The sequence below is a fragment of the Schistocerca nitens genome, chromosome 6, assembly GCF_023898315.1.
Source record: "Schistocerca nitens isolate TAMUIC-IGC-003100 chromosome 6, iqSchNite1.1, whole genome shotgun sequence".
Classification (NCBI taxonomy): domain Eukaryota; kingdom Metazoa; phylum Arthropoda; class Insecta; order Orthoptera; family Acrididae; genus Schistocerca; species Schistocerca nitens.
In genome coordinates, this window is record NC_064619.1 from 111,992,642 (window position 1) to 112,064,730 (window position 72,089).

Here is a 72,089-nt window from a genome sequence, read left to right on the forward strand (position 1 = left end):
GCTCCCCAAATAGCAAAACTCCTTTACTACTTTAAGTGTCTCATTACCTCATCTAATTCCCTTAGCATCATCCGACTTAATTCGACTACATTCCATAATCCTCGTTTTGCTTTTGTTAATGTTCATCTTATATCCTCCTTTCAAGACACTGTCCATTCCGTTCAACTGCTCTTCCAAGTCCTTTGCTGTCCCTGACAGAATTACAATGTCATCGACGAACCTCAAAGTTTTTATTTCTTTTCCATGGATTTTAATACCTACTCCGAATTTTTCTTTTGTTTCCTTTACTGCTTGCTCAATATACAGATTAAATAACATCGGGGGAGGCTAGAACTCTGTCTCACTCCCTTCCCAACCACTGCTTCCCTTTCATGCCCCTCGACTCTTATAACTGCCATCTGGTTTCTGTACAAATTGTAAATAGCCTTTCGCTCCTTGTTTTTTACCCCTGCCACCTTCAGAATTTGAAAGAGAGTATTCCAGTCAACATTGTCAAAGACTTTCTCTAAGTCTACAAATGCTAGAATCGTAGGTTTGCCTTTTCTTAATCTTTCTTCTAAGATAAGTCGTGAGGTCAGTATTGCCTCACGTGTTCCATTTCTACGGAATCGAAACTGATCTTCCCCGAGGTCGGCTTCTACCAGTTTTTCCACTCGTTTGTAAAGAATTCGCGTTAGTATTTTGCAGCTGTGACTTATTAAACTGATAGTTCGGTAATTTTCACATCTGTCAACACCTGCTTTCTTTGGGATTGGAATTATTATATACTTCTTGAAGTCTGAGGGTGTTTCGCCCGTCTCTTACATCTTGCTCACCAGATGGTAGAGTTTTGTCAGGACTGGCTCTCCCAAGGCCGTCAGTAGCTCTAATGGAATATTGTCTACTCCCGGGGCCTTGTTTCGACTCAAGTCTTTCAGCGCTCTGTCAAACTCTTCACGCAGTATCGTATCTCCCATTTCATCTTCATCTACATCCTCTTTCATTTCCATAATATTGTCCTCAAGTACATCGCCCTTGTATAGAACCTCTATATACTCCTTCCACCTTTCTGCTTTCCCTTCTTTGCTTAGTACTGGGTTTCCATCTGTGCTCTTGATATTCATGGAAGTCGTCCTCTTTTCTCCAAGAGTCTCTTTAATTTTCCTGTATCCTGTAGGCAGTATCTATCTTACCCTTAGTGATATGTGCCTCTACATCCTTACATTTGTCCTCCAGGCATCCCTGCTTAGCCATTTTGCACTTCCTGTCGATCTCATTTTTGAGACGTTTGTATCCTTTCTGCCTGCTTCATTTACTGCATTTTATATTTTCTCCTTTCATCAATTAAATTCAATAAATCTTCTGTTGGCCAAGATTTCTACTAGCCCTCGTCTTTTTACCTACTTGATCGTCTGCTGCCTTTACTACTTCATCCCTCAAAACTACCCATTCTTCTTCTACTGTATTTCTTTCTCCCATTCCTGTCAATTGTTCCCTTATGCTCTCCCTGAAACTCTCTACAACCTCTGGTTCCTTCAGTTTATCCAGGTCCCATCTCCTTAAATTCCCTCCTTTTTGCAATTTCTTCAGTTTTAATCTACAATTCATAAGCAATAGATTGTGGTCAGAGTCCACATCTGCCCCTGGAAATGTCTTTAAATTTAAAACCTGGTTCCTAAATCTCTGTCTTACCATTATATAATCTATCTGATACCTTCTAGTACACTCAATGGCGCAAATATTCATGGACGTTATCATGAACTGTGGAACGAGGTAACTGTAAGGTTCAAATGGTTCTGAGAACTATGGGACTTAACTTCTGAGGTCATCAGTCCCCTAGAACTTAGAACTACTTAAGCGTAACAAACCTAAGAACGTCACACACATCCATGCCCGAGGTAGGATTCGAACCTGCGACCGTAGCAGTCGCGCGGATCCAGACTGTAGCGCCTAGAACCGCTCGGCTACTCCGGACGGCTAGCTGTAAGGGCTGCGATACTCGTGAGGGTTTCTTACTGTCCGATAGTTTGTTCTGTATAGTACGTTCCGTATAGAAATCTCACAACTGTGCAGTTGTGATTCGTCTGGCGCCCCTCTCAACTTGGCTCCCCAAGCGGCGGCTTGTGACGATTAGGCGTTAAACAAGCTCTATCTGTGAGAGATGAGAGATATTTTTCTGTCGTTCTGTGGGTCAAGGAAGAGGTTGCGATATAAGAGCGTGGGGCTGCAGGTGCACCTTTACTATTTTTAGCCCTAAAAGAAGAAACATAAACGACCCTGTTCGTGTTGGGTAAGAGAGCGGATCAGGTGGCAGGTTGATTTTGGTGCATACGAGACTCTCATTGTAGATCTTCTGATGAGAAATCCACAACAATATCATAATTTTGCGAAAATGATAGCGATGGAGAAGGAAGAACTGCTCTTCATAATTGGACTCAAAATCACCTATCTAAATAACATTAAGCTTTAATTCATTAGGGGTAAAGACACACTGCTGGTGACACTAACATTTATTCTCTTTAATATATGGTAACGTAACAATTATGATGAAATAACACCACATTAATTTCATCTCAATACCCACAGAAGTTCAAAAGTCTAAAAGAGCGGATATCTGATAAATGAAGCATCTGCGGAGATAGATTCATTTGATCATTTTTACTTGTATTGACTTGAGGAACCACTCGTAACTTTCTGGAGGTCTGTTATTCAACAGCCAATATAATACCATGCCGTTGAAATTGTAGGTACTTCTGTATTACTTGAAGTAAAATGGCAGTATTCTGAGATTCAGAACATTGACTTTCAAACATAGCTTCACTTGTTTGTCTGTGTTAATTAATCTATGTTATAAGACAGTTTTGCCCGATTCCTTGTACTGTGGTTATTGTTTTAAATGTCTGCTGTGGGGGCATTAAAAACTGTAGCCACCTCAGCCAAGAGACTTTATTTCTTATCTCAGTCCCTGTAGCACAATAACCGTACATTCGGTAACACTGGCCTTCCCCTCTAAAAATTTGAATCACTTCCCGGCAGCTTTCTACATTCACATCGCTGACATTCACTCATAGTGCGTCTCCATTGCTACAGTGGTCTCAGCTGTCCCGCCCTTGGTTGTACACATTTGAAGTGTTAAGCGCTGCAGTGCTGAAGTGGAGCCGTAGGTAGCGCGCTTGTTGGCCGCTCTTAGGTTTCTATTAATATGGGATCTAGTGTCTCCAGTATGTGCCTACGATATTTTTTTAATCTGCTGAGTAGCATTGTTTAAGTCTAGACCTTTCTAAATTGGCTAACTGCTCGTGCTGTTCGTTAGTGAGGTAAAACTGTCGATTTGTTCACTAAGAAAAATGCCACAGCTCTTATGGTTCAAACCATGCAGTTGCGTGGGTACTTCCATTTAATGTGAATATGAGCACGGCTAAATATATCGCCAAGATGTGGTAGCATACAAACTGTCAAATACGATACAAATACGGGACGCAGTATGGCAACTCATCATTCTCCAATTACTCTCAGCTCTCCAGAGAATGGCCCTATAGTTTTTCTTGTCTGAGAGCTACGGCGAGCACCTCTCGAGAGATGGGGGTTGTCATCTACACGAAAGGTCTAACTCGCAGAGAGCGACTAACTGAATTCTTTCCTGACTCTCGGGCACTGCTGGCTACCTGACTCCCGGCTTTGTTTACACGACACGTACCGGGAGGCTATAATTAAACTTACCTTATTTAGCACTTATAACACGAAAACTAATTGCCGTACGAATACCAAACTTGGTAGCATTAATGTCAAGGACATGGGAAACAGAAATAATGCAGAACCAATTCTATCGAACCACTTTTAATGTGCTGCTACGTACGTCATACCATTACATACCTGTACTATTACTGCTACAAAAGGGGCTCAATAAGGCGACCATCAGTGTCCAGAAGAGTCTGAAAGCAGGATTACGTTCTGCACAGCAGTAAGAAGCACGTCTGTAGATAGATTGGCTGCCTCTCTCGATATGCTGCGCTTCAGACCAGCACATGTGTGAATGTTGCCCTGGTAAACCCTGTCCTTCAGGTAGCCCAACAACCAGATATCACAGGGAGTGTGATTAGGTGATCATTATTCGAACGTTTCTAAATGTGTTTCGAAGAAGCAGGTGAACTTCACGAGCGATGTGCTGCAGGTTTCCATCTTGCGTGAAAACTACTTAATTCAATGCGTCTCTCTCCTGTAGGGCGGGTATGACATGCTGGCAAAGCATATCGCAGTAACGTTGGCCATTCACTGTACACGTCTTTGGTCCTTGAGCGGCAACCTGTTCAAAAAAGAATGGGCCAATTACGAACGTAGCTGTGAAGCCACGCCATGATTTGACACGTTCACCATACAGAGGAACTTCATGGACAGTGACTGGAGGATGAAAATCCTAGCATTTGGGAATTCTGTGTGTTCACCTCACCCGTCAGAGAAAAATGAGCTTTGTCTGTCCATAGGATTTACCCGTGCTCTAGGGGTAGCGTCTTTGATTCATAATCAAAACGTCTTCGGTCCCGGGTTCGATCCCCGCCACTGCCTAAATTTTGATAAATAATCAGCATTGGCGGCCGAAGACTTCCGGCATAAGAAGTCAGCCTCATTCTGCCAACGGCCTTGTCAAAGAGGGCGGAGGAGCGGATAGAGGTTCAGAGCACTCTCTTGTCCTAGGGGTGGAAAATTGCCCCTAAAGGCGGAAGAATCAGCAATGATCAACGACATGAGGATGCAGAAGGCAATGGAAACCACTGCATTAAAGACACGTAACGTGTATCCACAGGACATGTGGCCTGTAATTGATAAGTGTCATGATGATCTCTCCATTGGCAAAAGATTCCGGAATAGTCCCCCACTCGGAACTCCGGGAGGGTACTGCCAAGGGGGAGGTTACCATGAGAATAAGATTGAATAATCAACGAAAGGATAACGTTCTACGAGTCGGGGCGTGGAATGTCAGAAGCTTTAACGTGGTAGGGAAACTAGAAAATCTGAAAAGGGAAATGCAAAGTCTCAATCTAGATATAGTAGGGGTCAGTGAAGTGAAGTGGAAGGAAGACAAGGATTTCTGGTCAGATGAGTATCGGGTAATATCAACAGCAGCAGAAAATGGTATAACAGGTGTAGGATTCGTTATGAATAGGAAGGTAGGGCAGAGGGTGTGTTACTGTGAACAGTTCAGTGACCGGGTTGTTCTAATCAGAATCGACAGCAGACCAACACCGACAACGATGGTTCAGGTATACATGCCGACGTCGCAAGCTGAAGATGAACAGATAGAGAAAGTGTATGAGGATATTGAAAGGGTAATGCAGTATGTAAAGGGGGACGAAAATCTAATAGTCATGGGCGACTGGAATACAGTTGTAGGGGAAGGAGAAGAAGAAAAGTTTACAGGGGAATATGGGCTTGGGACGAGGAATGAAAGAGGAGAAAGACTAATTGAGTTCTGTAACAAGTTTCAGCTAGTAATAGCGAATACCCTGTTCAAGAATCACAAGAGGAGGAGGTATACTTGGAAAAGGCCGGGAGATACGGGAAGATTTCAATTAGATTACATCATGGTCAGACAGAGATTCCGAAATCAGATACTGTATTGTAAGGCGTACCAAGGAGCAGATATAGACTCAGATCACAATATAGTAGTGATGAAGAGTAGGCTGAAGTTCAAGACATAAGTCAGGAAGAATCAATACGCAAAGAAGTGGGATACGGAAGTACTAAGGAATGACGAGATACGTTTGAAGTTCTCTAACGCTATAGATACAGCAATAAGGAGTATCGCAGAAGGCAGTATAGTTGAAGAGGAATAGACGTCTCTAAAAGGGGCCATCACAGAAGTTGGGAAGGAAAACATAGGTACAAAGAAGATAGCTGCGAAGAAACCATGGGTAACAGAAGAAATACTTCAGTTGACTGATGAAAGGAGGAAGTACAAACATGTTCTGGGAAAATCAGGAATACAGAAGTACAAGTCGCTGAGGAATGAAATAAATAGGAAGTGCAGGGAAGCTAAGAAGAAATGGCTGCAGGAAAAATGTGAAGACATCGAAAAAGATATGATTGTCGGAAGGACAGACTCAGCATACAGGAAAGTCAAAACAACCTTTGGTGACATTAAAAGCAACGGTGGTAACATTAAGAGTGCAACGGGAATTCCTCTGTTAAATGCAGAGGAGAGAGCAGATAGGTGGAAAGAATACATTGAAAGCCTCTATGAGGGTGAAGATTTGTCTGATGTGATAGAAGAAGAAACAGGAGTCGATTTAGAAGAGATAGGGGACCCAGTATTAGAATCGGAATTTAAAAGAGCTTTGGAGGACTTACGGTCAAATAAGGCAGAAGAGATAGATAACATTCCATCAGAATTTCTAAGATCATTGGGGGAAGTGGCAACAAAACGACTATTCACGTTGGTGTGTAGAATATATGAGTCTGGCGACATACCATCTGACTTTCGGAAAAGCATCATCCACACAATTCCGAAGACGGCAAGAGCTGACAAGTGCGAGCATTATCGCACAATCAGCTTAACAGCTCATGCATCGAAGCTGCTTACAAGAATAATATAAAGAAGAATGGAAAAGAAAATTGAGAATGCGCTAGGTGACGATCAGTTTGGCTTTAGGAAAAGTAAAGGGACGAGAGAGGCAATTCTGACGTTACGGCTAATAATGGAAGCAAGGCTAAAGAAAAATCAAGACACTTTCATAGGATTTGTCGACCTGGAAAAAGCGTTCGACAATATAAAATGGTGCAAGCTGTTCGAGATTCTGAAAAAAGCTGGGGTAAGCTATAGGGAGCGACGGGTCGTGTACAACATGTACAACAACCAAGAGGGAATAATAAGAGTGGAAGATCAGGAACGAAGTGCTCGTATTAAGAAGGGTGTAAGACAAGGCTGTAGCCTTTCGCCCCTACTCTTCAATCTGTACATCGAGGAAGCAATGATGGAAATAAAAGAAAGGTTCAGGAGTGGAATTAAAATACAAGGTGAAAGGATATCAATGATACGATTCGCTGTTGACGTTGCTATCCTGAGCGAAAGTGAAGAAGAATTAAATGATCTGCTGAACGGAATGAACAGTCTAATGAGTACACAGTATGGTTTGAGAGTAAATCGGAGAAAGACGAAGGTAATGAGAAGTAGTAGAAATGAGAACAGCGAGAAACTTAACATCGGGATTGATGGTCACGAAGTCAATGAAGTTAAGGAATTCTGCTACCTAGGCAGTAAAATAACCAATGACGGACGGAGCAAGGAGGACAGCAAAAGCAGACTCGCTATGGCAAAAAAGGCATTTCTGGCCAAGAGAAGTCTACTAATATCAAATACCGGCCTTAATTTGAGGAAGAAATTTCTGAGGATATACGTCTGGAGTACAGCATTGTATGGTAGTGAAACATGGACTGTGTGAAAACCGGAAGAGAAGAGAATCGAAGCATTTGAGATGTGGTGCTATAGACGAATTTCGAAAATTAGGTGGACTGATAAGGTAAGGAATGAGGAGGTTCTACGCAGAATCGGAGAGGAAAGGAATGTGTGGAAAACACTGATAAGGATAAGGGACAGGATGATAGGACATCTGCTAAGACATGAGGGAATGACTTCCATGGTACTAGAGGGAGTTGTAGAGGGCAAAAACTGTAGAGGAAGACAGAGATTGGAATACGTCAAGCAAATAATTGAGGACGTAGGTTGCAAGTGCTACTCTGAGATGAAGAGGTTATCACAGGAAAGGAATTCGTGGCGGGCCGCATCAAACCAGTCAGTAGACTGATGACCAAAAGAAAAAAAAGGATGGTCCAGGGCCAGCCGTCATCAACTTCAATCCTTGAGAGAAAGTGGCGAGCGAAGTCAACATGCCGTTGTGCGTCCTCTGATGCAAGCTGCTGTACGATATGGATCTTGTACGGATACCCTTTGAGAATGCTTCGAACATCCTCACTACGGTGGACCACGGGATGTTCAACTGTCGTTAGACAGTACACGCACTACGTGACGAGCGGGAATTGCGCTCTGCATTGTCTGCCATAACAACAGCGATTTTATTAACCACCTGTGGTGCAACCGGTCGTCGGCCTCTTCCCGGAGCGACGCCCAATTCTCCAGTTGATTCGAACTTCTTCATGAAACTCCGCACAGCAGGTGGAGAAAGCCGACACTTCCGTAATCCTTTCTGCTGGCGGTATTCTTGAAGTGCAGCTGCAGCATTGATGTTGTTTTGATAATATAGCTTCACCAATAATACCTTTCTCCACGTGTCCAAGCTCATGTTGACACGTCGACTAATTCACTGTAACTGGCGAGGTGTGTGAGACTACGACTCACGATGACTGATAACGGCATCTGGCGGCCACAGTTGAAACTGGACGGAGGCGCTGTGACGTATGGAAATCATACATCCCATGTTCTGGACATTAATGCTACCTTGTTTGGTACTCGTACGGTAATTAGTTTCAAAATTTTAAATAGGGAAAGTAGTTATAACCACCTGGTATTACTCGCGAAAGCTTTCTTACAGTGAAAAACTCTGACATGCATGGCTACCTTAAATGCCTACTTCCTTGTCGGATACCTTACGAACATCCTCTGAAAGGATGTACGGATTAGTTCTGCAGTTGCCTCTGAAACTACGTGACACAGTGGCTCGACATCGAAAATAAACTTCAGTTTCCCAAATCTGCTTTTCCAATGTCTTGATTAGTACGTAAGTGGTAGCATCGTCAGTTGGTCGCAGTCCCTATTCGCGCCGACAACGAGGTTGTACCTAAAGTATCTGAAATAGCAGAAAAGAAATGCTGAAAACACAAGTCGGAAAACAATTTATTGGACTCACCAAAACGAAACAATAATACAATCTCCAAAAGAATAACATACTCGATCCCAACTGCGGATAACCACAAACATAAAATAACAATTAGTAATAGAAAAAACGCGACTTTTCGCGGGAAAAGATTACAATACAACAATTCTACAATGTTAAGATGTTCGGCGACTATACCAAGTCCACCTGCAACAGATCGGCCGGCTAGAAGAGGCGTCTAGCGGTAGCTGCCGTGGGGAGGGGGGGCGGGGGGGGGGGGGGGGGGGGCAGCGCTGTATACTTCCAAACGGTGCGTCGACTTGCCCTTTGCCGGCAGTGCGCTGCCCTATAAAGCCAGTTTGGTGGATGTATCTGCCGGAACAATTAGCGATCACGTACTTGGCGTCTCAAAGTAGTTCCTGAGCTAGCCGCGACCTCTGGCGAAGCTGTTCTGCAGGCTCGGCGAATGGGTAGCAGTCCCTGGCGGCCGTTGGTGGAGACTTGGTGTTGTGCTGTGTTGTGGCCGCCGGTAAATATTTCTGTTGACAACACAGACGACGTAGGTTTTTCTGGCGAATATACGCTCAATGATGCAGGCATCCCGTGTTGGTTAGGTGTGAAGTGGGCTGCCGATGCAGTAGGCGCTACAAGGAATGAAATGGGCGGCCTCAGCAGTGCCAGAGTAATACACTTCAGCTCCGCGAAAGAAAGCACACAGAACATCCTCTGCTGTAGAGTCCACATTGCTGCTGACGCACATTTATATGAAAACAATAGTTATCATACTTTTGGAAGCCTACCGCCAGTTTATATGTTTTACCCAGACACCCTCCACGGCTTCGTATCATTAATACTGTTAACAATCACATCGTGAAAATTAGGCACTTGGCTTACATTCATCAACAGGTATCATACTGCTTAGGAAAAAAATGGCTCTGAACACTATGGGACTTAACATCTGAGGTCATCAGTCCCCTAGAACTTAGAACTACTTAAACCTAACTAGCCTAAGGACATCACACACATCCATACCCGAGGCAGGATTCGAAGCTGTGACCGTAGCGGTCGCGCGGTTCCAGACTGAAGCGCCTAGAACCGCTCGGCCACACTGGCCGGCCGTACTGCTTAGGACAAGTTAGTAATCAGAAGATTGGTTTTATTAGGCATATCTAGATTTCAGTTAATGTCTAGCCGTTTTCAACGCTCTATTTCATGATATCAGTGCATGTCCTAGTGCGACAGCCCCCTGTTGTTTGGCCCGAATATGACATTCGGTGAGTGCACCCACATGCATGATGGAAGGTAACTTGACGAATTTTTTTTATAATTAATAGATGTACTGCTCTATTCTGAAACCGCTTAAGTAAACAATTATTACAATTATTGTTAGGAGACCTGTGTATTAGAATCAAGTCCGTCTGAACCAGCGGTAATCTTAAGACAACCAGGGTCGATCTTTGTTCGCTGGACAAGGAAAGAAAAGAATTGTTATTACTAATGCCTTTTGTAGTCAGAATCAGAGATCACTGAGTGATATGTAAGTGTTCATCACAGTCGCTGATTACCTTTTATCTTACTATATCTTTCGTTTCCTTCAGTACTTTCAGTTTATCACGCAGATCAAAAATTATTCTGATGGTTTTTCAATAAATCCTAACCAGTAAGTGCTACAATTTGCGCACCTTGATTTCATGTCTCATTGCCTTTTTCCGAGTTGTTAATTCCGTCACCTAGCATTTTCTCATACATTTACGTGAAAAACGCTTTTGGTGATAACCAATAGGGAATAAAACCTTCTGCACCTTACTGTGCGACTTGACGAAACATGCCTTCTAGCTGCAGACTGGCTCTCAATGCATAACAAGGCAATTGATCAATCAGTTTTATCAGCGACGAACACCAAATCTGTGTCAACATAGTCCGATAATCAGGAGCAAACTGCTGAAACGTGATCCTGGGTACTGTCGCAGCAATTTCGCAAACGAGAAGGAACATCGATATTCATTAACGGCTCTGACGACCATGCTACCATCGACATTCTTATCAAAAATTTCGATATCCATAGCTACGACCCGTACTGCTTCGCGAATGAAATTTTATGTAAGGCTACAAAGGAGCCATTGGTAATGCCGAAACATCTGAGATACTTAGTACAATTCCTCGCATTGTTTTACTGCGGAAACAGTTACGTTAATTGTAGGACTTTGGTTTCATTAATCCGCATGAGCAGGAAAGTACAAGGAAGGGGGCTCACAAAAGAAGAAACGCAGGTACGTAATGCTGTGGCCCCTGACGCGATAAGCGGAGAGCGGCGCTAAATACACGACTTATCTCCGTCTCCTTCCATGCCGCTGGCTCTCTCCGAGTTGTCCATTGTTCTTCGTAAACGCATTGCGATACTGCCTAATGCCTACTTTGTTGTTTCTAAAAGAAGCACACGTCGTTATCAGCTGTAGGGGACAATGGAGCGACAGACGAAGCCCATTCCATGGGCGCCATTGTTTCCAGAATTAAGGCGGAAACCTTTTTCGGCTACGGCAGAAAATATTTTGAAATGTAGGTGCCTTTCGCAAGAAGCGCTCCACTTGATTATGGTGACAGTTCCGCTTTTTGCGAGCTTAAGCACTGATGAACAAGTCGATCAAGCGAAAAAGGATGATGCGTTCATGTGTCATATGGGATCTTTAACAGCGAGAGTCATTGTTACCCACATGCTTCAACGAATATTAAATAGATACGTGTCGGTTGGGACAAAATTATACGATGTTCCCTGCATTAAAACTTCATTTATAGGTCGTCTTTTCAGCCTTCCATTTAAACACTATCTTCTTGGTTCTTTGTGTCTTTTATCAATGATATTTGTGAGTAGGGTAAAGTTTAGTTTTTCGTACCACAGACTACGTCATACTCTAGTAATATCTGACCCACGCTTATAAAATAAGGCGTCAGGTGTTGTAAAAGTGGACTAAGTAATGGTGTGAGTAAGAAAGACCAAGTGAGCCGACCGATGGCTGTAGAGGTAGAAAAACTGTTAACACGAAAATTTGATTGGTAGTTTTTATTACATTCTCGCGCTGAATTGTAACCAATTTCAGAGATGAGACTGATGACGGAGTAACTGCTTTGTATCATGTCTATTTCCATGGTACTGTCATTCATTTAAGCATACTCACACGGTAGAAAACTTTTAGGTTATTCCCGTAGTCTTGGTTTGAAATGGTAGACAGTTTACAATACGCTGATGAGCAAAAACATTATGACCACCTACTTAAAAGCGTGTTGTTTCACATCGTGGAACGCAGTTCAGCTGTGATTCTGCGTGCTGTGGATTCGAAAAGTACGTGATTGCTTTCCAAATGTTTGTGGCACCAGATTCCAATGCACAGGTGACACACTTCCCGTTTTTTACTGGAGGTGGTTTGTGGGCACGGAGCTGGCTCCCGATAGTGTCCCAGTTGGGTTTCATCGGATTCAGATACGCCGAATTTGACGGCCGAGGCATCTACTACTCAAACTATTGCAGCACGATCCTAGCCCTGTGACAGAGACAGATATCGTGCTGGAAGATGCCACCGCTGCTGCGGAAAACATGAAGCGTAAGGGGTTAAGGTGGTCCCTAATAATGTTAACATAGTCCACAGCTGTAATGGGGTCTTCGATTACTACTGCAGGCCCCATGGAACCCAGATTAATGTCCCTAATAACATAATACTACTCCCACTGCCTGCGTCCATGACGGCGTATCTGGACATGACCGTCGAGCTAATTTAACAATAAACGGATTCATCCGACCAGGCAAAAGGAGTCCACTGATCCGCCGTCCAATCTCGATGACCCCGTGCCCACTGTAATCATAATTGACTATATAGTTGGGTCAGTATGACAACACGTAGGGGACCTCTGCTGCAGAACACTACGTGGAACAATGTGCGCTGAACGATGTTTTCCAGAACACGTTTGCCTGCCCCATCACCGTACTCTGTCGTCAGATCTGCCAAAGATCTCGGCCTATCCCGCTATTGAGAGACGGCAAACCTCCGATCCCCATGTTCCGTGATGAGGTACGGACATCCAACTTCTTGTCACCTTTTCATGGTCTCAACGTTCTTCAGCTACTTCCCATAGATGCTAACGACAATAGCACGCAAACAGCCGAGCAGTTTCGCCGTTTCCGAGATGCTCGCTCCGAGGCACTGAACGACAACAATCTGGCTTTTGTCAAGATCACGTAAGTCGGAGGATTTCCGCATTTGCGCTATTTATCGTCGCTAAAATGATTACTCATTCGTCTGTCCTCCGCTCAGTATTCATGAAAGGTAGTAGGAGTAATCCAGTAAATTACTGGCCCATATCATTAACGTCGATATGCAGCAGGGTTTTCGAACATGTATTGTGTTCGAACATTATGAATTACCTCGAAGAAAGCGGTCTATTGACACATGTCAACACGGATTTGAAAAACACCGTTCTTGTGAAACACAACGAGCTATTTACTCGCATGAAGTGTTGAGTGCTATTGACAAGAATTTCAAATTGATCCCGAATTTCTAGATTTCCGCTAGGCTTTTGACACTGCGCCACACAAGAGGCTTGTAGCGAAATTGCGTGTTTATGGAATATCGTCCCAGTTATGTGATTGGATTCATGATTTCCTGTCAGAGAAGTCACAGTTCGTGGTAATTAACGGAAAGTCATCGAGTAAAACAGAGTTGATTGGCGTTCCCCAAGGTAGTGTTATGGGCCCTTTGCTGTTCCTTATCTATATATACGATTTGGGAGAAAATCTGAGCAGCCGCCATAGGTTGTTTGCAGATGACGCTGTCGTTTATCGACTAGTAAAGTCATCAGAAGGTCAAAAAAAATTGCAAAACAATTTAGAAAAGTTATCCGAATGGTGCGGAAATGGGCAGTTGACCCTAAATAATGAAACGTGTGAGGTCATCCACATGAGTGCTAAAAGGAATCCGTTAAACCTGGGGTCTTAAGGCCGTAAATTCAACTTTGGTTAGCCTTCCTCACAACATTTCCTATGTGTTCCTTCCAATTTAAGTTGTTTTTAATTGTAATTCGTAGTTATTTAGTTGAATTTACGGCCTTTACATTTGACTGTTTCATCGTGTAGCCGAGGTTTAACGGATTCCTTATAGCACTCATGTGGATGACCTCACACTTTTCGTTATTTAGGGTCAATTCCCGATTTTCACTCCATACAGATATCTTTTCTAAATCGTTTTGCAATTTGTTTTGATCTTCTGATGACTTAACTAGTCGATAAACGACAGCATCATCTGCAAACGACCTAAGTCGGCTGCTCAGATTGTCTCCCAAAGCATTTATATATTTAGGGAACAGCAAAGGCCCTATGGGGAACGCCAGATATCACTACTGTTTTACTCCATGACTTTCCGTCAATTACTACGAACTGTCGCCTCTCTGACTGGAAATCACGAATCCAGTCACATAACTGAACGAAATTCCATAAGCACGCAATTTCACTTTAAGCCGCTTGTATGGTACAGTGTTAAAAGCCTTCCGGAAATCCAGAAATACGGAATCGATCTGAAATCCCTTGTCAATAGCACTCAACATTTCATGTGAATAAAGAGCTAGTTGTGTTACGCAAGAACGATGTTTTTTAAATCCGTGTTGACTGTTTGTCAATAGACCGTTGTCTTTGAGGTAATTTTTAATGTTCGAACACAGCATATGTTACAAAATCCTGCTGCGATATGAACCTGCAATTTACTGGATTACTCCTACTACCTTTCATGATTATTGGTGTTCCCTGTGCAACTTTCCACTCTTTGGGACGAATCTTTCGTCGAGCGAACGGTTGTATACGATTGTTAAGTATGGATTTATTGGATCAGAATGCTCTGAAAGGAAACTAATTGATATAGAGTCTGGACCAGAAGACTTGTATGTGTTTTAAGTTGCTTCACTATTCCGAGGTTATCTGCTTGTATGTTATTCAAGTTGCCAGCTGTTCTTGATTCGAATTCTGGAATATTTACTTCATCTTCTTTCGTGAAGGAATTTCGGAGGGCTGTGTTTAGTAACTCTGCTTTGGCAACACCATCATCGGTTGTATCTCCATTGTTACTGCGCAGAGAAGGTATTGATTGTGTCTTTGTCGCTAGCATACCTCACTTGGGACAGAATCCCTTTGGATTTTCCGCCAGGTTTTGAGACAAAGTTTCGTTCCGGAAACTACTGTTAGCATCTCGCATTGAAGCCCGTGCTTAATTTCAACGCTCTGTAAAAGATCGATAATCTTGGAGAATTTGCAGCTGTTTAAATTTGATATGTTTTTTTCGTTGTTTCTGCAACAGTGTTCTAAACTGTTTTGTGTACCAAGGAGGATCAGCCCCATCGTTTGTTAATTTGGTATAAATCTCTCAATTGCTGCAGATACTATTTCTTTGAATTCAAGCCCCATCTGGTCTACACTTATATTACTAATTTGGAATGATTGGATATTGTCTCTCAGGAAGTGAATTTTTATCTTCTTTTTTGAACAGGTATATTTTTCGTTTATTTTTGGAGGATTTGTGGGTTACAATAGTCATTCTCGCTACAACAACCCTGTTCACTTATCCCTCTACCCGATTTGATGCTCGTTATGAACTCAGGACTATTTGTTGCTAAGAGATCAAGTGTGTTTTCGCAGCCGCGTGGGCTCATGAACTAAGTGCTCGAATAATTTTCAGACAATGCGTTTAGAACAATTTCGGATCATTTTTTATGCGTACCTCCGGAATTAAACATATATTTTCACCAACATATCGAGGGTAACTTGAAAGCACCACCAACCATAATTTTGTGAGTCGGGCACGTGTTTGAAATTAAACTCAAGTTTTCTTTGACCATTTCAGCAATTGTACCATCTGAATTGGGAGGTCGGTAAAAGAATCCAATTATTATTTTATTCCGGTTGACTAGAATGACCTCTGCCCATGCTAACTCACAGGAACTATTTACTTAAATTTCGCGGTAAGATAAACTACTTCTAACAGCGACAAACAAGCCATCGACTACTGTGTTTAGACTATCCTTTCGGAACACCGTTAGGTTCTTCGCAAAAATTTAAACTGAACTTATCTCCGGCTTTAGCCAGCGTTCAGTGCCTATAGCGATTTGAGCATCAGTGCTTTCTGTTAGCGCTTGGAGCTCTGGTACTTTCCCAACGCAGCTACGACCATTTACAGATATACCGATGGTTCCTGTACCTACGTTCTTCCTGTGTTCGGCCTGCACCCTGTGACAGGAGCTCTTTTTGTGTTTTCTCGAGCCTCTCAACTCTGAAAAACCGCCCATTCCGCGCCAGACAACCCCTGCTCTTGCGTGCAGAGGACTCCTGACCTATTCAGCGGAACTCGAAACCCAACCACCCTTTGGTGCAAGTCGAGGAATCTGCAGCCTACACGGTCGCAGAACCGTCTGAGCCTCTGATACAGCCTCTACTCGAATCTGTACCGGAGGTCTGCAATCGTTTCTGTCGACTATGCTGAAATGCTCAGCTCTGCTTTCATCTCGCAAGCAAGACTGGCAGCCTTGACCACTTCTCACAGCCGCTAGAAACCAGAGAGAATCTCTTCTGATCCAAAGTGACACACATCATTGGTACCGACGTGAGCAACCATATGCAGTTGTCTGCACCTTGTGCTCTTCCTGGCTTCCTGAAGGACCTGTTCCACATCTGGAATGACTCCACCCGGTATGCAAACAGAGTGCACATAGACTTTTTTCCCCTTCTTGGCAGCTGTGTTCCTGTGGGGCCCTCACAACGTGCCTAACGTTTGAGCTCCGAACTATCAATAAACCCACCCTCTCTGATTCCCCAGATGTTGCAGGCTTAGAGGTTTCCTCTGAAACAGGACAGGCGACTGAATCTGCCTGGGCGACAGTGTCAGCCACAGACAGCACTTGGAACATGTTTGTCAGACTAACCATGGAGGCGTTACGTACAGCTCCGTGGAAACTCTTTTGCCGCCTGTCACGCCCCGTGGCGACCTCCCATTCGACCAAAGGTGAGGGGTCAACCTCAGTGCGAGTAGTAACTGGGCTGCCCATCGGTGAGGTTCGATCACAGGGCTCAGACGTCCTGGACGTCTATTGGATCCCCATGGCCGTCCCACAACAGTGGTGCTCACCCACTGCATCTTCAAGGAGTGCAACCGAAGCCATCACAGTCTGGAGCAGAGAGCGAAGTGTCACCAACTTGGCTCGCATCCGCACACAACAATCGCAGTCCCTATCCATAGTCCACGGAAAACTAAACTACCAAGATAAACGGACTGGTGCTGCGAAACTCTACTGTACACCCTAACGAAAACGCAGGAACAGTGTCTAATTATACGCACAAATTCAAAAACCTAAATAACAAAGCACTCAGGTGAAACCAAATAATTCTCCCCTGATTAGGAACTTGTAACATGTCACAAAATCGGTTTACTTTCCGACACAAACGAAAACGCGAGAACTGTGCCTATTAGATATTAAGACGCAGAAACTCAAGAAACTAAACTATCAAAACACCAGATGAAATTATACAGTTCACTCCTGGTTGGGAACTGGTAAAAGCCAAAACTCGGTTACCTCCCTGCTGCTGCGTCTGTCTTGGCCTGTCGCTGCTGCCTGACTCCACGATATGCATGAAGGAGTCTCCGGAAGGCAAACCAAAGTGAGCGTGAGTCAATTCCGGAGCATTTAACAGGTGTTGTGCTGCTTATTTCTTTGCAATTTTCGAGTGACGAATGCATAGAAAAGTTTCATAACAATCTGTTATCATATGCCAAGAACTACGTTTCTAGCATTTGTAGACTTAGAGAAAGCTTTTGACAATGTTGACTGGAATTCTCTCTTTCAAATTCTAAAGGTGGCAGGGGTAAAATACAGGGAGCGAAAGCCTATTTACAATTTGTACAGAAACCAGATGGAAGTTATAAGAGTCGAGGGACATGAAAGGGAAGCAGTGCTTGGGAAGGGAGTAAGACAGGGTTGTAGACTCCCCCCGATGTTATTCAATCTGTATATTGAGCAAGCAGTAAAGGAAACAAAAGAAAAATTCGTAGTAGGTATTAAAATCCATGGAGAAGAAATAAAAACTTTGAGGTTCGCCGATGACATTGTAATTCTGTCAGAGACAGCAAAGGACTTGGAAGAGTAGTTGAACGGAATGGATGGTGTCTTGAAGGGAGGATATAGGATGAACATCAACAAAAGCAAAACGAGGATAATGGAATGTAGTCGAATTAAGTCGGGTGATGTTTGGACAAGAAGAGAATAGAATCTTGCGAAATGTGGTTCTACAGAAGATAAGGAGGTACTGAATAGGATTGGGGAGAAGAGGAGTTTGTGGCACAACTTGACCAGAAGAAGGGATCGGGTGGTAGGACATGTTCTGAGGCATCAAGGGATCACCAATTTAGTATTGGAGGGCAGCGTGGAGGGTAAAAATCGTAGGAGGAGACCAAGAGATGAATACACTAAGCAGATTCAGTGGGATGTAGGTTGCAGTAGGTACTGGGAGATGAGGAAGCTTGCACAGGATAGAGTAGCGTGGAAAGCTGCATCAAACCAGTCTCAGGCCTGAAGACCACAACAACAACAACAACAACATGCCAAGAACTTCAGAAAATTTATATGTCTGTCGAAGCTTTCAAGACAGGTAGGCAAATTTCTTGTTGATTCTTCGACAGAGAGAGCTGTAGTAATTTTTATATTTCTTATTTATGTTATACACACACCACCCCAGTTGCCAGAACTTCTGAAGATAGACGTTGACTGGTCATATTGTATCACAGACACAGTCCCTTTCACTTTTCAGAGTTGTCACTAAACCCGCCCAAAGATATAAACAACCATGCATAGACAGCGCCTATTAGACCGAGGGGTTCCGAGAGCCGATCACTTCCAGTCATTCCACCTGGAAGGAGGTACACGGATCGTGTTGTCTGTAGTTCAGCGATGCCAAGATGGTCAATGCCGCGATTCGAACGCGTCCGCATTGTTACTTTGTGCCAGGAAGGGCTCTCAACAAGGGAAGTATCCAGTCAGCTCGGAGTGCACCAAAGTGATGTTGTTCGGACATGGAGGACATACACAGAGACAGGAACTGTCAATGACATGCCTCGCTCAGGCCGCCCAAGGGCTACTACGGCTATGGATGATCGCTACCTACGAATTATGGCTCCGAGGAAACCTTACAGCAACGCCACCATGTTGAATAATGCTTTTTGTGCGGCCCCAGGACATCGTGTTACGACTCGAACTGTGCGCAATAGGCCGCATGATGCATAACTTCACTCCTGACGTCCACAGCGAGGTCCATCTTTGCAACCACGACATCATGCAGTTCGGTACAGATGGGCCCAACAACATGCCGACTGGACCGCTCTTGATTGGCATGATGTTCTCTTCACCGATGAGGGTCGCATATGCCTTCAACCAGAAAATCGTGGGAGACGTGTCTGGAGGCACCCCAGTCAGGCTGAACGCCTTAGACACACTGTCCAGCGAGTGCATAAAGGTGAAGATTCCCAGCTGTTTTGGGGTGGCATTATGTGGGCCCGGCATAGACCGCTGCTGGTCATGGAAGTCGCCGTAACGGTTACACGATACGTGAATGCCATCCTCCGAGAGATAGTGCAACCATATCGACAGCATATTTGCGAGGCATTCATCTTCATTGACGACAATTCGCAATCCCCATCCCGCACATCTTGTGAATGATTTCCTTCAGGATAACGACATCGCTCGGCTAGAGTGGCCAGCTTGTTCTCCAGACATGAACCCTATCGAACATGCCTGGGATAGATTAAAGAGGACTGTATGGACGACGTGAGCCCCCAACCACTCTGACGGATCTATGACGAATAGCCATTGAGGAGTGGGACAATCTGGACCAGCAGTGCCTTGATGAACTTGCGTATGGTATGCCACGACGAAAACAGGCATGCATCAGTGTAAGTGGATGTGCCACTGGGTATCAGAGAGACCTGTTGTACAGCAATCTGGACCACTACCTGTGAAGGTCTCGTTGTATGGTAGTACAATATGAAATGTGTGGTTTTCATGAGCAATAAAAAGTGCGGAAATGATGTCTATGTTGATCTCTATTCCAATATTCTGTACAGGTTTGGAACGCTCGGAACCGAGTTGATGCTAAACTTTTTTTTATGTGTGTATTATTCATTCTGTTGCATTTATCTTGTATTTGTAGATAATGGTACAGTGTTAGAAATAGGCTGAAATGCCTGCTATTGACAATTTCTGCACATACATAACACATAATTTTTTTGAAGCAAAGGGTGAAACATAGTTGGTTCCAAACAAAGTACGTAGCAGTGCCAGTAAACTAGTCATTGCACCACGTTTATAGACAATTTATTGGAGTTGTAGTAAATAGATGTATTTTGGAGTAGGCAATTTCCGTACAGAGCCGCTGGACTCTAGTGGGCTCGAAAACGCCGCCAGGGAGTAGAGGAAAGAAGGGCTGCTACGGGCGAAGGACGTGTAAAGTTCTCAGACAACACCGTGACATCTGGGGAACTACGTTAGCATGAGAAGGATGGGAACGGTTGCTACCCTGAGGTCGGCCCAGAATGAATTAGTTAATAGACACGTTAATGTAACGCACAAACTGAGACACAGGTGCATGCCATTGTACAACCACAATTACAGTTATTAAAGGCTTACGTTGTACCGTTGAGACGCGTTCTGAAACCGAAGTTGTGACATCAGTGTCCTAAGGAGTCGAAGGTATGCAGTAACAGACAGGTAGGCACAGGTAGATAAGATGAGGCAGTCAGCTTTAGAGCCCGAAGGTGACCGGTCGCTTGGTGGCCAGTACGGGCGAAACGGTAGCTTGAGTAGCGGATCGGGCACTTACGAATTCGTATGAAAAGTTGTAGAGATATTTAAAGGAACTGTAGAAAAGCTACTGACGATTCCTTAGACTAAGTCATGCACTTTCTATGGTGAGCCTGTTCTGTAACGACTCAATCTCCTTAGCCTCGAAGAACGTATATTAAGCTGATTTATAAATTTGAGAAAATAAACTTCTGTCAAAAAAAAAAAAACTCATACTGCCATATACTACATTTTTATGAAATGGTCCACTGAAAATGTAATGTAAGAGATTTTCAGCAAGACTCCGTAGAACCACACTTAAAAGGGACACATAAGGCGGTACGCAAATATCCCTTAGAGCCAGAGTATTCAGCGCACCTAATTCTTCGGCTGGCAGTAGGAAGTTTAGCAATTTGCTGCTCGATATGGTATGTCAGGTGGTAATCTTTATTCCTTGAGTAATCCATTATTTCTTTGTAGATTATAGCGTAATCTGGGTTATTTTTGTGGCAAAACAATTTTCGAATAAGATACGGGCACCATTATTAAAACTTCTGTATTTTTCATTCATCCCATGAACACTGCATACATCACTCCAGTTCATTTCTTTGATGAGTGTTCTAAAATAAACCATTCTTGGCTTACTGGCTACACTCTTGAACTCATATTTACTACATTTTATATTCTTTTCAAAATTAACAGTCAACAAAAGAAAGAGCATGTCATAGTCTTTGTGGCCATTGACTGTTCTTTTTGTAATATGCTTTAAGTCATCATAACTTTCTATAAAGATGTTAACGACAACCCTAGTTGGAACGTTTGCAGTAGGAATTAAGTTGAGTAATACTGTTCCTGATTGTAATAAATTCATACTGGAAGAATTTTTAAGAAAATAAACATTAAAATCGCCAGAAATACCTATGTCTTTGTCTTTTGATCGTTATTATGCCACAAGAGATTCTAGGTGAATTTGAACAGATTTAAATTACCTGCAGATACTCGGTATTCACTTATTAATGCACAGTAAATATTATGAAATTCTACTTCTGTCACACATACTTTCATAAGCTGTTCCACTTTGTTATTAAATCTATGACAACTGCTAATGCATGGGGCAACGCCTCCGTTCACCAGTTCTGCTCTACAAAAGTGAGATGCTACCTTAAATGCTATAACACATAACAGATCTATAAGAGTGACCATGTACCGTCCCCTTAGAAAAATTATGAATGACTGTACTGGTAAACCTCCTACGTTATTTGATCTTCAAACAGCAGAGCAAAACTGAACGTACTCAGACATTTCTCTCTTTACTTATTCTGATCAACACTAAACTGACACACAATATTTTTAGCGCAACTCAGTCTGACTTTCAATAATCCCTACAAAAGAATGGCCCTGACTAACAATAACCTAAACCTTTCATGAGTCACTTACCTCACAAAAATCTTCGTTTCTCAAACTACTGCAATACAGCGAGCGCCAATACTACCAGCTAAATAAAAGATTCTAACTACTGAAGGCACTAACTACTGATAGGCATAGTTAGCAAATGAAAGATTTTGATAGAGAGCAAACAATGTATTTACCTTAATATTGTTCAAAAGTCATCATATATATCAGTTCTATCGAGTCTTATAAATTTCCTTTTTCTGACGGACACACGTCCAGATCGTCCGCTCTCAGAACTCTGGCATCTCTCTACCCACATCCACCACTGCTGGCGGCTCAGCTCCAACTGCCCAACGCTACGCGCTGTTCACATCTAACTGTCCAACACTACACAAGCGAATATTCCAACAATGCCAACCAGCCACAGACTGCACACGGCACAGTCAGTGATTTTCGTATGTGGCATTATCAACATAAAAACCTAAACAGCCCACTTACAACCATATGGTATTCAGAAAGGTAGATTGTCATCTTGATTTGATGACTGTAATTCATCAATGCAGACAGGTTCAAATAGTTCAAATGGCGAATGGGATTTAACATCTGAGGTCATCAGTCCCCTAGAACCTAACTAACCTATGGACATCACACACATCCATGCCCGAGGCAGGATTCGAACCTGCGACCGTAGCGGTCGCTCGTTTCCAGACTGAAGCGCCTAGAACCGCTCGGCCACCAGCGGCCGACAATGCAGACAGGTGATGTTTTATTTTTCTTCTTAGCACTCGAATATTTTGGAGGAATAAACATGTCTGACAATAAAATTAGATGGAAACAAAATTTCTGATTGCTGCTAATAACTTTTAACTAATAGCTATTCTTGTGTTAGTGTAATATGAATTACTTTGTTTAATTTCTTTCAAAGACTGAAGTTTAGTTTCAAGGTTAATCATTCTTTTATAACCTTATTCCATTTTTTTCCTTCATATCATAAAAAATGTGCTGCTCTGACTCCTGTAACAGCTGTTATTCTACATGTCAGGATAGCATCTCCCCGACCCCCGTAAATTTTTTGTTATTAGAGCAGCCAGTTTACTTCCCATTCCTGTTGAGGTGGGGGCCATGCCTAGTACAATTCCCCCACTGGTAAGAACGATGGCAATATGCGACCCTGCAGTCAGGATGCAGATACTGAAATCTCACTTTACATGTACTACCTTATCAGAAAGTTCTAACGGTGAAAGTGATAAAAAGAGAACTTACAGGATATGTTTGTAAGAAGTGCCTTCTGGTAACTTAAGTTACCTTATTACACACACATATTACCTTATTATATTCTTCATTATTCTAAGATCAGTATCGTGTTATTTTATAATCGGTTTTATGTGTTGTGTAATCATCTAACATTTCTATTTGGAAGTAATACCATTCAGTAGTTTAAAATGAAACGTTTCCTCTTATTACACCACCACACCAAAGGGCTTCTCCTCACTGGTTAATGTAACATAACTAAATCTTATTTTCAATAATCGTGATGTACACACACACACACATACACACACACACACACACACACACACACACACACACACACACACACACACACTCACACACACTCACACACACAAATTAAATAGCATGAAGTGATTTAAAGGATATTTTATAGTTACACTACTGGCCACTAAAATTGCTACACCAAGAAGAAATGCAGATGATAAACGGGTATTCATTGGACAAATACATTATACTAGAACTGATATGTGATTTCAGTTTCACGCACTTTGGGTGCATAGATCCTGAGAAATCAGTACCCAGAACAACCACCTCTGGCTGTAATAACGGCCTTGATACGCCTGGGCATTGAGTCAAACAGAGCTTAGATGGAGTGTACAGGTACAGCTGCCCATGCATCTTCAACACAATACCACAGTTAATCAGGAGTAGTGACTGGCGTATTGTGACGAGCCAGTTGCACGGCCACCATTTACCAGACGTTTTCAATTGGTGAGAGATCTGCAGAATGTGCTGGCCAGGGCAGCAGTCGAACATTTTCTGTATCCAGAAAGGCCCGTACAGGACCTGCAACATGCGGTCGTGCACTATCCTGCTGAAATGTAGGGCTTCACAGGGCTCAAATGAAGGCTAGAGCCACGGGTCGTAACACATCTGAAATGTAACGTCCACTGTTCAAAGTGCCGTCAGTGCGAACAAGAGGTGACCGAGACGTGTAACCAATGGAACCCTATACCATCACGCCGGTTGATACGCCAGGATGGCGATGACGAATACATGCTTCCAATGTGCGTTCACCGCGATGTCGCCAAACACGGATGCGACCATCATGATGCTGTAAACACAACCTGGATTCATCCGAAAATGTGACGTTTTGCCATTCGTGCACCCAGGTTCTTCATTGAGTACACCATCGCAGGCGCTCCTGTCCGTGATGCAGCGTCAGTGGTAACCGCAACCATGGTCTCCGAGCTGATAGCCCATGCTGCTGCAAACGTCGTTGAACGTTTCGTGCGGATGGTTGTTGTCTTGCAAAAGCCCCCATCTGTTGACTTTGGGATCGAGACGTGGCTGCACGATCCGTTACAGCCTTCCGGATAAGATGCCTGTCATCTCGACTGCTAATGACTCGAGGCCGTTGGCATCCAGCACGGCGTTCCGTATTACCCTCCTGAACCCACTGATTCCATATTCTGCTAACAGTCACTGGATCTCGACCAACGCGAGCTGCAATGTCGCGATACGATAAACCGCAATCGCGATAGGCTACAATCCGACCTTTATCAAAGTCGGAAACGTGATGGTACACATTTTCCCTCCTTACATGAGGCATCACAACAACGTTTCACCTGGCAACGCCGATCAACCGCTGTTTGTGTATGAGAAATCGGTTGGAAACTTTCCTTATGTTAGCACGTTGTAGGTGTCGCCACCGGCGCCAATCTTGTGTGAATGCTCTGAAAAGTTAATGATTTGCATATCACAGCATCTTCTTCCTGTCTGTTAAATTTAGAATCTGTAACACGTCATCTTCGTGGTGTAGCAATTTTAATGGATAATAGTGTAGTTATAAATCTGTGTCCACACTACTGTGTGTACGTTTTCTTTTGATTTACATTTTCATGTGCATGACTGGTTATTAATCAATTGAGATATTTATGTCTGAAACTAAATTGTTTTTCAGAATATGAGTCTGACAGCTATCTAAAATTGTCAAGGTCGGCTGATTTGGGGGAGGGGACCTAATAGTGAGGTTATCGGTCCCATCGGATTGTCGGCCACGCCCTTCCACAGGAACCATCCCCGCATTTATCAGAAGTGATTTAGTGCAATCACGGAAAACCTAAATCAGTAAGGCCATAAGCGGGCTTGAACCGTCGCTCTCCCGACTGCAAGTCCAGAATGCTAACCGCAGTACCACCTCGCTCAGTACAATCAAGTTCTTTTGAAGTCAGTTGCCGCGGTTTGCTGCATTTCCTTTTTTCTTAAGAATTTCACGTAGTTAATGTTTCCTTTTTATTTCGGATTATCCTGTATATCATTCTTAAAAATCATTTAATATAAATAAATGAGATATATTGCTCAATTTCATGTAGTACCAGACCTGAAGTTTCCACCATGATATTAATTACATAGTCACGAAACTAGACATTTGGGAAACATTGGCTTAGTATTCCGTAATATCAAGCCCGTAGTCTCTGCCATGATGTTGCTTTCACTTAAATCATTTAGCAAACAAACCTTTAATTTTGATTTTCTCTTTTTAATATTTTTTATCTTAGGACAATGATAGGATGTTCTCTGCTGGTATTCTCCAGAAAACATTACATATCTGTTCCAGTTAACAAACACTATATTTGCGAGCTCTTCTTCAATCAAGTGGTGTCTTACCAATGCTTTGCGTGTTTTTACTACAGTCAGCGTCGAATAGCCGAAATAAGCGCTGTGAGCAATCCCTTCGAACACCACGTGATCAAAAGTATCCGACCACCACAAACAACATACCTTTCCCATATTAGGTGCATTGTGCTGCCACCTCCTGCCTGGTACTCCATATCAGCGACCTCAGTAGTCATTAGACATCGTTAGAGAGCAGAATGAGGCGCTCCGTGGAACTCACGGACTTCGAACATTATCAGGTGATTGGCTGTCACTTGTGTCATACCTCTATACGCGACATTTCCACACTCCTAAACATCCCTAGGTCCGCTGTTTCCGATGTCATAGTAAAATGAAACGTGAAGGGACACGTATAGCACAAAAGCGTACAGGCCGACCTCCTCTGTTGACTGACAGAGACCGCCGACAGTTGAAGAGGGTCGTAACGTGTAATAGGCAGATCTCTATCCAGACATCACACGGGAATTCCAAACTGCAAGCACTATGACAGTTAGGCAGGAGGTGATAAAACTTGGATTTCATGGTCGAGCGGCTTCTCATAAGCCACACATCGCGCCGGTAAATGCCAAATGACGCCTCGCTTGGTGTAAGGAGCGTAAACATTGGACGATTGAACAGCGGAAAAACGTTGAGTGGAGTGACGAATCACGGTACACAATGTGGCATTCCGATGGCAGGGTGTGGGTATGGCGAATGCCCGGTGAATGTTGTCTGCCTGCGCGTGTAGGGCCAACAGTAAAATTCGGTGGGCCGGCCGCGGTGGTCTCGCGGTTCTAGGCGCGCAGTCCGGAACCGTGCGACTGCTACGGTCGCAGGTTCGAATCCTGCCTCGGGCATGGATGTGTGTGATGTCCTTAGGTTAGTTAGGTTTAAGTAGTTCTAAGTTCTAGGGGACTGATGACCACAGCAGTTGAGTCCCATAGTGCTCAGAGCCATTTGAACCATTTGAAAATTCGGTGGTCGTGGTGTTAAGGTGTGGGCATGTTTTACATGCAGGGAGCTTGCACCCCTCGTTGTTTTGCGTGGCACTATCACAGCACAGGCCTACATTGGTGTTTTAAGCACCCTCTTCCTTCCCGCTGTTGAAGAGCAAGTCGGGGATGGCGATTGTAACTTTCAACACGATCGAGCACCTGTTCATAATGCATGGCCGGTGGTGGAGTGGATACACGACAATAACATCCCTGCAATGGACTGGCGTGCACAGAGTTCTGACCTGAATCCTATAGAACACCTTTGGGATGTTTTGGAACGCCGACTTCGTGCCAGGCCTCACCGACCGACATCGATACCTCTGCTCAGTGCAGCACTCCGTGAAGAATGGGCTGCCATTCCCCAAGAAACCTTCCACGACCTGATTGAACGTATCCCTGCGAGAGTGGAAACTGTCGTCATGGCTAAGGATGGGCCAACACCATACTGAATTCCAGCACTACCGATGGAGGACGCCACGAACTTGTAAGTATTTTCAGCCAGGTGCCCGGGTACTTTGGATCACATAGTGTACTCCAGTGATGTATTTCGCATCTTTCTAGGTTATTTCAGTCTCAGCCAACTGAAATCGTATATAGTTTTTGAGATTACAAGATCCAATAGTTCAAATGAGTATTGACCGTTTTCCAGTGATCCTGATTTTCGTCTTGTTTTGTTCTGTTCTGTTCGAATTTGGAGGTAGTAAATCACTGTGTGGTGTTGATGCGAGGTGATTAAAGGGTATACAATGAGCAAGAAAATGGATGAGATCTTTCCATCTCCTTGATGTGGTAACTAGCAGTAGAATTTATAGGTTACTTCAGAAGCTTATTCCAAACATCTCAACACTTATTTTGCGATCACTCCGTGTTCATACCTGTTATTGAAATGGAAACTCTCAAAATGCCCAGTTAAATTAAAGTTTATAGGATCAAATACTATGTTTCATCATGCTATAGATTCAAAGTTACCGTTCCCTCCAGCGTTATAGAACATTAACCGTCTTATTAGAAGTTATGTGATGAGAGCATAGGCTTCAGTTTATTCGTAGCGACTCTCTTTTGTGTTTTCCACTTTCAGGACTTTGTAAGCCAGCGACATTCTTTTGAGAACAATATACGTACATGCTTATAATTTCCTCCACTTAAATCGTACAAGCAAAGTCATTTCATTTATTATCTTCACTTAACGCAACTAGTCCGCCATATTATACAAACTTGTTGCTGCTGGCTTAATCACGTAAATGCTCTGAGATAGTAAGAATAGTTAAGTAAATTAATTACATTCTACAACTGCAAGCAATTAGTAGCAATAAATACTTTACTTCTTTGCAAGGACTTAGGTTTAGGTGGGGAAAGTAAGTCGTCGGTTGCTGTTCTATAAGACTGCGGATTTTTGAATGCAATGTATAGTGGTCTGGCACATAAATGAGATACACCATGAAAAACATGATAACGAGGGTCTCTCTGATTTCAATATTATGAGGAAATTATATTTTGAAGTTCAGTTTCTAATCTTAGTGGTTGAAGAAAGTACTGGTTTCATTATTCTTTAGGGAACAACCTCGGTTGCTCTGCTTGGGATACAAGCCAAAGCAAGCACACTGTATAATATTTGGACAGTTTCTTAGCGAAAAATTGATTATAGTTTAATGTATGAATAAATGGCAAAGCAAAATTCATTTCCTTTGCTCTCATATGATTGTGCACATGTGTGTGTGTGTGTGTGTGTGAGTGAGTGAGTATCTGTGACTTTTCCGTTAAATTTATGTGGTAATAGAGCGTTTCCAGTTTGTTTTCTAGGACGTAAGGTTTCATATATTACAACATAGCTTAATAATTGAGGTATTTTTTAAGTGATCATAGTAAGTGTTAACTTCTAACTATAGTTACACACTTCACAAGAACAGGAGGCATTTGTTACGGAACTGCCTCGATTATGTAAGATACTGTAGCAGTTCCTTTTAAGAACAGATTAGTCTAATTACACTGCTATCTACTGCTTTTCTGTTAAACAAATTTAAAGAATTTTGGTAATTTTTGTTTCCATGATGAGTTACTATATTTTATTGTTAGCTACTACTTGATATCTGTAAACTTAAAGAACTTCGATCTAAACGTCAGATGTACCACTTACGTGATTCTCTATTGTCTGTATTGTACATACTTAAACGATAACATAAATTTTAAGAAAACAAACAAGAATTGAGACTCAGACAACGTTTTTCTGCTCCCTAGAAGGTATATATTGAAGGAAAACATGGCAATAACAAGGAGTTGTGTGACATAAACGAGAGTTGGTAGGCTTGTTTCCATACCTAAAAGATGATGACCATTCAAATTTCGATTGTAGCGCCACTATGGGGATCCTAATCGGGTTTACTTTAAATATAAGCTCTAATGATCGTGAACGTTAGTTGCCTTTGAAACTGGACGTGGTGAGTTGATGTTAGTGAAGAATGCTTTTAAAGCCATAGAGACGCCATAATCAACACCTCACTGACTTCGAACCAGATGTGTGATGGGGCTGCGAGAACATGGAAGTTCCTTCCCCGATATTACAGTAAAACTTGGCAAGAATATAGCCAATGTTCATGATTGCTCACCGTGGGAGTCATGAATATGTACTTTTTTTCCAGAATGAGATTTTCACTCTGCAGCGGAGTGTGCGCTGATATGAAACTTCCTGGCAGATTAAAACTGTGTGCCCGATCGAGACACGAACTCGGGACCTTTGCCTTTCGCGAACAAAAGCTCTACCATCTGAGCTACCCAAGCACGACTCACGCCCGGTACTCACAGCTTAATTCTGCCAGTATCTCGTCTCCTACCTTCCAAACTTTACAGAAGCTCTCCTGCGACCTTGCAGAACTAGCACTCCTGAAAGAAAGGATACCGCGGAGACATGGCTTAGCCACATCCTGGGGGATGTTTCCAGAATGAGATTTTCACTCTGCAGCGGAGTGTGCGCTGATATGAAACTTCCTGGCAGATTGAAACTGTGTGCCCGATCGAGACTCGAACTCGGGACCTTCGCCTACTTTTTTTGTTATGGTTTTAGGGCGCAAAACTGCTACGGTCATTAGCGCCCGATGTGTATGTGCGTTCGCAAGAGAACAGAGCTTCTGACGGCCTCATGGCACTACCGAGAGGTAGTGTCCAGTGGATGGCTTTGTTGCATCGTACTCCACCTGCAGCAGGAGTCTGAGCAGCAACTGGCACCATAGGACACAACTGTTAAAAATCGGTTACTTCAAAGACAGCTCCGAGCCAGGCGCCCTGTAGGATCCACTATAGCGTTTCACTGACCCCAAACAACCACCATTTCCGACTTCAATGGTGTCAAGCGAAAGCTCATTGTAGGGCTGGATGCCGGTCTAGTTGTGTCTTCAGATGAAAGCTTGTTCTGCCTCTGTGCCAGTAATGGACATGTGTTGACTAGAAGGAGGACAGTTGAGAGTCTGAACACAACCTGCCTTCTAGACACACTGTAACTACACCTGGAGTTATGGTCTGGGGTGCGATTTGGTCTGTCAGCAGGAGCGCCCTTGTGGCTATCCCATGCACCCTGACTACTAATTTGCATGCCAGTCTGGTGATTCGAGCGTTGTGCTGCCATTCATGAACAGCTTTACGAGGGGTGTTTTCCAGCAGGATAGCGCTATCGTAATCCAATATGCTGTACATAGTGTCGGCATGTTGCCTCGGCTGCTCTGTCACCAGACCTGATTCCAGTCGACTACATATGGGTCATTATCGGACGACAACTTCACCGTCATACACAGCCAGCATTAACCGTCCCTGTATTGTCCGACCAAATGCTACAGGCATGGAACTCCATCCCACAAACTGACCTCCGGTACTTGTACAACACAGAGCAATTGCCTACCTCGCACTTACAGTATCCTCTGATCTTGTAATGTTAGTCACTTAAATATGTTATCCACATGACTGCAAGATGACTACGTTATCTTTTGGTACTGTGATTTTTTTAACGCCAGCTTAGCTTTGATGGTGGTGTAGGTTATGGCTATACTGAGTGATTAGTAAGTAGCGCTGAGTGAAGTCTGTTTTCGTTATCACAACTTTAAGCAAAAATCTTTAAGAGTCTCAAGTTCACCACCAGATATGCAAAAATGGTTCAAATGGCTCTGAGCACTATGGGACTTAACAGCTGTGGTCATCAGTCCCCTAGAACGTAGAACTACTTAAACCTAACTAACCTAAGGACATCACACACATCCATGCCCGAGGCAGGATTCGAACCTGCGACCGTAGCAGTCGCACACCAGATATGCCATCCTGTGTGGCTAGCAATCTGGTGTGAGTGGTTTCAACGGGAACCACCTCGTCGTGCGTCTCAGTTAGCCAGCTAGGTACTGATGGACTTCATGTATGGGGCGCTGTCTGCTTTGATGTGCTGGTAACATTAGCAGAGGCAGCTCCGGTACACAATGGCAAGCACTCACTACATGTACATCAGACAAGCTAATCCCCTGAATGGACCGTGCACACAGTAAAAGCTCTAGGTTGACTGATTTGTTGATGAGGTCATTTTCGTATGTAGTTGTCTAGTTGATGTCATGTTACTACGTCACCAGTTTCTGCTCTGACGCATTCGACATAAATTATCCCGCCTTGATAGCAGTGTACAGAATGAGAATTCCAATGAAAGGAGACAATGATATACGACAGTCGTTTTAAAAAAGCTGTCTGTTTTACACCATGTATGAATTAAATTTTGAGTGCATCATTGACGTTGTCAAAGAATTACACGTAGGACATATTCAGTGTTGTTAAACAACATGACAAGACGCAGTTACATTTTCTTAAATTCTAGAACTTCAGAAATGTGTTTTACGAGGAGCATTGTATAAGTAATGCAACACGTATTTTTCCCCGCCTATTTCGGTTGAACAAATGTGAAATTTATTGTGGGTTATCGTGGAATAATCCCTCTTCAGAGCTTCAAGTTACGATAGCTGGCGGCGCAGTACGTATCCTTCAACATGTAACAGAGGTGAGTTCCAGGCAGACAACTGTCATTCAGTTTCTTTTGGCGGAAAAAGAGCATCGCAGATGTATGAATGCATGGTTTCGGGGCGATATTAATTAATAAAATTTTCTCAGGCCTCCAGCTGCGTCAGGTGGTTAAAATCCCACGAGCTTTCGACCGAGCTGCCCTAGGTCATTGTCAAGTGGTTAAGACTGACTGCTGTGTCGCCGTCGCCGCATCGTTATATAGCCGCTCTGCTGGTTGTGACGTCACTAGTGCTCTCTTCCTCGCCATATGTGGTAATGGTTTCATCCCTCGTCCGTCGCGCCCGTTTTAACCTCACAAGAAACACACCTACAGAGAAGACAACACCATCGAAGAAGAAAGCAAGTAACTTGTCTTCTTGACTTTCTGTGGTACTGTGTCGGGAAAGATTAGCCGGCTCCTGAAGAGATAACATTTCATCGGTGTTTAGGCCCCCAGCAAAAATTCGACTGCTCATGAGGTCTGTGGAGGACGATCTAGGGCTTAGAACGCCTGGAGTGTGGCTGTTACTACGTCGGCCAAACGCACTGTGGAGCAACGCCGGACGGAACACGAGACGTGCTTACGCCTACGCTATCCATAAAAATCAGCCGTGGCAGAACACGCCTTAGAAAATGGACACCGAATTCTATTCGACGAAACATCTGTCGTTATGAGGACGAAGGGATTCTGGTATAGCGTCATAAAAGAAGCTATTGAAATAAAATCCTCTGAAAACACCATCAACAAGGACGGTGGTCTTCAACTCAGCACAGCCTGGGACCGGGCCATCGCGAGGTTAAAACGAGAACGGGATGAAAACATTACCACATGTGGCGAGGAAGAGAGCACTAGTGACGTCACAGGCAGCACTGCGGCTATATAACGACGCGGCCACGGCGACACAGCAGTCAGTCTTAGCACTTGACATTGACTGAGGAGAGCTCGGTCGAAAGCTCGTGGGATTTTAACCACCTGACGAAGCTGGAAGCCCGGGAAAATTTTATTAAAGCATCGCAGATGTTCAGAAACGCTAACGAAACGTCTGCGAAGACCTGGCTGTGAACACAATCACTGAGTCGTTGGGTGAGTCGTCTGACGTCATTGCAACAAGGTCGTGTACATCTGTCCGACCTCGATGGTGCCGACCGGCGGCATACAGCTGTGACTCGAACTTGCGCACACCCTCATTCCAAGTGATCAGCGGATCACAATCAAACGTATTAATCGCTTTTATTGGTAGTGCTGATATGCTCGTCCACCACCTGGGGGTACTCAAAGGCGTATGCCCACTGGGTTTCTCGTCGCCTAACCGAAAATCATAAACAGCAACGAAGGAATATCCGTGTGGAACTGCTTGCGCGTTAGGAGGATGATCGTGAGATTTTTTGTCGAACGTCGTCATATATGGTGAAACATGGGTTCATCACTTCGTGTCGGAAAGAAACGATAATCCATGGAGTGCTGCCACACCAGCTCTTCTCCGGACAAAAAGGTCAAAGCCGCACCCACAGCCGGTTAAGTCATGACTACGGTCTTCTGGGACTATGAACGGACTACTCTGATGTCCTCCCTCGTGGCTCAACTGTCAACTCTGAAGTATATTGTGCTACTTTCACCAAATCGAAGAAACGACTTCAACGTGTATGTCGCCACAAAAATGCAAATAAATTCTTTCTTCATGACAAAACAAGGCGTAACGTAAGTCTGTGCACTCTAGATAAGCTCACAAAACTGAATCGGAAATTCGTCCTCACCTACCCAACAAACCAGAACTCGCATCTTTGTCGCAATGAACGATGCATTCCTCGGGAAGCGTGGAGGCTATTGATGCAGCAAGACGTTGCCTCCGACGTCGACCAGTAGGGTGGTACCATAGGGTGCATACAAGCCCTGCCAGTAATGTGGCGTAAGGCCGTCACATTGAATGGGGATTACGCTGAAAAATAGATTTTAATAGCCAAAAAGTGGAGAATAATATGGAGCTTTGGAATATTAAGTAAACCCAAACATCTTCCCGAACAAAATTGTGTTACCTTACTTACTTTGGTATCTGGCTTTTTTAATAGTGCGCGTTACATACAATTCACCACCAACAACACCACGAAATACTAGAGAACATTTTATGATAAGGGTGAGAGGGAATAGTTTGTTCCATCTCTTTACAATTAGTGTTTTTGTTGCATTATATTGAATATACTTTCAACATTCTTTTTCAGTTTAACTCAAGTGAGAAAAGGACTACCTGTTTATTTAATTCATAATTACATAAGAGCAAAAAAATGGTTCAAATGGCTCTGAGCACTATGGGACTCAACTGCTGTGGTCATAAGTCCCCTAGAACTTAGAACTACTTAAACCTAACTAACCTAAGGACAGCACACAACACCCAGCCATCACGAGGCAGAGAAAATCCCTGACCCCGCCGGGAATCGAACCCGGGAACCCGGGCGTGGGAAGCGAGAACGCTACCGCACGACCACGAGATGCGGGCTTACATAAGTGCACTTCCTTTCCTTAATCCCTCCACGTTGCCTTGGGTTAATTAACTCTGGAGTTTCTATTAAGAGTTCGTCTACTGGTAGTGCCAAGGCAGAGATGTGGTCACCCTGCAAGTCGGTTTAGTGCCCACCTAATCCCGGAGTAAAGACAGCGATGATGCACCTGTTTGCCAGGGGGTAGTTCGGGCTTGGTAAAAGGTCCCCCACCCTCCATATAACGGGAACGGCCGTTGAGAGCCGCCATGGTAGTCAGTCTTGGGCTAGCGACTGAACTGAGCGGACGGAATCTAGAGCGATCTCCGTCTTTGCCGCCAGTTCCACTGTGGGGTGAGGTATTATGTGTTACACAGTTATTAATCCGCTCTTTTTCAGGACTGAATTAGTTAGCCTGTCGTGACGGCCATTCACTCATTTTTTGAGAAATGTTCCCTGTACAATTAAAGTTTTCAGTTGGGGTTTCTTTTGCAGAGGTGATCATGGGGGCTCGCGTTACCCATTTATAGTGCTGCAATCACTTGGTGCCTTCAGCACACGAGAGCAGCAATAGCTCTAAAAAAATCGTATAGTTTCACTTTTAGAAGCAGCGTTTTGCAATGTTAAAGTAACCTGGGGCCTCACCCCGCCTAGTTAACACGTGGTCGTAACGGCTGATGAATAATTTAGATGACGATTCCGTGTGAAACCTGGTAGGAGATGCATGTGTTTCGTGTGAGTTACTTAAGGTTCTAAGCGTGTGACATAATTTTTAGGCCATCTCATAAATTTTGTTCACGGATCCTCTTGACCCCCATTTGCAAGCAGCACGTCCTAACTAATTTGATAAAGAATAGGTTGAGCGTGTGAATAATTGTATAGAATGGAAAGCAAGAACGAACAGAGGGGTGTGTACAAAGAAATTAGCTGTTGGTATCGGTCACCCACGTGGTTTCGAATTGCACCACCAGCGAGCTACCAGTTCGTTCTTATGATTAGTTAAGGCGAGGATGCTTCCGTGTGCTGTTAATTGTTAATTTGCGTCTGCCATATTTCACAGGATGTTTTACTTTTTTTACAAATTGATTTCTTTTCTCTATATGTTAGACGTTTGTGTCTGCTTTGTCCCCCGTTTTCCCACCAAATTTCGGTTACTGTCCCAGCAGACGCAACAAATGTATGGGAAATGTTATGGGACTTAACTGCTAAGGTCGTCAGTCCCCAAGCTTACACACTACTTAACCTAAATTACCCTAAGGACAAACACACACACCCATGCCCGAGGGAGGACTCGAACCTCCGCCGGGACCTGCCGCACTGTCCATGGCTGCAGCGCCTAAGGCCGCTCGGCTAATCCCGCGCGGCAGAGCCTAGCAGACGGACCACAAGGGCAGCAACATAGTTCCATCCTCTATCCCAGTGCTTAAGTAGCAAGGAGACGCCTGTTAGTTTAAGCACCTTCTGTGAGAGACTGAAGTTATTTGACTTGCCTTTGTTTGCTGCAATTATTAAGTTTGTAAAGTTTCTGGGAATATAGATAATAAATGTCTAATAAACTCGATGTCATGGATTTAGTGGTCATTACAAGCCTCAGTCCTGTGTAGAGAGCAATGTTATAAACAAAGTGGAGTCCTTATACATCATGTTAGAGCGTGGCATTTATTTACTTGCCCACTTGGTTGCTTGTGCCCTCCCCCGCGTTATCCGTTGCGCAATTTGAACATAATAACTGGACGTCGGGCCGGCCCCCTTAAATTCAATCCTTCCGAGTAATGTATCAAGCGGGTAAGCACGTGTAAATGAGGCGCCCTGGCCACACACACGTCAGGCACACTCTAGCATAGGTAGAAGGAAAGAGAGGAAGAGAGATAAAAAGGTAACGATACTTAATCAGACGGAAAACTTTCAAGGGTACTGCTTAAATTTCTTATGAAGAACGAAGAGGACACGAGAAACTGGAAAGGTTCACTTTAATTATCAGGCAATGGATAAGGTAGCGTCTACATTAATTTGTGAGGACAGTACATTCGAGGAGCTAAGCAGTGTTTGCACTGGGAATGCAATTGAAAAAAGAAAAAGTAAAAGAAAAATAATAAATGACTTGAAGACCATGAGATTTCACCACTTGCAACCATTCCATTATATTGTGTATAGTGCACACACGCAACATTAGATATTATAAAATTCTACTAAGACTCAGGGCAACTTGCAGGTAGAAAAGGAATAGTGCTTATCACATCCGGAGGTCAGGACACAGAGGGCAGAGATAGTATAGTCCTCAAATGAAACCGTATGTTCATGAAATATTTATCAAATTTGTAGTCCTCAATACAGGAATCCTCAAGGTAGCAAATTAAGAAAGTTTTCTTGTTATACATCTTTGACTCTGCAAACCATGTTGGATGAGGAAATCATTCTCTTTACGCATAACAGCTAAATTGTAATTACAGGAATAACTCCAACGCATGGTAGAGAAAGGAAATGAGTCCGTAAGCGACGTTTACAATTTTTCAATAATTATCAACATGAATTACACAGCAATGGCTTAGCCACAGCCAGCATAATTTTTTCCAGAGGAAAGTTTTACTCTGCAGTAGACTGCGTGCTGATTTAAAACTTCCTGGTACTTCACATCTATCTTTCGGGACTAGCGAGCCTGGAAGAAAGAAAGTTACGAAGAATTGGCGTATCCACAGCGTATTGCATTGTTTCTAGAACGAATTTTCACTCTGCAGTGGAGTAGGCGCTGATTAGTGACTTCCTGGCAGATTCTAACTGTGTGCCTTACTGGAACTCTAACCTGTGGCCTATTACTTTCATGGGCAAGTGCTCTACCGACCCAAACACGACTCACGACCCCTCTTCAGAGCTTTACTTGTACTGCTACCTCTCTCGTAACCTACAAATTCCACAGAATTCTTCTGATTACTTTGCGAGACTATTTCTTCCAAAATGAAATATGCCGTCATGAAATGGCTTAGCAACAGGTTAGGGGGTGCTTTCGAAAGTGACTTCTTACTCTGTAGTGCAGTGTACTTCCTGTGGTGGAAGTAAATCTGTGAGGGTAGGTGGTATGAACTGCTTCGATAGCTAAGGTGGAGGAGCGTGCATGCCCATGAGAGATAAAGGTCTAAGTTTCGAGTGCCGGTTCAAAAATGGTTCAAATGGCTCTGAGCACTATGGGACTCAACTGCTGAGGTCATAAGTCCCCTAGAACTTAGAACTACTTAAACCTAACTAACCTAAGGACAACACACACATCCATGCCCGAGGCAGGATTCGAACCTGCGACCGTAGCGGTCGTGCGGTTCCAGACTGTAGCGCCAGAACCGCTCGGCCACCAGCGGCCGGCCGAGTGCCGGTTCTGCACACAGTTTGAATCTGGCAGGCAGTGCCAAGGGACATCATACTGAGCGTATTTCTATAAGCGTATTTCGGGCAGTTTGACTTCGTTATTAGACGTGAGAGGGGCCATAGCCAAGCTGTTCCATCGTATACACAGAGTGTGTCTACTAAGAGATGTCAGGCGCATTTTCTCTGGTGTTGCGATAGATATTTGCAACTTCGTTTTTGCATTGTGTAAGTGGAGTCAGCCCAGATAATTACTTCTCATCATCTCTTTCATACGAGGCCAAGTGTTAAGAGAGCTGGGTTAGCACCTGGATGGTTGACCATCTGGTCTGACGAGCGCTGTTAGCAAGCGGGGCGCATTCAGCCCTTGTGAGACAATCTGGGGAGCTACTTGACTGAGAAGTAGCGGCTCCCGTCTCGTAAACTGACATGCGGCTGGGAGAGCGGTGTGCTGACAACATGCTCTTCCATATCCACATCCTGTGAGCTGAGGATGACACGGCGGCCGGTCTGTACAGTTGGGCCATCCAAGGCCTGTTCGGACGGAGTTCTGTTTAGTTTTTAGTTTCGTTTGTAAACAAAATTATTTTACAAACAGAATTTTACGTGCACATTCGATGAAGCATACTCAATCTAGAATAGTCTGATATTCGTTTTATCGATATGTATTGACAGAGACAGTAGAACGCGAAGGATAAACAGAAATCCAGCAGCGACTCAGTAGCGCTGCTTGCTTGGCCGAAGAGTGGGCCAGGGTAGTGCAGACACCACTAGAGTACTGGTTATTCTCCGAATTATACTCTCCCTGTTAATACATACCGATATAACAAGTATCATACTAGACGAATCTGGGACCGCTCTATTGTATGTATGAGCACGTAAAATTCCGCATTAAAAATACTTTTGTTCGTAACGGGAAACAAACCGACTCTTTCCAACAACACTGTGTGTTGCACGACGAATTTGATGGGCATTGTTTGTCTGGGCTGAGTCTAGTTACACAATGCTAAAACGAAATGGCAAGTGTTTGCTGAAACACTAGAGAAAGTCCGTGTGATGCCACTTAGGAGAGACATCCTGTATACGCTGACACGCCACCCTAACGTGTGTTTCTACTACCGTGTTCCAGGGTTTGAAGGGATACTTGGCTGCGACTTGAGTTTTATATGAAAACGAATCTATGCCAAGTTGATTGGTTGGTACTCTACGTTGGCCTCAGTGAGGTGTAGCGTCGACCCATTGCGGGTCGCTTCCGCGATGAACCGGTTGTTAAAACCGTCCTCACACGAGACAAGCTAGCTAACGTTGACGTGGACGTTGCCGGGAAATCCAGCGTTAAGTTACGAGAAACAGCGTCCTCGTCCCATGGGACGTGTCAGTTGGTTGGCGTTATTTGCGGCCCTAGCGCCCCCTGGAAACACCTCCCAAACCACAACAAACACTGAACAACCAAATCCACAGGCAGAAAGTGAGGAGATGGGCTGGTGGAACTGGTTCATACGAACCATTGAGAAATGCATGGAAGTATGATTTTCAACACATGCTTAAGTTTTTTTTTAAAATGGAAATCTGTTATTAGTTTTACCGCAACACAAAATAGGAAGAAATACTTAAAAAATGCCGTTTGTTACATTAAAGAATGTTAAGTACCTCCGCGGTAGTTTGTAAAGTTGACGCTTGGAAGCTCAGACGTTCAGTTGCGTGTTGTGACAAACAAGATATGTAGGCGTATGTTTACGAAGTCTACGATGTTTACTAATTTCGCAGTCTCAGTGTCTGCATGCAGCGCTCGCTGAATTAGTCCTTGTACTCAGAATAACTGTAGTACACTGTGTTACCGGACGTCTGTGGTAGTTTACTGTACACAAGTGAGAACAGAAGTACGCACGGTAGGAACGTGAGGAGGACACAAGCGTAACAGTGTGTACAGTATTGTAAGAAGTGTGAAAATTGTTTATTCTAACTCTGAAAAGGCAGAGATAATACTCATCTACGGCGACTGTAGACGAAACGCAGCTGCAGGCTGCAGGTTGTATCCAGAAAGGTACCCGGGCAGAGATCATCCAACGCTCCGCACAGCTGAAAACATCTCCAAACTATTGTTTAGAACAGGTATGGCCGTAACACGCAATCGGGTCCGTAACAAACCCATCACCGGAGGAGCAGGTGCAGGTGGTGTGTTAGCTACTGTTGCCGTGAACCCGCACATGAGTTCACGTGACATCACTAGAGGCAGTGCGGTGAGTCAAAGTAGTGTAATGCGCATACTTCATCGTCACAACTTTCACCCGCATCATGTTTCGCTGCATCGGCAATTACATGGAGATGACTTTAATAATCGAGTGAATTATTGTCAATAGCATTAAAAGAGAATGCGTTGCATTTCTACCTGATTACCGATGAAGTAGATTTCACAAACCACGGTGCAGTGAATTTACGAATCATGCATTACTGGTCCGTGGACAATCCTCGCTGGCTTCGACAGGTAGAGCGACAGCGACCGTACAATGTAAATGCATGGTGCGGAGTAACTGGCAACCATCTCATTGGTCCTCACTTCATTGAAGGCACCCAAATCAGCTGCAAAATACTTCGAGTTTCTACAAAATGATCGGCCAACATTGGCAGAAAATGTCCCGCTGGAAACACGTAGACGTATGTGGTGTCAATTACATGGTGTTCCTGCACATTTTGCAATAAATGGGAGGTGATTTCAGTGGGAATGTTCGGTGACTCACCCTGTATTTACAGTGATTATGTTATACACTGTGCCGGCCGCGGGGGTCTAGCGGTTCTAGGCGCTCAGTCCGGAACCGCGCGACTGCTACGGTCACAGGTTCGAATCCTGCCTAGGGCATGGATGTGTGTGATGTCCTTAGGTTAGTTAGGTTTAAGTAGTTCTAAGCTCTAGGGGACTGATGACCAGAGATGTTAAGTCCCATAGTGCTCAGAGCCATTTTTTTTTTTTTTACACTGTCCAGTCACATTAATGTGACTACCTGACAAAAGCCTGAAAAGCAAACTTTTGCAACGTGAACCACTGCGAGATGTGCAGGAAGAGAGTCAACGAGATTGTGGGAGGTAACGACAAGGATGTGGGGCCATACTGACTCCAGTGCTGTATCCAGCTGCACCAGGTGCTCAGGCGAGTACGGTAAAGCTATCGCGGTGTTCTTCGGACAACGCGCATAGAATGAAAGCTGTGTAACAGGTAGCATTGTCCTACTAATAGATACCATAGGGCCGGGGAAAAATAAACAGCATGAAGGGTTAGACACTACTCTCAAGGACAGATGCATACTTGTGTTGAACCATTATACCACCATCCTGACTGACGAGATAACCAAGAAAATACCACGAAAATATTCCACAGACCATAACTATCACTCCTCCGGCCTGCAAAATGCCGACGATTGTTGTAGGGTGTTTGCTTTCAGACGGTTCTGCCCGATGGAGCATAAATCGTGATTCATCCTGTCCGACTGAGTGGATGTCCAGTCGTAGTACTGACATTCCAGTTCCACCCATTGTCGCCGATGAAGAGCAGTTAGGACTGGTGAATGAATGAGGTGCCTGATGCGAAGCCCGATACGCAGCAACGTTTACCGAACGGTAATTCATGTGACACGGTTGATAGTCCCGTGGTTCATCTGGCTCGTCTTTTGCGCAACAGTTGCTCGTCTCTTCCCCTGTACACATGTCCGCAGCCATCATTCATCCCAGTCATCCATGGCCTGTGGCGTACCGCAGATGCCTCGGTGGCATTTCGGATAGTGCCATTTTGCCATGCACGACCCACTTCAACCACAGAGGCACGAGAACGGTTTACATCCTCAGCCGTTTTGGAAATGCTTTCACCCTTGGTCTGAAAGCCAATGATCATGCCGTTTTGGACGTCAGATAACCCGCTCCGTTTCCACTGTTAGCGCGGCCACCCGTCGTCTGTGAGTGGTTATTGCATGTTGATGTCGAACATAGTTGGGTCTCTACTGAAAACTGCAAACACAATATGCTGTCTCGAAAGTTCCGCTCATGACGTAGAGACTATTCTTGCTTCTTATTGGTTCTACTTTAGGAGGTACGTTGCCCAAATATCGCAGACTTTTTTTTGTATGTCACACAGCGGTATAGCTCCTCAACACGACATAGCAGGAAGTGACGTCACAAAACTCGTACAGCTGGACAGCAACGTTATGTAGTGTCCCTTTTGCAATATTCACCATTATCGAGGTGAAACATAAATAAAAATGACTGCTTGTGACTCAAAATGAATTGCAAACATTGATTTATCATTGATTTAACTGTAAACATATACAATATATATCGATAAATGCAGAAAAGACATTATTTTTAGTGTATGAGATTATAATGTGTAAGTAATTAAAAGAAGTATTATCATCTCTGTAAGAGTATAAAACGCAATGCGGTGCTCATTCTTCTGTCTAGTCTGTTTTGTTGTGTTCGTTCTGGTGTTAGCTGGAATAAGGTACGCAAGCTATTGCGCTGCGCTACCATTTGTTTCTGTCGTAACGTAATTGCAAATATTTAATGGTGCAAACTGTGTCCTAGTAAGATTATATTAGTATAAAGTGATCTCCATGTGTTATTTCAAGAACCTACGCCACGTTTATCTTACGAAAAGAATATTAAATGAAAATTATTTAGCATGTTTCCAGCTGCTGCGGAGCGAGTAACAGTGATCTCTGATTGTTAACAATTAGCCGCCATTACGCGGTTCATTTAACAATATTTTTTCACAGCACAATGTCTGATAGCCGGAGCGGAAGAAATTATGTAAAAATATTCGGTGAGATTAATTGAAGTAATCCAGTGAAATAATTTTATTAAAACTTGTCTATTTTCTGTGATAGTAATACTACGCTATTTGTAGGGACCCTGGCGCTCGATAAAACCAGATATAATACGTAATTGGCAACCTACGAAATTCATTATTTTGCTTATTATATCTCTTATGTATTTTTTTGAAAGCAAAAGTAAAAACTAACTCCACTAAAAATCAGTAACAGATCACGATAAATCAAAGGACAAACAAATTTACTAGGAGAGTGTTTCCTCAAAATAAATAGTTACATAATTTTTTTTAAGAGATATAATAGTTACTAACCCGTCCCGCGTGAGGACTGCTTTTCGGCAGTGCAGCTGGCGTAGGTCAGGAGAAGACCAGGAAATCGTATGGCCCACCTTTTGCTGAATGAGTAAGGTGGGGGGGGGGGGGGGGGGGGGAGTGGGGGAGCAAATAGCAACAGTTTCGAAGCAAAGAAGCAGTCACGGGAGCCAAAGGTCTGAAAAGTTTGAGTGGTCTCCTTACATTTTTATCGTTGTGTTAAAATTCATACCGCTCTCCGCACTATGCTGTGCTGTACAATTACTACTACGACATGCATCCAATGGAACTGGATTACTGTATTCAAGCCTCGGTCTCCCTGTACAAACTTAACACCCTCATTTCCCCCCATCACCAAAATGAGGTGTCCTCGATACCCCAGGATGTGTCCTGTTCATTGATCACTTCTTTACTCTCTATGTGTCATTAATTATTCTCCCTCATTCTGTTGATTACCTCAACATTTATTATTCCTACTATTTTGAATGTTCAACAAGCTTGGCGTTATCTAGTGGAGGGCGGTGGGTAAGGGTGACTCGAAAGCAGTCCGATGTTGGTAGTAGCCTATATCTACTGCACAACATTTTTTACTGGAGGCTCACAGCCACAGCAGACAGACTCTGGGTGGCGGATTTCGTGGTCTTGGACATCAGTATAGGAAGCGTAGCGCTGATGGAAATTACTGTTGCTATGTCTAGCTCAGCATAGTAACACGGACCCTTGCAACGTCAGCATTCTGAGGCTGCTGGCTCAGCTGTGGTGTGAGGTGGCATGGTCGGCTTGGTCGTAGGCGAGGCTGTCTGGCTAACAGTCGGCCCAGCATAAAACGTCAGGAGCATATATGTATGAGACCCAAGTTGTATCTGACTGGCAGTAGCTGACGCTTGGGAACGCCAAGTGGTTCCTTGGCTAGGAGAGCATGTCTTGATCCCCGGCCAATCAGTGCTGTGACTGGAATGCAGGTAGGCTGTCCTCGCAGGGTGACGATAGGATTGTAGCTCCCTCACGACAGAAGCCAACACTGCGGCTGATGCTGACGCCCTTACTAGCCATGATCAGTCTGGCCACTCAGCAAGTATTTATCCATGCCAAAACTGGCTTGTTTCGGTATGGCTGCTGCAATACAGTTTATCCCCAGTTTTGGTAAACGGCGTAAATGGGTGCAATCATATTATGGCGTGCGCCCTCCTGCAGCAATGAGCTCTCTTCCGTTAGATCTGCGCCATTACATGTCGAAAAGTAGCAATGTAAACAGCACAAATGATCACACACTGACATTAGTACCGCTTTTAAACTGCAGCATGCGCGAATAAGAGTAACTGTTTATTGGCGAAGCAAATGGGATTGCCATTTGAGCAACCAAACGGAACCTATAGTGATTTTAACTAAGAGGACCCAGTCAGAAGTCAGTTTTATATCGGCCTTGAAGCGAGCTGGTTCACATCACCTGGTTGGCAGTGCCGAATGCTTACAGAGTGAGCCGAATCGGGTGTCGGAGTGTGGGGAGCGGGGACTTGTACGACCAAGGAAGCGGAGGAATACAGCCAGGGGATAGGTAAACGAAAACAGTAACACAGTGTCCATAAGCAGACACCCCTCCACGTTCGGAAAGGAGATGTGGTCCTACCACTATCCGCCGGCAAAGACAAAGCGGTTCTGTTGGTAAACTATTAAATTGAAACAGGAATCAGCTGCAAAAATTATATAAAACAACAGTTCCATAATTCGAGTGCTATGGAGTCAACAAAAACGAGTTAATCGTGGGCATGTTCAATATTACGGAAAAGACGGTGGACGACGCAGAAGTGGTACAGAGAAAGGGAAGGGCTCCAGAAACGCCAGTGTTTGGATTGACATTTCTGAAAACGAACAGGACGAATGGTTCTCAGCGTCGCTAGCTCTTATCTTGTACATAAGCCTTGTGCTGTGGTCATACAGAGCCGGAGTGTGTCAAGTAACATGCAAGTAGGTTGTGCAATTTTATAATTACGAATCAAAGTTTAATTTGGACTGTGACGGTGACAAAGGCTTAGCGTATTGTCTACAACAAGACAAATGCTATCGCACATGGTAAGTCATTTGCTGCGCTTGCTCCTGCTGCTGTTCTGCACTTTGGCTGTGGAGCAGCGGTCGATGGCAACCAGTTTGTTACGATGGCTACTAATTTCAACTGTGGCAGTTTAGTGGGCAGGACCGTGTAGCTCCGTATCGTATCTTTGGAAAAAAAATCCTGGTACTGTACAGGAAAAAAGACACGTTAGAGCGAAATTAGGGTTAGCACAATTGTGATGAGATTTATTACAAATCTGAACCGGCCGGGAAAATGCACCAATGGCGTAAGAGTCACACAGAGGGGCATAACGACACGTCCTCATAGTAACGGAGAGTGAGTCGCGCAGTACGAAGTTGTGGTGTTCTTTAAACTTTTTAAGAAAGTTTATAGAGCATAACGCGCCTCAAGAATATACTCCAGTTGTTCTACAACTTTGTTACTTTCCTTAATAGTGAGAAACTTTCTCTTCCGCACAATAGTTTCTCTCTTTTGTACAGAGACAGAACTCACAGGGCGGCGAAGAACGCATGAGAGACAGTACTGCAGGTAAAGTCGGGTAGCTTACAGGTCGAGAAAGTGCGAAGGCTGACTACACTGCTAATGTGCAGATAATTCACAGATGGGACTCGCCACGCACCTCTCTAAGGCTATCGCCTACAGTACCAGTCATTGAAAGTGTCCAGGTGCGTTGTTATGCAGCGATTGTCATTCATTACTTCTTTTGTCGGGACACGAGTGTTAGTTCATAGTCTGTTTTTAGTCAAGAAGGAGGAGTAGAATGTTTTCCTTCAGAGAGCAGAACGTGATGAAATGTTACGAGTCCAAAAGATTTCGTTCTTTTCTAATCTAAAACGTTTATCATCCACGTTGCATTTCTGCACAAGGCTAAAGAAAAGCTGTTCAAGCTATTACAACTCTGCATTCCATTTTCTATCCACATCAGCGGTTGTTGCTTTTTTTGCTGCCCAAATAGCAAAATTCATCTACCACTTTTAATGCTTCATTTCCCAGTTTAATTCCCTTGTGTATTGCGACTGCTTTCCGTGATCATTGTTTGTTAACTTTTTTTGGTGCTATAATCAGTTTTTAAGATACCATCCATTCCGTTCAACTGCTCTTCCAAGTCCACTGCTATCTCTGACATAACTAAAATTCCAGTGGCCAACCTGGCTGTCATCATTTCTTTTCCTGGACTTTAATTTCACTCTCCAATTACTCCTTGGTTTCTTTTACTAGTAGCTCAGTGTGCTGGAATAATATCATCTGGGACGGGCTACAACAATGTCTTGCTTCGTTCTCGGTTACCTTCTTCTTTTCACGGCCTTCGACCCTTACACCTGCACTTTCGGTTCTGTACAAGTTGTTGGTAACTTCTCGTTCTCTGTATTTTACCTTCACTATCTTCAGAACTTGCAAGAATAAATTCCTAGCATAGTTGTCAGAAGTTTTCTCTAAATATACACATACGAAAGACGTAGATTTGCCTTTTCCATGATTCCTAGAGTCAGTACTGCCTTGCGTGTTCTTACACAAACTGATCTTACTAATACAAAAGAATGTAAAACAGGTTTGGCGCTTAGTTAACTACTGGGAGTATTATCAAAATAAATAAGGAAGTTGGGAGATTAGAGTTTAGTATTGCCTCGACGATGCACAAGTTCTGACTCGCGAAGGATTGGATGTGAAGTTCGACCGTGTCCTTTTCAAAGCAAATATTTCAGGTTTGATCTCAAGTCATTAGCAGAACATATGTAAAACGGTATTCACTTTACCCAGACGATGGCTGATGTATGATCCTCTCAAAAGTACCTGCGTTATTTTAGCGACAGCACTGTTTCGCTTGGTCCCTAATAATAAATTTGAGATGGAGGACAGTGCAGTGAGACCCTGCGTTGACAATATTGTTGTAATCTATACCATATCTTACGTATTTACCAATATAGAATTACAGCACCATAATCGTTATCTATCACGTATTCGTCCGTGTGCTTATTTTAATTATTTTTGTTGGAAATGTTGTTTGAATGCAGTTCAATAGCAGGACAACCAACAAAAGTAAGTCTCTATAAGGACGCTTTACTGGCGGAACATGTGTGCGTCGCATCACATTTTGTAATGGCCAACCACAGTTGCTTTCGTGCAGAGTGAAACGTGTTGCTTGGTCTATCGTTTTGACAGAGTAATTTTCTCCATCAGGAACAACCCAAAAGCTACTGTTTGTCGTCGGTCCTCAGCGAAGCGTTGGAGGCAGTTTTCCTTATTATTCTGCGGTGCTAAGGAAGACCGTGTTATAGGGCATAGAATTTCATGAGACTCCGATAGCCGTAATTACTCTTCCATATCGATACCGACCTCCTCAGCGCCCTCAGCCGCTACATATTTCAAAAAGCTGTGTGCTGTTTCTCGAAGGATTTTCTCCGCAGTTCTTATCGTTCAGTTTGGAAATGACTAGTAAAAAAAAACAAAAGTGTGAATTCCTAGGAGACCAAACTGCTGAGGTAATCGGTCCCTATACTTACACACTATTTAAACTGACTTATGCTAAGACCAACGCACACACCCATGCCCGAGGGAGGACTCTAATCTCCGGCGGGATGGACCGCGCAGTCCGTGACATGGCGCCTCAAACCACGCGGCCACTCCGCGCGTAGAAATGACTTGTCAACAGTCCAGATACAGAAATTATCCTCACAGTTCCTCAGTTCGTATTTACACAATAGTTATTTTAGGTCGCGTCGAATGCACATCCATGTGTAGGAATTAGCTCTGTTTTCCAAAGGTATATCTTAAGCTTTTTCAGCAAGGAGAACATTGATACTTCTGACAAGTTTTATAATTTATTCTACATAATACTGCACTACCTATTTTAAAATCTACTGCCTTCAGATTTACGATAATTTCGACGCTTTATTGTCGGTAAACTTCGTTGGGGGAATTGCAGCAGCTAGTGATATTGTTGAGAATGCTTTTTGCGACTTCTGCATGGCATAAGAACAGCATTTGTACAGTCTTATGCAAGGGACAGAAAGAAAGTCTCCGTTGATATACAACAGCTTCGCTCCTAGAAGATATCCTCTTCTTGCCACGATATTTCGGCTGACAACTAAATATAAGCATTTATGTGACTTTTAAAAGTTCACATTATTTTTTTTTTGTTATTTCTATTTCCCACAAGGGGTATCGCTGCCAGTAGGAGAAACCGCTATTGAGCCAAAAGTATTACATGTTTAACGAAGTTCTGATTATATGAAACAGGTGAAACATAAAACTTGAAACTTCCCCTTAGAAAAATTATACATGACTGTGCTTAAACTGACACACAATATTTTTTAGCGCAACGCAATCTGACTTTCAAAAATCTCTACAAAAGAATGGCCCTGAGTAACATTAACCTATACCTTTCACAAATCAGTTACCTCACCAAAATCTTCGTTACTCGAACTACTGCAATACAGCGAGCGCCACTACTGCCAGCTAAATAAAAGATTCAAACTACTGAAGGTACTAACTACTGATAGGCATAGTTAGCAAATGAAAGATTTTGATAGAGAACAAACAATGTATTTACCTTAATAGTCATAATATATATAGCAGTTCATGACATCCAGTCTTACAAATTTCAAAACTCCGCCATCACTCTCCCCACATCCACCACTGCTGGCGGCTCACCTCCGACTGCGCAACGCTACGCGCTGTTCGCATTCAGCTGCCCAACACTACAATGGCAGACAACAATGCAAACTAGCCACAGAGTGCACACAGCGCAGCCAGTGATTTTCATACAGAGCGCTACGTAACGTTGCCAATAAGAAAACATAAACAGCCTACTTACAAAGTTCCTGGCAGATTAAAACTGTGTACTGACAGAAGCAAAGCTATGAGGAAGCGGCGTGAGTCTTGCTTGGGTAGCTCAGTTGGTAGCCGGCACGGTAGCTCAGCGTGTTCGGTCAGAGGGTTAGCTGCCCTCTGTAATAAAAAAACTGAGTGAATGGATCAATAATGAACTTCAATGAGCGTCAGGGGACGTCCGCCAAGAACAATTGCAACGAACAATAACGAAAAAATGAGATTACAAAAAAAAAAAGTTGGTAAAGCACTTGCCCGCGGAAGGCAAAGGTCCCGAGTTCGAATCTCGGTCCGGCAAACAGTTTTAATCTGCCAGGAAGTTTCATATTTCGCACACTCCGCTGCAGAGTGAAAATCTCATTCAGGTGAAACATATTCTGCTTTAAAACGTACATCGGAGAATATATATTTTTTAAGATTACAAATAATTAGAACGTTTTCCACTCTCTGTTTAACATAGATCCCTTCTTGCCTGTTGCGCCAAGCAACAGTCATGTGCTGCTACAGCACACCGTGGTCGACGACCTTCTCTCCTTTCGTCACCAGCGCCTGCGGTTGGGAATGCTGCCCATGCACGTGAAACAACGCTGTGAGCAATACCAAACTCCTAGGCTACACTCGTCACACTTCGTCCTTCTTCCAGTTTCACGATGATTCTTGCTTGTGTGAAATCATCCTAATGTTATCTCCGAGCCATGTCGCAATACACCACGGAGCACCGTAACTACTCGTCGATAAACGCACAAATTCTCTAGCCGTTCCTTCAACTGACTCGTGTTGTACAGCAAGCCCCATTTATCGATATAGTCACCTTGGCTTCATCCCACGTGACGTCCAACCTTTTGTGCAAGACTGGGATAATTCTAGCAACGAAATTCTGCCACTCTTTCATTCATTTTCCCCGAGTAGTTAGTGTATTATGCTACGTTACCTATCTCGTCCTTATGTTTTGGACCCTGATCGACAGCATTTTTATAGACAATGTGCACACAAATTTCAATGGACTATCTGATCATGATGCAAAATTAAGGGAAGTATACAAACATAGACACAAAGAATGTAGCTACAATAAATAAATAAATAAATACATCAGATGATCGATAAAAGACGGAAGTACAAAAATGTTTATTGAAATTCAGCAATACAGACATACAAATCGCTGCGGAATGCAATAAATAGGAAGTTCACAGAAGCTAAAACAAAATGGCTGAAGCAAGGGCCGTAACATATGAGTGCACGTATATTCCAGTGTTAAACGCACAGAAAGGGTGGATAGGTGGGTAGGGTACATTGAACGAATCTATGAGGGGGAAGATGTATCTGGTGTGATAGAAGAAAAACATGAGTCGATTTAGAAGACATAGGGGATGCAATAATAGAATAAGAATTTAAAAGAGGTTTAGAAGACTTATGATCAAATAAGGGACAAGGAATATCCAATATTCCATCACAATTTCTAAAATCATTGGAAGCTGTGCAACAAAATGACTGTTCACTTCGGTGTGTAGAATGCGTGAGTCTCGTGATACACCACCTGAGTTCGAAAAAATTTCCTCCACACGAATCCGTAGATTGCATGAACTGGCAAGTACGAGAATTATCGCTCAATCAGCTTAACACCTCATGCATCCAAGTTGCTGCCAAGAATAACATGCAGAAGAATAGGAAAGAAAATTGAGGATGTGTTAGATTACGATCAGTCTCACATTGCCAAAATAAAGACATCATATTCATCATGGCAGCGACAACAGCAACCGTTACGAAATTGTCGAGAATGAAAAACAGCCCACAGTTGCACTAAATCCTTATTTTAAACCTTGACTATAGTTTCTGTTATAATAATATAGCCTTCTTCAGACGTGATACACACTAATAAATGAAAAATGTCTTATCCCAGCGGCTGCGTCAAGACCAATAAAATAACTTCAACAGACATAATCGTGTTTCGAACATACATAAAATTACATATGGCAACGTATGTCGTCCGCCAGAGGTAGGACCCAATGGGAACCACCACAGATGAACATTGGAACAAAGTGAATGGATTGGTGTACCATAGGACGCCATTCGCGCCTTATACGCGTCGATGCCATCACGCTCGGAACAAGCTATCAGGGCCCATGGTGGGCCCTGTGCCTACTAGTCAACAGGACACATGCTGCACCGAGGTAACTGAAATGCTAATCATTTGTGCGGAACATGCTAATGTACATGTCCTATGGATACGAATGTCCCGTCTCTAGTCATTCAAGGTGTTCTTTTCACTTAACGTGAGTTTACATCGTGACCTGTCCTCTTTGGAGTATCGTGCGGCCGCAAGTTTTGCTCTGGTGTACATGGTGGAACCTCCAGGGACCGTTCAGAGCCATGTTACGAAATTCGAATGTGTCCCGTACTGTGTCTTAACTGTAAGAAGGCAGAGTTGCGAGGGGAGTGAAATCAACTAAAGAGTTATTAATGATTTTAATTAAAGGATGTCTTAATCGTAGGGGTTTATTCATTTGCGGGGAGAGGAGGAAGCAAGCATTGACTGGCGAGGGGAGAGGAGCCCTTGGCAGGGGGGACAAGGCAAGCCTACCAGTTGCAGTGCTGGCACTACAAATTGCGCGTCATGCTTACTCGAAAGCAGACGAAAGGTTTGGAAGTAAAACTCGCTTTAAATGTTGTTCGTAAACGAAACTGAAATCGTCATGTACATTAAAATCTATAAATATATATAAAAATGAATGTATGTATGTCTGCCCTCTGTGCGTTTCCATTTAAGATATTTTGTTCGCGGAAATGGAAACTCCCCTTTTCTTGCCAGGCGTTTGTGGTGATACGCCACGATGATTCTTGGAAAAGTGTTTGAATCTTCCAGTGCTACGCATGCTTTGTCCTGTGTATGTAGCAGCTCTCACTGAAGATTTGTAAATGGGGTGAAGCAATTTTTTGTGCTCCCTTTCGCAGCATTTAATCACATGCAATATAATTTTGCGAGAATCGCTACGTAATACTGGTTTCCTTCTAACCGTAGGCCTACCGGTAGGGGTTGTTGGCAACTCCGGAGATGGGCCAGCAACTGCCTCTTCACTCATTTTGATAATGTTGAGCACAACTGCACAATAAAAACACGCAGAAGAGTACAGCGCAAAACAATAACGAAGCAGACGACAATGGCTACCTTGTACAACACAGTCAACTACCAAATGTTGGCAGCAGTCGAAACTGCGTGCCTACCGAAGCCTCCCGACGTTTACCGACTTCTACCGATTCAGGACTAGGGAGGAGAGGTCTGCCATCTAAAAGTTTACACACTGTAGCAGCAAAGCACGATCATGCTTTTTTAGTTATTCTGTTTCGCTCTCCCCCTGCGGCGTGATCACAGTGGGATGACATGCACGTGAATGAAGAGGCAAAGTGTCCCACTGAGACACCCCCTGCCCCAGTTCGGGAACACTCTTAGTGCTACCCAAGCAACATTGTTGAGACCGTTAAAAATATTCCTGTCAGAGACTTATGCACACCACCTGAGTGGCGCCGCGTGGCTGCCCTTGCGCCTCAGGGTTTGCTATCCTACCTAATGTTGGCTCTGAGCACTATTTGACTTAACATCTATGGTCATCAATCCCCTAGAACTTAGAACTACTTAAACCTAACTAACCCAAGGACAGCACACAACACCAAGTCATCACGAGGCAGAGTACCTAACGTTTATCGAATGGGTTTCAAAATAATGTACCTTAAAAATATTAAGTGTATAACGAGCAATCATTTGAGATACAGTAAATTCTTGGGATACATCACGTTTTCAGTCTCGCAGAATCAGTTGTAGCAAGACTGACAATTTTAGTATATTATTCCTCTTGGAGAAATTTCAGCGGACGTTCTTTTCTATAGGTGCCATTATGTGTTAGAATAGAGTTATGTCTAAACGAGAATGAGTGTAGTAAGTCTGTGCGGAACTTTTCTGAAATTAAGTAAGTTATTCATTTATTACTAATTATTTATGTCTCTTGTGATCTTCATTACAAAGACTTGTTTGGCGCTGCTCTTCTAGATAGTCTGTCTTGTGCAAACCTGTTTATTTCTGCATAACTAATGCAGCTTACGTCCATTTCAACCTTCTAGCTACAGTTAAGCCTTGGTCTCCTCCTAGAATTTTTCCAAGCCACATTTGCCACAGTTATGAAACTGACGATTACTTGACGGCTCAGTGTGTGTCCTATATCCTGGTGCCTTCTTTCAGTCAAGTTGTGCCACGTATTTCTCTCCTCCCCAATTCGATTCAGAACCTCGTCATCAGTTATGCGGTTTTACCTGTTTATAAAATTCTTGTATAGCAGCACATTTCGAATGCTTCTATCCTCTTGCTTGTCTGAACCCTTCAACGTTCACGTTTCACTCTCATACAAGGTTTCACTCCAGATAAATACCTACAGAGAAGAGTCCGTGGTATATAAATTCATATTCTACTTTGACAAATGTCTCTGTTTCAGAAACGTTTTTCTCGATGTTGCCAGTCTGTATTTTATATCCTCTCTATGTCAGCCACCTCGGTAATTTCCATCCTCAAGTAACAAATTTTATTTAATAGTTTAGTGTCTTATTTGCTAATCTCATTCCCACAGCCTATTTAATTCCGCCACATTTTATTTCCTTTGCTTTATTTTTGTTTCTGTGCACCTTATAAAGTCTTAAACAGTCGTTGGGTGCCTTTGACAGACTTATAATATCGTCAGCAATCCTCTTCTTTGTTGTTAATTGTTCAAGAACTTTAATTTCCTCCCAGTTTCTTGCTGGTTTACAGCCTTAAGGTTTCAACAAAGTCGGGGATATGCTACCACCCTGTCTCACTTCCTACTCAAGCACTGTTCCTTCCCTTCGACTCTCATCACTACAGAATGGTTTCTGCGCAAATTTATCAGTTCTACCTTCAAAATTTTAAATAGTGTATTCCAGCCAAAAACGTAAAAAGCTTTCTGTGAACCAAGAAATTCTCTGAATATAAGTTCTTTTTCAACTTGTATTCTAAGACATGGAGTAGGGTTTGTACCGCCTCTAGTGGTTCAGCGAAATGCGTTGTACGCTGAGTTAGCAAAAGTCATGAGATACCTCCTAATATCGTGTTGGACTTCCCTTTTCCCCGTGTAGTTCAGGCAGCTCGATAAGACGTGGACACAAAAAGTCGATGGAAGCCCGAGCAGAAATACTGAGCCATACTGCCTCTGTAGCCGTCCAAAATTGTGCAAATGTTTCCTATGCAGAATTTTGTGCACGGACTGAATTCTCAACTGTGTCCCACAAATACTCCATGGGATACATATCGGGTGATCTGGGAGGTCAAACCTTCGTCCGAATTCTCCAGAGCCGGCCAGAGTGGCCGAGCGGTTCTAGGCCCTACAGTCTGGAACCGCGCGTCCGCCTCGGGCATGAATGTGTGTGATGTCCTTAGGTTAGTTAGGTTTAAGTAGTTCTAAGTTCTACGGGACTGATGACCTCAGATGTTAAGTCCCATAGTGCTCAGAGCCATTTTTTTTAATTCTCCAGAATATTCTACAAATCAATCGCGAACAATTGTGGCCTCGTGACACAGCGCATCGTCATCCATAAAAAATCCAATGTTCTTTCGGAACATGAATTCCATGAATGGCTGCAGATGGTCTCCAAGTAGCCGAACATCACAATTTCCAGTCATTTATTGGCTCAGCTGGACCAGAGGACTCAGTGCATTCCATGTAAGCAAATCCCAGAGACCCAGACCATTCCATGTAAATACAGCCCGCACCATTATGGGGATTGGGTCCATGACTTCGTGGCGCCTGGGTCATGTTTGAATCTACAGTCAGCTCTTACCAACAGAAATCGCTACTCGTCTGATCCGGCCACTGCTCTCCAGTCGTCTAAGGTCCAACCGATATTATCATAAGCACTGGAGAAGCGTTGAAGGCTATGTCGTACTGTTTACAAAGGTATTCGCTTCGATCGTCTGCTGCTGCAAGGCATTAACTTCAGATTTCGCTTCACTGTCCTAACGGATACGTACGTCGTACGCCCCACAGTGATTCCTATGATTATTTCACAGAATGTTGCTTATCTATTTGTACTGACCACTGTACGCAAACGCTGCTGCTCTCGGTCATTAAGTGAAGGCCGACTGCGTCGCCCTTGGTGAGAGGTAATGCCTCAAATTTGGCATCTTCGGCACACTCTTGACGCTGTCGATATCGGAATATTTAATTGCCTAACGATTTCCAAAACGGAATGTCCTATATTTCTAACTACTGCTTCGCGTCCAAAATCTATTGACTCCCGTCGTGGGGTCATAATCACGACGGAACCGTTTCACATGAATCACCTGAGTACAAATGTAAGCTTCGCCAATTCACTGCCCTTTTAAATCTTGCATACGCGATACTAAAGCCAGGTGTAAGTGTGAAGCCGCGTCGGGTAGCCGCACGGTCTTAGGCGTCTTGTCACGGTTCTCGCGGCTCCCCCATTGGAGGTTCGAGTCCTCCCTCTGGCATTTGTGTGTGTGTGTATGTATGTCTCTGTGTGTGTTGTCCTTAGCGTAAGTTCCTTTAAATTAGATTGTGTAGTGTGTAAGCTTAGGGACCGAAGACCTCAGCAGTTTCGTCCCATAAGACCTTACCACAAATTTCCTATCATCATCATTAGTGTTCTGCCAAAAGGCAGGTTTTCAGCTGGTAATTCTCCAGGCTGTCTGGCCTTCCGCCATCCTCTTCAGGTCTGTACAATTTCCTCTTCCCTTTATGTCGTCTATCATCTTGCATCTCCTTCTTCCTCTCAGTCTTCTGCCACAAACCAATCCTTCCGAAACATCTACTAGCAAGCACTCCCTTCTCAATGAAAGTCCCAACCAGTCCTTTTTCCTTTCTCTTACAAGCTTCAGCAGACATCTTATCTCACCGACCCTTTCCAATACTCTTTCATTACTCACTCTTTCCATACAACTTATTCTCTCCATTCTCCTCCACACCAACAGCTCAAATGCTTTTAACCTTTTCTCATCCTCCTGTCTCAGCGTCCATGTTTCTGCCCCATATACTGCCACACTCCAGACAAAACATTTGCCAAGCCTTTTCCTTGGACCTTTATCTAATTTGCCACGTAAGAGTCTCCTCTTTCTGTTGAAAGCCTCCTTCGCTATGGCAATTCGAGTTCTCACCTCCTGGTGACATCTCAAGTCTTCAGTTATTGTGCATCAAAGATATTTAATTGCCCTTACTTGGCTAATGGTAGATTGTCCTATTTTAATAGTGGACAGTCTGCGTCTTGTACTGATGCCCATAGTCTTTGTTTTTGCTGTGTTTATTTGCATCCCATATTCCACACAAGCTTCATTCAGTTCTTTCAGCATGTTATTCACTGTCCGCTCACTTTCTGCCACTAATACCATGTCATCAGCCAATATTATGCATTCTATTCTCTTTCCACCAACATATATTCCTCTTTTTACATCTAAGCCTTTCGCAATAATCTCTTCGAGGTATGCGTTAAACAACAGTCGGGAAAGGCCAAAACCTTGTCTAACACCTCGTCTAATATTGCTTCCTTCTGATATTTCATTTCCAATCCTTATCCTTAATTTCTGTTAAGAAAGGCTTTTAGGCTGGTTGGAAAAGGCTTTTCACAGAGTTCTACATCTACATCTACATTTATACTCCGCAAGCCACCCAACGGTGTTTGGCGGAGGGCATTTTACGTGCCACTGTCATTACCTCCCTTTTCTGTTCCAGTCGCGTATGGTTCGCGGGAAGAACGACTGTCTGAAAGCCTCCGTGCGCGCTCGAATCTCTCTAATTTTACATTCGTGATCTCTGGAGGTATAAGTAGGGGGAAGGAATATATTCGATACCTCATCCAGAAACCTGGCGAGCAAGCTACACCGCGATGCGGAGCGCCTCTCTTGCAGAGTCTGCCACTTGAGTTTGCTAAACATCTCCGTAACGCTATCACGGTTACCAAATAACCCTGTGACGAAACGCACCGCTCTTCTTTGGATCTTCTCTATCTCCTCCGTCAACTCGATCTGGTACGGATCCCACACTGTTGAGCAATACTCAAGTATAGGTCGAACGAGTGTTTTGTAAGCCACCTCCTTTGTTGATGGACTACATTTTCTAAGGACTCTCCCACTGAATCTCAACCTGGTACCCGCCTTACCAACAATTAATTTTATATGATAATTCCACTTCAAATCGTTCCGCACGCATAATCCCAGATATTTTACAGAAGTAACTGCTACCAGTGTTTGTTCCGCTATCATATAATCATACAATAAAGGATCCTTCTTTCTATGTATTCGCAATACATTACATTTGTCTATGTTAAGGGTCAGTTGCCACTCCCTGCACCAAGTGCCTATCCGCTGCAGATCTTCCTGCATTTCGCTACAATTTTCTAATGCTGCAACTTCTCTGTATACTACAGCATCATCCGCGATAAGTCGCATCGAACTTCCGACACTATCTACTAGGTCATTTATATATATTGTGAAAAGCAATGGTCCCATAACACTCCCCTGTGGCACGCCAGAGGTTACTTTAACGTCTGTAGACGTCTCTCCATTGATAACAACATGCTGTGTTCTGTTTGCTAAAAACTCTTCAACCCAGCCACACAGCTGGTCTGATATTCCGTAGGCTCTTACTTTGTTTATCAGGCGACAGTGCGGAACTGTATCGAACGCCTTCCGGAAGTCAAGGAAAATAGCATCTACCTGGGAGCCTGTATCTATTTTCTGGGTCTCATGAACAAATAAAGCGAGTTGGGTCTCACTCGATCGCTGTTTCCGGAATCCATGTTGATTCCTACAGAGTAGATTCTGGGTTTCCAAAAACGACATGATACTAGAGCAAAAAACATGTTCTAAAATTCTACAACAGATCGACGTCAGAGATATAGGTCTATAGTTTTGCGCATCTGTTCGACGACCCTTCTTGAAGACTGGGACTATCTGCGCTCTTTTCCAATCATTTGGAACCTTCCGTCCCTCTAGAGACTTGCGGTACACGGCTGTCAGAAGGGGGGCAAGTTCTTTCGCATTCTCTGTGTAGAAACGAATTGGTTTCCCGTCAGGTCCAGTGGACTTTCCTCTGTTGAGTGATTCCAGTTGCTTTTCTATTCCTTGGGCACTTATTTCGATGTCAGCCATTTTTTCGTTTGTGCGAGGATTTAGAGAAGGAACTACAGTGCGGTCTTCCTCTGTGAAACAGCTTTGGAAAAAGGTGTTAAGTATTTCAGCTTTACGCGTGTCATCCTCTGTTTCAATGCCATCATCATCCCGGAGTGTCTGGGTATGCTGTTTCGAGCCACTTACTGATTTAACGTAAGACCAGAACTTCCTAGGATTTTCTGTTAAGTCGGTACATAGAATTTTACTTTCGAATTCACTGAACGCTTCACGCATAGCCCTCCTTACGCTAATTTTGACATCGTTTAGCTTCTGTTTGTCTGAGAGGTTTTGGCTACGCTTAAACTTGGAGTGAAGCTCTCTTTTCTTTCGCAGTAGTTTCCTAACTTTGTTGTTGAACCACGGTGGGTTTTTCCCGTCCCTCACAGTTTTACTCGGCACGTACCTGTCTAAAACGCATTTTACAATTGCCTTAAACATTTTCCATAAACACTCAATATTGTCAGTGTCGGAACAGAAATTTTCGTTTTGATCTGTTAGGTAGTCTGAAATCTGCCTTCTATTACTCTTGCTAAACAGATAAACCTTCCTCCCTTTTTTTATATTCCTATTAACTTCCATATTCAGGGATGCTGCAACGGCCTTATGATCACTGATTCCCTGTTCTGCACTTACAGAGTCGAAAAGTTCGGGTCTGTTTGTTATCAGTAGGTCCAAGATGTTATCTCCACGAGTCGGTTCTCTGTTTAATTGCTCGAGGTAATTATCGGATAGTGCACTCAGTATAATGTCACTCGATGCTCTGTCCCTACCACCCGTCCTAACATCCGAGTGTCCCAGTCTATATCTGGTAAATTGAAATCTCCACCTAAGACTATAATATGCTGAGAAAATTTATGTGCAATGTATTCTAAATTTTCTCTCAGTTGTTCTGCCACTAATGCTGCTGAGTCGGTAGGTCGGTAAAAGGAGCCAATTATTAACCTAGCTCGGATGTTGAGTGTAACCTCCACCCATAATATTTCACAGGAACTATCCACTTCTACTACTCTACAGGATAAACTACTACTAACAGCGACAAACACGCCACCACCGGTTGCATGCAATCTATCCTTTATAAACACCGTCTGTGCCTTTGTAAAAATGTCGGTGGAACAAACTGATGGATATAATGAAAGGAGTGGATTGGAAAGAGAGGCGACTGATACAGAATCTATATTTAAACCAGAAATTTCCTATAAGTGTGAAAATTTCAATACCAAGCCCTATGTCACCTCAATGTATGTAAATAATAATTATCACTTGTCTCTCTTTCAGTGGTGAAACAGTAAGTTAGTACAAAATTCGTAATTTCCCTTAATCAAAGCTACAGCAGGAAACCATTCACTAATAATGTTGCTTATTCATAAGCCCCCAGTGGAGCTAATCTGACTGTTTACCGCGGGTATTTCTGTCCGTTTGCAGTACGCGGCACAAGAACTTCCACAGATTCGCCTGCGAGCCAGCCTCATTAGCTGATTGTATTGTGGCTCGGTAGCGAAGCGCAGCGCCGGGTCCGGAGCAAGTTGCCTCCGAGCAGCACGCCTCGTTCCGGCGCTCTGATTTTGCCAGCACGGCCTGCGAATACCCCGCCACGGAGCAGCTCGGCTCTAAAGCCAGCACCAGAAACATGCCGTTACGCGGATCCAGCGCCCGCTCAACAAACCGCAAACCTCATCCCGCTCGCGCTCCTGCTATCATGTTACCGCTTGTCCTGGTAATAGCGTTCGAATTAAATGCGCGGTGATGCTGCAATGTTGTTCTCCGGCAATCTCATCGCTGATGGGGCTATCGCAGTTGCACTCCACGGCCACTACCTGCTTCTGCAGAGTGTAATCGGTCGGGAATTATTCAATTTCTGCTGTAGTACTAGCGTAGCGCTGCCCTCCTGGTTTAATAGAGGTGATTAAATTAACTTCAAAGCTCTTAGGTTCTGCATGAAGAAAAGAAGAATTACAACCAGAACTGTTGCACATAGAGCCGACAGTACACGCTCGAGGCACGCAATTACTACGAAGTGGCATTAGAACCTGCAACGATCAACAAAATAAGGTCAGAAGGAGGTTTACAATGGTCGAAATATTTATTGCATCACCTCTTACAATTAACCATTTTCGTTACAATCATTGAATAACTGAGCTTAACTTGCCTGATTTCTCTTGATTTCTATCAGAAATGAATATACACACTAATTTTTATCAATTTGTTTTTATTCTTAATATTTGTTTCTATAAAAATATTTGTTTTTTTTTAAATTTAACACTTTCTTGAAAAAAGAGTGTAAGTGGATATGTCAGCTATTCTGTTTGCTATTCTGAAATATGAATACTAACGTTGAAAAAAGCACTGCTTATTAATGTTGTAACATAACACTGATGGATTTTAGTGTTTGTATTGCCTCATATGAACACACTGTTGCATTTAATACTTTGTTGCTCCACCATGCGCCTTATCACCACGTGGCCTGGTGAAGGAATTGAAAGAATTGACTTTTTAATGTACACCTGACTCAGTTCATGAAACCACACACGCACAAGGGTTCTCCATCTGCTCCCGTTTATCCCGTGGCTTCTTCTTCGTGACAGCATTTCCCATAACCTTCCAACAGTTCCCAAGAGGATTGAGATCAGGGCTGTGTCCAGGCCACTCTAATACTCGAACCCCATTTTCTGGAAGGAAAGATTTTACCTGAAATGTCGAAGTAAGTGATAATTAACCAAGAAAGTAATCTACTTCGTGTGTGGTACAAATATTAGTCATAGGACTCACCTTCAAATCTCTATGTCAAGGAGCGGAGTCATCCTGAAAAATGCAATTGGAAACATCTCCAAACTGGTCTCTAATGGTTGGTATAAGCTTCCTTACAAGGACGCTTTGCAGGCATCTGCGTTGACAGTGCAATTGGTGAAGCACAGATGACCTACTCCGTGACTGGAAATGCACCCCCAGACTATCTGTCCTTGTGGGTGTTTGACTGTATGTTTAATGGTAGGTGGCAAAAATTCTTCACCTTTTCTTTGATGCATGAACACTTTTACATCTGAGCCATGCAGATTAAATTTGGACTACTTTCTTCCACATCTCTGGTGTCCATGTCGCATGTGCCTTTGCCCATTTTAGTCGCTGTTGTAGCATTATCTTCGTCAATAAAAGCTTCCTTCTAGGACGACAGGCTGAGAGTCCAGTCTCCAGTATTCTTATTTCTTACAGTTCTACTGGTGACTGACATGTCGCACATTTCTTCCCAGTTTCGCTTTAGTTCAGTTGATGACAGGCGACGATCGCTGAGCGAAAGCCTTTTCAATTCCCTGTGCTGTTTGGCCCTTTTCCGACCTCTTCTTTTCTTACTATCAACATTTCCTTTTTCCCTGTATTTTTTCAGTAACCTGTAAATCATAGACAGATTAAGTCCTATCTTTGAGGCTATCTCTCTGGTGCTGGGACCAACAGACGAATAAGCAAGTGTAGCAGCTTTATTTTCTGGCGTTAATTCAACTGACCTGCCCATCTTCTCACTGATAAGTCTCAACTCAAAATGGCAGTATAAACTCTGATTTCATTTTAAAACCAAACGACAACAACAAAGAGTTGTGTATTGTTGGAAAACATGGTGAAGAAATCGGATTATTAAGATAAGAATATGTCAACAAAGCTTAGCAAGTGGACTGGTATAAAATGGTTCAAATGGCTCTGAGCACTATGGGACTTAACTTCTTTGGTCATCAGTCCCCTAGAACTTAGAACTACTTAAACCTAACCAACCTAAGGACATCACACACATCTATGCCCGAGGCAGGATTCGAACCTGCGACCGTAGCGGTCGGACTGGTATAACCTGAAGCAAACTGCTGCAAAAGACAAAAAGACGAAGTAATTCATGGTGATGCTAAACATATTTCCACCACTGTAAATCACTTATCTTTTCGAATGACTGTTCTCGGGATCAATAAATCACCATTCTTTCTTCAGAAAATGTTACAACCTACGAAATCATCAAAGACTTTTTAGCAAATTGTAAGAAGCATATATAATGAGGGAAGAAAATCACAACACCAAAAAGTAATTGATATAGAGTAACGAAATTTCGGGGATACATTTGTCTAGGCGACATATTTAAGTGACTAACACTGCAAGCTCACAGGTTAATGTTGTCACGAGATAAGCCACTGAATATGTGAGATCGTGGTACATTAATAACCGGTGTAGCAGCCAGAATGTTCCATGCGAGCATGCAACCCTGCAAACATTTTGTTGTACAGGTGCCGGATATCAGCTTGTGGGATGGAATACCATGCCTTTTTGCACTTGGTCGGTCAATAAAAGGACGGTTAATGCTGTTTGTGGATGACGCCGGAGTTATCATATGATGTTCCATAAGTCTTCGATAGCAGACAGATCTGGTGATGGAGCAGACCAAGGTAAGTTGTCGACAGTCTGTGGAGCATGTTGGGTTACAACGGCGATACGTGGGCAAGCGTTATCCTGTTGAAAAACGCCCCTGGATTACTGTTGGCAGCACAACCTGCCGAATCACCAGACTGACATTCAATTTTACAGTCAGGTTGCGTGGGATGATCACGAAAGTGCTCCTTGTGCCACACTGAATCGAATTTCAGACCATAACTGCACGCGCAGGTGCGGTGTGTCTAGGACGCACACGGGTTGGTTGCAGTCCCTCAACTGCCCCCCTCCTACCCAACGCACAGCCATCACTAGCACCGAGACAGGACCTGCTTTCATCGTGAAACACCAAAGACCTCCATTCTGCCCTGCAATGAGCTCTCGCTAGAGACCACAGAAATCGCTAATGGTGGTGGTTTGGGGTCAGTGAAACGCTACAGTCGGGCATTTGGGTCGTAGATGTCTTTGACTAAACCAATTTGTAATAGTTCGTTCTACCATTATAGTGCAAAATGCTGCTCAGATTGCTGGTGGAGGTGCAGTACGATGCGTCAAATGCACACACGATGGTCTTCCATATCAGTGGTGCCGCGTGGGCGTCTGAAGTCCGGTTTTTTGTGACCGTACGTTATCGTGACCACAGCTACTTCATGTGTACTGGCTACATTCTTGCCTAGTGTTTCTGCAGTGTCACAGAAGGAAGACCCGTCTACTCGTTCAAACTCAGTGATATGTTGATAATTTGTATTTGAAACAAACCACATTTGCGTCCTCATAGCTGCACTACTAATACCATTCCCATGTGACTGGTGTGAAATTTGTATAGACATCACCTTTCATATGTAGAAACACGACTACTGACTTTCGTTTAGGCCGCATAACTATATCCTGGTGTTGCGATTGATTTATTTTTTCCCAAAACTGTATTTTTGATCACTGCCATTCTTTTCTCAAATTTTATGACTATTTATGTCATTTTATTAATACGGATGTGTTGCCCAAAGGCAACATTAATCTGTTTCTCATCTTGCAATCTTGTCTCCTTGTATGTTGCCGTATGTCCAGTTACATATACATGAACGTTTTTTGTTTCTTTAGAAATATGTGTAAATAACCATTACTGATCGAAACTAACGTAAAAATGATGTGTGAAAAGCACTTGCGATTAAAAACTGATACAGATACTGCAGTTTAAAACGTCCGGATTCATTGTGATCATATCACACTATACCATAAGATTTTTATTGTAGAACAGCACACACAAACAGGTGTTTGTGTCATGTGTCAGATACGTTGTGATACAGACAAGATTCATCCTCAAGTACTTCTGTTTATCACAAGTCACAGATCAAAGATTAGTTGTTATTGTTGTGATTTTCAGTCCAGAGACTGGTTTGATGCAGCAAAGATTCACAGGGCACCGCTAAAGTATCTGCCTCTGCCCCTCACTACCAAACGATATACTGAAGACACGTACGATTACGTATATCCGTTTGCTCCACGGAAACACCAAGTAGACCAAATGCCCCCTACTCTCCCCTATGACTGTGATCCACAACTTTGCCGCCAGCTTTTCGAAAGAGTTTGAGTAGGACTCTATGATTACGAGGGTGCTTCTGCTAACCACCTTGCCGTCTGACCTCTGCCATGTTGATCCTATCTGGGATTCCATCGCTCGAGATATGTGAAATTTGGGTCCTCCTCTGGCCAGTCTGCGCTGACGCCCGAAGGCGGTCGCGGATCAGGTTGGATCCTCAGATCATTCGGTGTCTCGTGAAGTCGGATAACACGTCGCCTCCTGCGTCAGGAAACTGCCACTCTCTTCCAGGAAAGCGTTGTAACACTATATCTCTTATACTCTACTGATTTATTTAATGTTACATCGTTGAGTATCTGTAAACGTGTTTGATTGAACAGATAACACAAAATTGTATACTCCTTTCTTTGTACTAACTTTGATGTCATGGTTTGGTTCTATGCAAAGTAGTGTATCTGTCATTTAAATTCTTTGTCCCATTTGGAGGGAACAAAACTTACTGTATGTAATTGTAATTTTTTGTGCGAATAATTTTTTGTAGAAATGTCAATATGTGCCAATGTTCTTTTTGTTTTAAATGATTGTTTGCTGTTATGTAAACTGCTGACCTTCACTTAGGATTCTTGGTTATTCTGTATGTAAAAGGTAGTGTGGTTCCCCTCAGGAACGGAACTTAGTAGAGCGCGCAAGTTGTGGTAGGCCTAGGTAGAAAAGGCGGAACAAGAGTCAGTCAGGAACGAGCTACGAGTCGGGGACGAGCTACCAAACTGTGCACTGCCATGTAAATGTTGCATATTGTGCTGGTTCCGAGAGAGGCTTTTTCTGCTACTTTCCAATGCCTCGGATGGATGGATAAATAGCTGGAACGATCTGGGATTGGTATTCATCATCTCCACCAAGAAGGGCCAGAGTCCAGCAGTTCCGCCCGTAAATCCACCTACCAACAAGCAGTTGCCACCACATTGCGCAATCACTGTAACGGAATACTATAATGATGTACAGTGAAGGATCAGCTTACTGGATGATTTAGTGTGCACAAATATAAGGTAACTTTCAACTGAATTTATGTACCTACCATGATTTTTTTTTCTATCACAACACCTCTCAGGTTCCTCTCCGTTTGAACTAAAGTGATTTCCGAGTGCCCTTACTGAAAGAACATTAAAGCCCAGTGTTTTGCTAATTGATGCCTCTTGAACATAGTAAAAAGAAAGTTAAAGTTAATGTGGCAAGAGAGTGAGTTAAAGTTAATGTTGCTTGCTGAAAATAATTTTCCTAGTAAAACTGCTTATTAATGTGTTGTTGCCAACTTCAAATTAAAAGTTCTTAAGACTGAGGCTTATAAAGTTTTGCTTAGTAAATGATCACATTACTGTCTGTTGTAAATCGCAGAAGGTGAGTCAGTATCTTACATATATGTTAATTTTGTGTCTCACTGTAGTAAAAGTGGAAAACTGCAGTTGTGAAACGTTATATACTCATGTTTGCTAAGTGTTTGTCTCTCTTGTGTATTAGAAGTGCATATTAATAGTATAACAGGATCCACAGTTTGTCTATTGTGTTAATGCTCGGTAACAAGTAACGGAAAGACCATTAATTATGAAAACCATAATTTCTTTATTCAAATGATAGTGAGAAGCAACCTGTTAGTGGATTCCAATTAACTTTCATTTTAAATAGTAAAGTATTTAACTGAGAGAGACTTAAACTATATCCAATTAATGATTCTGCAATGAATAGTAATAATAACGTTATAAAGACCACTCAGTTTGTGAAAGCCCTGAAAGTAATAGTGTGTTTCGGTATCTGTTATAATTTTGCAAATAATTTGTGCTGCTCTAACTGTTAGTTTCAATCTTACCGTAAACATATGTATGTGTCAGAGTTCACTGCACTCGCGTGTTACAAACTTTAGGTTGTGTTTATCCATTAAAGTTACTAATAACTATTTTCTTGAACGAGAATGTTAATCACTCTCTTGCCTAGTTAGGCTAGCGACCGTTTTCTTTATCCGTTAAACAGTGCAGATAGGCAAAATTTTGTTTGTTACCGTTCAAATATTTACGTAATTCTGACTTTCATTTCCGATAAGCCACCTCCGTTAGGTACAACACGGTCAACATAACAAAATTCCTCTCAGAGGGTAACACTGCTCTGTTGCTTTATACCATAACTGCTTAAACAAAATAGTTTTATTTCACAATCTGTTTCCAGCTTTAAGGTTATGGTACAGCAGTAGCAGACGGTAGTGTTATAGCGTAAGTAATTAAATACTAGCTTTTGAACGTGAGTTCTTAATTAACATGAGCGGTCGCATGAGCCCCTTCTCATATTTCTGAGTAATTCGATTTTCCTCTCTAACTGCATGCAGTGAAAAGTTGCTATTCCTTCACACGCGGACTTCCCACACAGCGTCTCTCGTCACCCAGGTGGTCCGATGACAGGCGGGTTCTGTGGATTTTGAGAGAGGTAAATCGAAGGGTGTGAGGGAGTCGAGTGGATGCTTTCCAGACGCTGAGATTATCATAAGAGCAGGGGCGACACGCCCACAGGGGCCTGACGGAGCGGCTGGGCTAGAGATTCCGTTACTTCGCAGAAATTTAGTGAAAACACTTTCTGGCGGGCTAACAGCGAGGCGTGGGAATGACTTGTGTTCCCAGGCAGTCTTGGCGGGTAAATTCCCTCGGTTTCTGCAAAATCATAACTGTGATTGGCTTGCCCAGGGGATAGCTCCGTGACGTAGCAAAATCGGCGCAGAAATTGGCACCAAGTATCTCCATTGGTGGAATAGTACTGCGTCGGCAATAGAGGGGAATTTTCCTCTGGTTTTCGAGTTGCTGATTGGAACGTTTAAAAACGGCCACTGTCATGGGGGCGGGAATGTTCTGTGTTCGGCTTGTACGAGTGCTCTTGAGAGAGTCGGTTCTCACCTTTTGGTCGGAGTAGGTTACAAGCCTGAGCTCTCGCTGCTCTGGAGAGCCTGCCTTCCGTTGGCTGTCTAATATACTCTCATTTAATTGTAACTGTTTGACGAAGTTGCTGCAGTTTCGACTTCAACGTAACTTTCCGAGTACAGTTTGGAATTGAGCGTTCTGCGTGCAAGCGGCCTATGTTGTCCGTCTTGAGCAGTTTTGGCTGAAGTTGACTGTACCAGAGTTACTGTGTGACTTCTCTTAGTAAAATCACTCACTGTACCGTCAGTGATTGTGTAGCGAGCCTTCATCGTCTCCGTCAGAGGCGTATTTGTGTTGCTAGGAAGTCTTTAGTCTGGAACAACCAGACCAGGAGAATTTGTTTCGGGCTATACTCACCATGACGGGACGTCGAAGCAACCAGCCATCACCTCCGGTATGCCAGATCGTGTCCTTGCAGTTAAGAAGACAGCTTGGTAATTGGTAAATTGGTAAATTATTGCATGTGCCAAACTCTTTTCTACTCCACTTTCAGGGTCGATTACAGTCAGTTGCCTTTTCTTCTTAATCCATGTGCAGCAGCAAAAGACGGAGTTCGAAAAAGGGGGGGGGGGGGCTTAGAGCATCATTTCCATATGAAGGTTCCAGAAGAATTTAGTGTTAAATACACTGCTAGCCCCGGCACCTCACAAACAACTTCACCAGTTTCAGTGCATTATGATTTATAACAAACAAGTAAGATTCAGATCACTAATAACTATCTCGTCTTGCAAAGTAGATATGGCTTCTTCCGTCATATGACTCTCGACACTTTGGATCTCTTCATTCCTTACTGACCATTATTGCATCCTCCTTATCTTTTATTTTTCCCTGATTCGCCCAGTTCTCGCTTATAATGGTGTGATCGCTGCGTTTAGCCACTTGCCAAATAATGCTGCGTAGAACTTATGGAATCTTGTTGCCTGATTTTCTAATTTGTGTTTGAATAATAGTCGTTGAAAACGGCGGATCGAGTGTGAATTATGTGAGCAGGCGTGTGGCCGATCATCAAAATTGCTGCGTTGTTTTAAGATCGTTGGTGTCACAGCCTTATCATTTCTATTTTTTAATATCATTCAGTGCTGTGCGATCAATGATCGATAGTTTCCTTCCGATATAACACCATATCTCAAATTCGGTTCCATAGGTGAACCTATGAGTTACCTTGTCAATGAAACTGCAAGCTTTACATGTGTGTAGTAGTCCTGAGCGGAATAGTGAAAAATTTTTCGTTGGCTGCTGTTTCTTCATTAACAACTTGTGGCGCATGACTTTAAAACTGGATGATGCGACGTTGTTGTGTAAATTCCTCCAGATAATATTCGTTTAGCTGAGCGATAACTTCCTCTAGTTCACTTTTCTTGCCATTACTCGTTAAAAGTCATTAATCTATTTATTAGTTAAGACATGTTGCGGATTCCGGCTCTTTTGTGAGTGTGTCTGTGCGTTTGTTTGTTTGTTTGTTTGTTTGTGTGTTTGTGTGTTTGTGTGCTTGTGTGTGTGTGTGTGTTTGTGTGTGTGTGTGTGTGTGTGTGTGTGTGTGTTAGAGCTAGAACAGATATGACTTCATGCGTTCAAGCTTATGGTATCGTTAAGTCGTCCTGTGGCTGCACGCTACCTGACTCCCACATGTTTATGAAGTTATTTATAGTGCTAATGTTCTCGCATCTCATATTTTTCTGCACACCGTTGATACGGTAAGATTTGCATTTTTGTCATATGTTCGTGAGGTTTAGGCCACCCCCTGGTTGGCAGTGTTAAGATGTCGTAAAGCACTTTAAAAATATTCCCCCTCATGATAATGCAGCGTAGCACTCGTTGGAGGTTACATGCTATGGCCACAGGCGCTGGAAATATCTGTGTCAGGCAACGGAATTTAAATAATACCGAAATTTTTTTCTGTTTGCACTTTTTTGCAACAAGTTCAGCTACCTATTGCAGTACCATCTGATGTTGGTTCCAGTTTTGCCTCGCTTGTTCGGCCATTTTCGTGTCGATATCTTGCCCGGTATTGTCTCCAGGTATATTCCGAGGATTATGGGATAGTTACTTTCTTGATACCACTCGTAACGACGCGTGTCACCGGTGTGCAGTAGGACAGTTTTGTTTTTATTTTACTGAGCACCTATTCCCATAGTAGAATCATCGCCGATGTGCCCCGCCAACACGACGACGCATATTGATATTTGTCATCAGCGTACGCTGTGCAGCATTTCCTCATGTTTCCGATGCGGCCGAGATGCTTAAGAGGGGCCCTGCATCGATGGAATACAACACTTCGAGAATGGGCATCCTTGCTGGATGGACTGCTCAGTTTTAAGAGGCCTGCCCAAATGTCCATTTATCAAGACCAGTAATGAAGCGTCTGCAGTGAGCACTTCAATTAATTTAATGAGACATACCCTACAGCCCATTGTCCGCATGGTTTTATAGACATATTCCTGACATAAGTCGTATGCCTTCCCAAAGAGCAAATATTAAAAGATATCGCAGCCCTCTGTGCAAAGACACAGGAGAACGCAGGCGACAGAAATAACGCTTCGACCGGGGATGGCACTGTATTGATATTCGCCTAAATTATTCTTTAAAACTGGTTGCATTCGCTTTTTAACCATCCTGCCCAGGTAAAGAAGAGCGTAGGCGGCAGAAATTACGCTTCGACTGGGAATGGCACTGTTGTCAGCATTTAAGATAGTGATTGACCTCATTTTATTAGTGATCTCTCTGTTACCCTTGTTATATAAGGAGAAAGATGGTACATCATCGAAAGCGAGAGGAACATTTTCAGCGTCCCATAACTCACTAGCCGTGTCTAGTAGTGTAGGTCCCAAAATGTCCCAGTAGTACTCGTAATATTCTGCGGGGAGCCTATCAGCTCATGGTGATTTACATTTTGCGTCTATGCGTATTCAAATACAGAGGTATGTAAACAGGCAGAGTACGGCGCTGCGGTCGGTAACGCCCATATAAGACAACAAGTGTCTGTCGCCGTTGTTAGACCGGTTACTGCTGCCTCAAGGGTAGGTTATCAACAGTCAAGTGAGTCTGAACGTGGTGTTATAGTCGGCGCACTGACGATGGCACACAACATCTCCGAGGCATCGATGAAGAGGGGGTTTCCCCCTATGACCATTTCACGAGTGTACTGTGAATAGTAGGAATCTGGCAAAACATCAAATCTTCGACATTGCTGCGGCCGGAAAAAGATCCTGCAGGGACGGGATCAACGACAACTGAAGAGAATCGTTCAACGTGACAGAAGCGCAACCCTTCCGCGAATTGCTGCAGATTTCAGTGCTGACCATCAACAAGTGTCAGCGTGCGAATCATTAAACGAAACATCATCGATATGGGCTTCCATATCCGAAGGGCAACTCGTATATCCTTCATGACTACACGACACAAAGATTTACGCATCACCTGGACCAGTCATCACTGACATTGGACTGTTGATGACTGGAAACGTGTTGCCTGGTTGGACGAGCCTCGTTTGAAATTGCATAGTGCGGATGGATGTTTACGGGTATAGGAACAACCTCAGGAATCCTTGGACCATACACGTTGAAGTTGGTGGAGGCTCTGTAATGATGTGGGTAGTGTGCAGATGAAGTGATATGGGACCCTTGATAACTCTAGATACGACTCTGACAGGTGACACGAACGTAATCATTTTGCCTTATCACCTGCATCCATTCATGTCCATTGTGCATTCCGACAGACTTGGGCAGTTCCAGTAGGACAATGCGACACCGCAACCGTCCATAATTGCTATGGCGTGACTTCAGGAACACTCTTCTGAGTTTTAACACTTCCTCTGCCCACCAAACCCCCCAGACATGAACATTATTGAGCATATCTGGGATGCCTTGCAACGTGCTGTTCAGGAGAGATATCCACCCCCTCGTACTCTTACGGATTTATGGACAGCTCAGCAAGATTCATTGAGTCACTTCTCTACAGCACTACTTCAGGTATTAGTAGAGTCCATGTCACTTCGTGTTGCCTCATTTCGGCGTGGTCAAGGGGGCCCTACACGATATTGGTCAGGTGTACCAGTTTCTTTAGCTATTCAGTGCAATAGTCTGTTTCCTGCTTCGTCGGCATTGCGGCGCCTGATCCTTCGTAGAAAGTGGTATAAGGAGGCTGTTTCTTCAGAAGCTACGTGTTTGAGATAATACCTACTAAATGAGTGTTCAGTTTTATCTGCTGTAAACCTGCTATTTTGGCTTAGTACTTTTTAATCTCCCTAACGATGACTTCATTCAAAATGGTACTGTATGAATACGAGTCCAGCAAGTACTGATAATTTAACTCGGTTGTTTCATTCTGCCAGAAAGTATTTTGTCTGGCGTATTGTGACTGTATTCCTTACTCTAGCCTGAGCTATGTATGTCCATCTTTGCGGCCTTTGCCCCGCAAAACCTGATAGATGCTTCGCGTTATTTCCTCGTTTAGCTGGTTATTCTGCAAGATTGGTTTTTTGTTTTTTTCTTTGGTGGGTTGATTAGGGATATCATACCAAACATCGAGGGTTCAGTCCCATCCGATTAGGGAACGATGGGGAAGGAAGATGGTCGTGCCCTTTCAAAGGAACCATCCCGGAATTTGCCTGAAGCGATTTAGGGTGAAAGGGTACAGTACGGCATGACATAGAAAAGATGTACAACAACATACTTTGTTGTTCTTGTCATAACAGCGTTTCTTGTAGAATAACACCATTTTATTTAACACCCCGAAGGCGGAGACCAATGTAGGAAAGAAGGGCAATTTGTATGCTTAATTATTCAGATGTGCACTTCCTTAAAATAGATCCCTGAATTGGCTCTGAGCACTATGGGACTTAACATCCATGGTCATCACTCCCCTAGAACTACTTAAACCTAACTAACCGAAGGACATCACACACACCCATGCCCGAGGCAGGATTCGAACAGGCAGGATTCGAACCTGCGACCAAAGCGGTCGTGCGGTTCCACACTGTAGCGCCTAGAACCGCTCGGCCACCCCTGCGGGCCTGATCCCTGAATTCAGTTGGGTAATGTTTGTGAACTGAATGAATGGCTGGTCGTCTGCTGACCACAGATTGTGAAGGTAGATTCTATAATCATCTTTGAGACGGTACTCTGGTCACCTTTGGCCGAACCAAAGAAACTATACCAGAGCACCAGAGGGCCTCGAATGTGGCTGACCAATACGGTGGCAAGGTCCTCCACCATTTCTGCGG